Genomic DNA, 72,089 nt, shown 5'->3' on the forward strand with positions numbered 1-72,089 from the left:
TCAGAATGCTGAAAATAAACTTGAATTGTTTCTATGACCCACACTTCACTATACATTTGTTACGAAGAATTGTACATTGTATGGGAATAAATAAATTTCAGTATGTTCTGAGCAGTAAGCTTGCCTGAAAATATTGTAGCAGGTGTTTTACGACGATACTTATTTGAGGAAGCATCACAGATTAATGTCCATCAGTAATCTACCAGTACACTAGGACTTCATCTACCTTAGTAACACTTTCCCATGTTCACAACGTCTTGGTGGAACCGTTATATATGTTCATCATTTAAGCACCTAAATTTTCTGGGACGAAATTCAGATGAGCATCCAAGAGATGAATTGTTAGAGACATCTTACATCCTATTTTTCTGTAGGCAGTATGTAATTCAGTGACAAGATATTTGTAATTGTCAGCTTTGAAATTGCAAAGAAAATAAGACACAGCTGTTTTAAAAGATTTCTCTTAAATCATTAAATTTAGCCTATAACATTAAATGTAGTTTTGAAAAACATTTTGGTTCTTAAAATAATAGATCATTGTCTATTTCCTCTTCTGATTGTATATTACCAGATGGAACATTAAAACTTTCAAGTACTTCTTCGTTCACACTCAAAGTCTTTGGTGGTTTTAGGATAGAAATATTTTTGCTATGTTCGACGAAGCGAATAGCTGATAGTACATGGGGATACTGCACGGTATTATTGGACTTGATTTGGATATGCTATTGGATATTTTATTTCAATTTCTTTTGATTTAATTCATCTATTAACTTTATTTTTCATTTTACTATTTTTATTATAAAAATATTTGGCGCTCAATTCTTCATTCAACTCTTAATTCAACTAAATATTCCATTTAATCTTAATTTTTTATTTTTTATTTTTATTTATTTAAGTTATATTTCCTGTATTTGACTCCAGTCTGTTGTATGTCACAGACATGGAACACATAAATTTCTGTGCCTCACTTCAATAGACAGTATATTTCTCAGTTGACAACTCTGCTCTATCATGTCACACTTCAATGCTGAAGTAGAGATAATTCAATAGAAAGGGAGATTAGTTCCTATAATATCTTTTGCTTATTTAAGTTGGATCTCCGATTCAAAATTCATTTATATATTAAATCTTTTCCTGTGTTTTTAACCCAATTTTTGTCCATCTTTTTGGGTGAAGAATTCCACAGCACATGGTCGACTATAAAATGATAACTGCATGCAGCTGCTATTCTGAACTTAATGGCCACCTGAAGATACAAACATGAAAGTATCTAGATTCAGCTACATAAGAGCCACATAAGAGAATGGCCTACCGGCTTCGCTGTTTACCAACATCTTCCTTCTTTAAGTCTATATTCAGAGAAGCATTAGACGAGGTCCAAGGCGGAATTCAGATTAACGGAATCAGCATAGACAACATCAGATATGCTGATGATACCGTCTTAATAGCAAGCAACGCACAAGAACTACAAAATAAAATAAATGCGGTAGTTCACCACAGCGAAATGTTCGGTTTACATCTAAACGTTTCCAAAACTAAAACTTTAGTATTTTCAAAGACACCAATAAACGTACAGGTGTATGCCAAGGTTCAAGCAAGGAAAACATTCATGAGGATGAAAACATTTTTTACAAGATCAGACCTTAGTCTACAGCTTAAAATCCGAATAATCAGATGTTACGTTTTTTCTGTCTTACTGTATGGCTGTGAAAGTTGGACAATGGACTCTGAAATAGAAAAAAGAATAGATGCCTTTGAGATGTATATATACAGACGAATGTTGAGGATTCCATGGGTACAAAGAGTTACCAATGTTGAGGTACTTCGTCGCATGTGTAAACAAAAAGAATTACTAAGAATAATTAAAGAGAGGAAAATGCAATAATTGGGTCATGTGTTGAGAGGCGAAAGATATGGATTACTTCAAGTTATACTGGAAGGCAAAGTACAGGGCAAAAAATCAGTAATAAGACGCCAGAACTCGTGGCTGAAAGACCTGAGGAGATGGTTTGACCGCTCATCCGCAGAGATCTTTCGCGCAGCAGTTTCCAAAACTACAATTGCCATTTGGATCGCCAACCTTCGAAAGGAGACGGCGCAATGAGAAGAAGAAGACCTTCTTTAAATACATCTTTTATTCAGTTATTTATTTTGCAGTTATATATATGTATTTATCAACAAGTTCTAATTCTGAATTTTTGAATTGTTACTGGGCACGAGATTCGTCATGTACTTTGGTTTAGGAAATATTTACTTTTAAATAGATTTTTCTGAAAGCTCTTTCCAGTTTGTCTAATATGACATCTTTCACCTAGATCATCTCCTATCAAAACCATGTCGTCATCATAACTAAAGTGGTGCAATCTCTGATTATGATCCCTGTTGCTTTCTACACTTACGATGGTCATCAGAAAGAAAAACTGTTATTAAACCGGTTAATGAACTGAAAAATCATGAAAAGAAGTGAGATTGAAAATATACGACCAGAATGGCATAAAAAATATGGACCATCATCATCATGATCTTTGGCTCGACAATCCTCTTTGGATCCTAATCTGCTCTAAGATAAGTCGCCATTCTGTTCGGTTTCTAATCTCTAGTATCTCTAAGTCGGTCTCAACCCCATCTAACCACCTAATTCGCGGTCGGCCTTTGCTTCTTCTTCTAATAGGTGTTCCTGTTGTTAGTTTTTTAACAATCATGTTGTCAGCAACCATAAGTGGCTGTGTTTTAATAAACTTTACGACATCAAGTTCATTAAAGAGTTGGTATAATTTGAAATTAAATCTTTTGCGCCACTGAGTTGATCGTTTATGGCTCCAAATATTTTGCGGAGTATTTTACGCTCGAATATTCCCAGAAGTCTTTCATCCTTCTGCGTTAGAGTCCATGTTTCCGCCCTGTATGTGAGCACTGGCCTCAGCAGTATTTATAAAATAATATCATAATAAATTTCATAAAATGTGGATATTAAAATAAAATGGCGAGTAATATAATATATTAAATAGATGACAGAAAAAATCAAAACAAGAAAATCCAACTCCTCCAAGAAAACTATATTCTCTCTAGTCTTTTAATCTGCTGTTTTAGTTGTGATGTACATAAATAGAATCAGAAAAAAGAATTATCCATTATTTAAAAGTAAATATTATTCTTTAACGTAATTGTTGGTTCATATCCCATTTAGCACACCATGCAGGATACCCGTTGCTACGCCACTGGCTTCCAAAAATCTTATTACCAATATAATGTGGTTCGGAAGCGTGACCTGCGGCAGGTAATGGGAAAGCGGTAATTTACACCCAATTAGATATCTTCCAAATTGAATAACGAATACCAGGTAGCATTTAAGTAATTACAAGAAACATCTAGAGTTTTTAGGAAATCACATAGTCTGATGTGGTGGTAGAGCAGTTTGCTAAAAGGGGAGACACGTTTCTTTGTTGTCTGTTAAGTTTTTCAGTTTGCAATTTACATTCTAAGTAAAGCAGGTCATTCATTTTATTTTCTGTTAATTTTTATTTGATTACTTCTTTTTCTGTGTTTTTATTTGAGCCCTTTTGAATACCTTTTGATTTTCTTATTCTCATATTTTTTGTCACGCATTTTAATAATAATTTCTTTTATAATACTAATTATAAATCCACCCAAAAAGAAGAGATTTTTTATTCGTCAAAACCATTTTTTGAGACAAAAAATCTCACAGCTACTTTCACCTCTGCCACAAGACTCTTCATAAATTACCACAGTTATCACATAAATTTCTGCAATAATTTAATTTTATCTGCCTTATTCATAGTGAAAATTTAGACATATTTTAGCAGACGGCTTAAGATATTACATGAAATCAGTCAATATTACATTCATGAAATAATGAGGAAAAAACCAGAAAAAAACCTCATAATATTATCCCGATATGGTAAGTATTTGGTCTTACATTTAGTTTACTCTCAATAAACACCAAACTCTGATTTTATTATGTTTGTTATTTAAAAAACAAAAATGATGTATCCTCGATATGTTGCTGACTTACTTATACTGGTATCCTTTTATTATCTTCCTCTTAATATGGGTCTAATCAGATCTGGGTCTAATCAGATTCAGATCCTACTGCATTCTGTCGAGGAATTTGCGACATAATTGGTCTCATTTAGCATAATTAGAGCTGCTTCTTTGATTTTTCTATTCTTACCATCTCTATTCTCTATTTTTAATATAAGATTAATATTCACGTATTTTAACATTAATGGTCTTGATGTTTCACCTAAATAAAAATGATGGCATTTACAAGGTATTTTGTAAACACAATTATTTGTTCTCTCTTATTCATTGTTATGTCTAGTTTAAGACAAAATAGATCTCAATATGTTTGTTGTTTTGAATGTTGTTGAAATATTGGATTTATTTCCTTTCTTCTTACGTTTTCCTGATAATTTTATGTGTGGTATTGTTACTTTCCTGGTATTATTCCTTGTCTATGCTGTAGGATCTGGTTCTAAGTTGTTCTGTTCCATTCGGTCGATTGTTGAAAATTCGTTTTTTATACACGATAAGGATAATTATTTTTTAACAAAACAGATGTTAACTAATGTTTCTCCTCTAAGAACGAATTTTCGTTAGAAAAAGTAATTTTGGCTCTATAGTATAAGGATTTAATAATTCTCTATTTAATATTGATGTGATTTTATTTGCAATTTATATATCTGATGGTGTGTGTTGGTTTTCTATATACCTGAGTCTCACATACAGTATTGTTCTTAGAGATTAAAACATCCAGGAAAGGTAGTGTATTATTATATTCCTTTTCCGTAGTAAATGTTATTGTCTCTTCTTTAGCGTTTATATTATTCAGGAACGTGTAAAACATCTCTGATCCATGAGACCATATTGATAATACATCATCTACATATCTCAGCCATACTGTGGATTTTAAATTTTGTTTAAAAATAATATTTGTTTCAAAATCTTCCATAAATATATCGGTTAATAATGGAGATAAACTAGAGCCCATTGCTAGACCAAAATTTTGTTTATAGAATTCATTATTTAGTTAAAAATAAGTATTATCAGTACATAATGTCAATAACTCCATTATTGCTGATGTATTTATTCTTGTTCTAGTTGCCAATGTATCATCATTCTCTAATTTTGTTTTGATTATATTTTCAAAGTCTTATTCAATGCCACATTTGTAAATAAACTATTTATATCAAAACTTACTAAAATATTATTTGAATTAAATTCAATATTCGATCATTTATTTAAAAAGTGTTGCGTATTTTTTATAAATGTGTCATTTTTATTTGCAAATGGTTATATAATATTTAATAAAAATGTTGACATTTAACTACAAGGAGAATTCATGGTACTACAAATTGGTCTATTCGTTTTATGTACTTTCGGTACTCCACAATGAGGAGTCTTACTCTAATGAGGTGTAATTAATCTTCTTTGATAATTTGTTAAATAATCCTTAAACTTGAATAGTTCTATATATTCCGTTTTCTAAAGGCTTCGTTGGATCTCTTGTTAATTTTGTATAAGGTCCGTTTGTTATTAGATCTTTAATTTTGTTTACATATTGAATATTATCCATTATCATAGTTGCATTCCCCTTGTCTGCTGCTAGGATAATTATGGAGTCGTCATTTTTTTAAGTTCTAGGCGACTACGAACTCCCCCACGCTACCTAGATTTTAATGAGTTTAATTTTATAGTAGGATTAAAAGCGACTACGAACTGCCCCACGCTACCTAGGTACTTAGATAATATTTTTGTGAACATATATAGTTTTTATTTTAATTTATTCACATTTATTTATCAACTAGGTAATCACACAACAGATTACGGATCCTGGACAGATTACACAACAAATATCGAAGTATTAAATCGAATGGTCAGAGAACGAGAATTGCTGCTGATAATAAAAAAAAAGAAAAACTGCTTATTTGGGTCATATATTTCGATATTTCAAGTAAAAGTTCTTAAAGCTTATTATGGAAGGGAAGATAGAAGGAAAACAGGGCATCGGAAGAAAGAAATACTCATGGCTTAAAAACATAAGGGATTGGACAAACCTCGATGCCTATGCACTCTTTAGAGCCACACGAGACCGAGAGGAGTATGCCAGAATTCTCGCCAACATCCACTAATTGGATAGGGCACCATAAGAAGAACAGGTAATCACAAAATTGCAAAACTCTGTCATCTTCTGGCATATTATTAAAAAGTTCATTAGAAAAAAAGTCACCAACATCATTTGGATCTAAATAAGGAATGCCGAAAAACAATTGAAATATTTTCCAATAATAGTTTGATTTTTATATTCCGAGGACAAACCTAAATTTTGAATTTTTCGGTACCAATTTTTTGTTAAATGAAATTTGCAGCAAAAAATAATAATTTCGGGCCACACTAACTTGGCTGCATTTTGAATTGTTATTTCATATCAAAAATTATTTGCTTCGTTTTGAAATTTAAATCTGTACATATTGTTATTTTTTTTTGGCTTAGACTTATCGTCATACAGCCAGCATATTGTTATTAATGTATCAAAAGTACTCTTTTAGGATTGCCGTGATTTATTTGTTTACAAACAAAATACTAGAGGAACATAAAAACAATTTTTGTAGCCATGTATAGTAAACATCTGACAAAAATATTTAGAACAGTATTGAAAAGTTCCATCTACATACAAAGAATCTACATTACACAAAAAGTAAAGATTTGTGAAACAACTAAAAATTGCGGAATTATTTTTCGTAGATAATCAAGTTGTTTCGTAGATAATCAACCTGTAGTTGTTTTTAAATTTAAGTTCGCTAGCACTTGTAGAACTTCTTCCTGTGGTTTTGAGCAATGATGGTGTGGATTTTCGTCTTGCAGCATAGATATTTCTTCGAACGCAAAAAATGTCGTTCGTTGTCAGTGGTAAATTGCTGAAATTTTTCTTCCTTAATTCCTTGTAGACAATCTTTAAAATTCTTTCACATATATATATTCTACAGCTTTCCACTTTGTAGAATTACTAAAAATTTCCCGGTCAACGTGGATATCTAGAGCATGATTATGCTCTATCGATGCTTTTTCAAGAATAAAGTAATTTTCATCACTTTTCTTTGTGTACACTTTTTGTTGACACCCTTTTTTGATGCATCGCCATCTAAATTTTCTATCTTTGAAGACATGGGCCTTTCAATATTTATATTCATTAATTATTAATAAAAATTCTCCCCTTTGACTAAACATAGTCGTTGGATTCGCCATTTAAAAGTTAAACACTAACGGACAAAACTATACCGTAATACTTGCAACGGAAGTGAATAACTGAAAATATTTATATTCTTACTTTTAACTATAATATAATCAAATTTGGAATTTCCAGTCATCCCCATCTTTCTCGGCGATGGGGCAGCAGGTACTTGGGATTAATGGGCCCAGGTAGTTCATAGGGCAGTTAGATAACGCCGCTTCAAATAGGTCTAAGTGATGTATTCGTTTTGTGAACTTTTGGTACTTCACAATGAGGAGTCTTACTGTAATGAGGTGTAATTAATCTTCTTTGATAATTTGTTAAATAATCCTTAAACTTGAATAGTTCTATATATTCTGTTTGCAAAAGCTTCGTTGGATCTCTTGTTAATTTTGTATAAGGTCCGTTTGTTATTATAATTTTTTAAAGTTCTTATAACCTTTAGTTGCTCTTTGTTTATGTTTTGTTTAATTTTATTATCCTTTTTCAATTCAATTTTACATACTACTCTATATTCTTCTTTTTCGTGGGTTTGTAAATATTGAGATATTTTCTCAACTGAGCTAATTATGTCTAATTTTGGAAATGATGGATGAATAATAGCAAAGTAGTAAGTTATAAATTATTGTAAAAATGAGCTTATTAGGTTTAAAAATTACTGTTGCAATTATCTCGGTAAATTATTTATGTATTTTAATTTAGACACCTGTAAATTAAATAATTTTTTCATATCTAGAACTTTTATTTCAATCTTTTTCTCTGAAAATGTATAAAAAACGTTTTATAGACAAAAAATGATTTTATCACTGTTTATGGTTGTTAAAAAAAAAGCTATGCAAAATTAGCTGTATGTCTTTGTCATCAGCTTAACCTTTTGGAATATTCAAAAGTTTGATTTTTTTTCACGTCAGGTTTTTACTTGGAATTATTATATAAGCTTAAAAGACGTATGTTCTTACCTTATCTGCTTGGTCCATGGATATCACTTGACAATATATGTGCAGAAACTTTGCAACTCGATTTTACAACTTGTGGTAAGAGAAAGGGGGCTGCTGCCTAACGTCATCAGCTGTTAGATTTGCCCGTCTACTCTTTCTATTTTACCGCGACCGTTTAAGTCATTCACAATAAAACTGTCGGTATACTTCTCTGCATTAGCAACTGGGTATCATCATCATCATCATAAGTGGCTCGACAATCCGTTGTGGATCTTGGCCTGTTCACAAAGAAGTCGCCACTTCTGTCGATTCCTGGCAACTTCCCTCCATCTTCTAACCCCTAGAATCTGTAGGTCTTCTTCCACATCATCAATACATCTCATTCGTGGTCGTCCTCTGCTTCTTGTGCCCTCTGGTTTTGAAAATAGCAACTGGGTATATCCCAGATAAAAGTATAAGGAGAGAAATATTCTTTTGAATAGATAAAAATTTAATTACTATTTCTGTGAAAATTGCGAACAAGAAGTTTGCTTTCATTTAAAACTATGGATGCAGATTAGGATATATTTAGTTAGTAGTCATTCTAAATTCACCAGAGCTGATTTATCGACTGAATGTAGTTTCTAAGTGAAAAAAACAAAATAAAAAGACAAAATGCATGGTTACCACAGCAAATTTAGTAAGATGTAAATTGTAGCTGGAAGGTAAGATAATAGAACAAGTGATGGAGTTTAAATATATAGGCATCACATTATCTAGCTACGGAAAGCTCGAAACTGAAGTGGAAGATCAAGTGAATAGAGAAAACAGAGCCGCAGGCTGCCTGAATGAAACAATATGGAGAAATAAAAGTATCGGGAAAGAAACGAAGGGCAGAATTTACAAAACAGTGGTCAGATAAATAATGACTTACGCGGCAGAAACAAGACCTAACACAGAGAGGACAAAAAGGATATTCGAAAGAGCAGAGATGAAAACACTCAAAAAAAATTGATGGTAGACACTATGGAACAGAGCTAGAAGTACAGATATACGACGTGGATGCAAGGTGGGGAACATCAAAAACTGGGTAAGAAATAGAAGGGTAAAATGGAACGATCATATAAGCCGAATGACAACAAATTGAGTAGTAAAGACGACGAGAGACGGTATCCCAATAGGAAGACGATAGTAGATAAGTAGAAGATCAATAGGAAGAAGAACAACTACCATTAAAAAGAATTAAAACTTCTAATAAATTTTAAATAAATTTTCTTTTATTAAAAAAATGAAATTTGTTGTACAATTTAATATAAACTACATATAAAGTGTTTGTCATATACATTCTTAAGTACGTTTACAAAGTGTTGTTTAATTAAAAAATATAGATAAATTCAATATCATCCTGATAGGTACTATGTGACCTCTTATTTCAATGGCTTGTCTTCTACTGAAGGATACAAAAATGAGAAAATTCCGCAAGCTGCAACATAAAATAGTCTGATAAATCGTGTAATATTACAATATTGCTAATATTTAAAATAAAATACAAGCAGGGGACAGTCTATTACTATCATCTTTGGTATAACAACTATTGGTTACCATTACACCAACGTTGTTACAATATACTATGTCAATTATATCAGGAATTTCTTTGTAAGTTTCTGTAGACACATACACTGCAGATGTTTCTAAACATAGATGCTAATCTAGTCTTTTTTGACAATTGTGGTAAATTTTGGAGCTACCAATTGAGAAATTCTTCTGCATACTTACAAAACTTTGTGTATATAAACAACAAACAGAAAACAAATCACAGCTCTAATGCCACAGCTCAAAAGTCCTCAAAATGATTTGCCATTATAAAAGATATCTAGTCGTCAAACTTCTTAAATACTAAACCTCTCTCGGTATGCCTGCACTCGCACCAACAACTTACCATTATCATCGATGCGCGCTGGAGATGGAACACTAGCTAAAAGTATAAAATGCAGCGAAAAACGACAAAGAACTAAATTCAATCCTGAAATTTGATCTGGCAAGAACTTCAACCATGGTCTCTAAATACTTATCAGAGGAAGTCCTGATAATTTTAGTACACTTCTGTTAGTTACAATTCACATGGACCTGGTATTGATCGACCGCCCCTAGTCTTTGGGTATTGACTAAAGATCTTCTTTCTTCCTACTTATCTGAACACCAATAGCATTTATTTTCCATTCACCAGCATCAAAAAGATCTTTTGAGTGCCATACATTTCTGAGAATTACTATACAAATGTCATCTGTTCTGAGCTCCTACTCAGCCAATTGGTTTAATGTACACATAGTTCATAAATCATTATACAAGTCCTCAGGACCTTGTCAGATCTGCTAAGGATCAGTTCTCCGTCAAAACTCAATAAAACCAGCAGTCTTGGATCGGGACGAAATCAAACATTGTGATAACAGTAGTAAGTTAGGCTAAATCTGCCTTACTGTGCCGAAGGTTCGACTGTAAGATCCTGATTGTGATCATTAAAACCTATTTAGGTCAGAAATAAAGTCTGTGCTGACTAACATCGTGACTGCTCGTTCATCTTTTTAGTTTTATCTCTAAACTCAAAAGAATTACACTTATTTCTGAGTTGTCTTTTGGACCATCTCTTTCTGTCTCCTTATCCATTTTATTCCCATGGGTTTAAACAAAATTGTGTGAGACATGGGAGTACACCCTCGCTATACCAAGGATGTAATTAGCCAGCGCTTGCCAGCTCTCTAAAGCATCGCTTATTAATCTTAGGAAGTACTCTTTTCTCTAACAATGTTGTTATTATTTCATATGATAAGCCGTTTTTGGTGCAGCTGTCTGATGATTTACAGATTCAGTGGTGAATATAGTGTATGTATACCATATTCATTCAATAAATCTTTAGTTACTGACTAGCTACAGCCCCTGTGTCATATATTCAGGTAATCTACGAGTATTTCTTTGGTTATATCTTACTCACACCTGTCACGATAATGCGACGTTTCCAATCTATCCCGTACGGAGTACTGGTGAGCTCCTACTCTATTCAAAACTATTGCAACAGTTTCCGTTTTCGTTACGTGTTCGATAATGTTTGCCTTAATTGCAGACAAAACTTAAGGATTTGATATTTTTAAAACGTGGATTATAAACCTGGGTAAAAATGTTCCTAAACATTTCTCTATATTGTTTTTGATTCTTAGATGGACCAGTATATCTACTCCTCCTGCTTTTGCTTTTTCTTGTTTATCAACTCCGATAAATCGTTAGTCTTGTTTTTCTCTTTTCTATTTCTTTATCTTTACTGCACTGCAGCATTTTCGATAATTTCTATTCTTTGTTGTTACATTGATAATTTTTTCATTTTACAACTTGTAGCTCTTTTTTGCATGGTCCGTAACCTTTGAATTAGGTCAATTCCAACACAATTTTCCAGATCTATAATATATTCTTCTTTACTACAGGCAGGTTACCGTCTCCATCTGAGAACCCCCATTTATCCAGTCTTAGTAGCAACAACATTAATGCTAAACAGCTTAATTTACCAGCGTCCACGCAAGCCGATTTGAGCTGTACTGAGTTAAAATAACATATAATTTTAGAATAACATTGTTAGAATGTATGAAAGTTTACATAAGACATGTAGATATACCGTTTAATAACCGCTTAGCAAAGCACAAAAGCAGATTTCAGAATTTTCACTTTATATTCCTAAATAACACAAAAGTATACTTATCACAAGGTATATAAAATGAGACTATTTAATTCAAAATTACTTACCAACGCAAAATATTCCAATCCAGAAGAATGGTGGCAAACACCCAGAAGTCAGTAGGTAAGGAAACACTATATTCCCCACCAATGTACCTGTTCTCCCAGACGTCAGATGTATGGATAAAGCAATAGTTCTACAAATTAAAAATGAACTAAGAAAAACAATAACCGCTTCATAAGAAAATTCTTACCTTAACGTTGTTGGAAAAAGTTCCAAAGTCAAAGATATTAGCAAATTTTCTGCTACACTTCCAATAGCAGTTCCTGTAGCAGACAATATTGTCACGGTTGTCGAATCTCTTGCAAAATATATACAGAATTGTAGGACAGCAGTAACAAAACATAATATAACTGAAAACATGGAGTATGGTTAGTTTTAATTGATGTTTTATAGTCCGGATTGCAGTTTTTCCCCTGTAGTTGAATCAATTTTTTCGACTCTGAATTTGAGATTTATTTACGAAGATTCTGAGACGCAGTTCAAAAGTGTTTCTCTTTCAAATATTTGTAAGATGCAAATTAAAACCTGATACAGAGTGAAAGAAAAAACACCACAGGTTTACCGAACTTCTAAATATATTTACTGACAATATTTACATAGAAATAAAGTAAATGCTGGTAGTCAGGAAGTAGTCAAATGGGGGATTCCTAGTAAAAATATGAAATAAAGTAAAACGAAGAAAGCATCGCCTGAAAAACAGTAAATGGCGCAACATTCTCAAGAATGGTTTACAGATTTGGAAATGATCAAAATGACTCAAAAGCCGCGTTTACACGATGACAATTGTCAGAAGACAACTGACTGGCATAAAATTAGTGTCTTCGTCCAATTGCCTTGCCAACTGCCCTCACAATTGGCCCAAAATTCAGTTGTCTTTGGGAGTAGACTGAGGACAATGAGATGCGCCCAGTGAGTCCCCCACCACTCGAAATCTTAATCGTCGCGACAATTGGCGCCGTGTGAACGGTGTAGACCAGTAGTGCTGTCTCTGTCTTGTTTTTTGCCAGTTCCCTCACCGGACACAATAGAGGACGAGCAGTCGGCCATGTTTTAGCTGTCTACTGCCATGGTAATAGTTGGCCCCGTATAAACATCTTCTCGTAAAACTGGACTGGCCTCCGACAATCCGCAACCACGCGATGACAATTGTCCAATGACAATTGTCTCGCCAATTGTCATCGTGTAAACGTGGCTAAAAGACAAAGTAGTGACCTAATGGTATTATTATATAACTTATTACTTTTTTACCAGAAATTTGCAAGCTACGAAAAAAATAAAAAAACAAGCTAAAATAACGGTCGGAAGCTTTTTCCTTTTATTTTAATAAGCTAAAATAAGTAAATAATTTGGATAAGTCAATTTTTTTAGATATTTATTTAATAAATTAAATAGAAAATTGATTTTAAACAACGGTTGTGATTTTCAGAAATGCCATGGTATCATTAGAGTTTAAATTCCTTTAACGGCCAACACCAACGTTAATTTTAGTCTGTCCTTTATTAAATCTAAGAATGAAAATGTAATAGAAGGGTCATAAGAGATTTTAGTGGTAATAACAAAAGTAAAGAATAAATGGCGTGTCAAACACATAGTGTCTTATGTTTTTCCGAAGCAAAATCTATCTGGTCATTTATGAAACTGTACTTACTGTTTAACCTTTTTATTCCTAGCATCCTGATAAAGACAGTAGAAAAAGCAAAGGCAACAATTCTTGCAGCTGCTACTATGAATGTATTTACATACACCGACAGATTGTTCATATCCTACAAAAAAGAAATTTAAACAACGCATTTACAAGACAAACAATGTTTCTTATATGTATATTTAATAATTTAATATACGGATTTTGGTGTGCTTATAACTTTTTGCTTACTTACCAGAAGAGAATACAGAGAGCAAATTTATAAACAAAAAAATATATAAAGAGTAGTAAAAAAACCAATTTGGGCAAAAAAATGTAAAGATATAGATAGCTTAATGAAAAGCTTAAAAGCAAGGGAGGCAAACAAAACGTTGATGAAGTTTAGACAGAATACCCATGAAAGGGTTCAGATAAAACCAATACAAAAATACAAGACGAATAAGTGCCGTACAATCACTTTTAATTCACTGAAAACAATGAACTGCTCAGAATAATTTAGAGAGAATATAGAGAGTTTATTTATTTAACTAACTAATCAGAAGACATAATAAACCGTTGAAATGTTTGATTAGTGTCAACAACTTTATGCTCAGTGTCAATGAATAAAAATTGAGCTCGGTGGTTAGAAAAACAAGGTTCAAATATGCCCACTCTGTAGATATTTTCAGACAAATTTGTCATAATGTTGCCGATGCAACTACTGGACTGAGATGTGATGCTAGTATAATCGTTTATAGTTACTTATAGACCAAAAGATGTTGATAGATTTTGAATATCAAAAGAAGGGTCAGATTCAATTTTAAAATTTATATTAAAATCACTAAGTATGATCAGTTTGCCTGCTTTATCAAGCAAGGACGTTATGACATTCTTAAAATTCACCAAAAACAAGCCAAAATTACCCTTACCCGATCTGTATACATCTAAAATATTGGTTTTTATTGAAAGTACATAAATTGCACAAAACTCTGAACTTTGCTCTACAATATATTGATTACTATATAGAAAAATATATAATATTTTCTTTTTCATAAATTGAAACTCGACCTTTTTTCTTTTTTACCCTACAAAAGAAATTAGCTAATGAAAAGCCGGAGATGCTAATTAATTTTAAATTTTCTTCACTTTGCCGGTGCTCCAAAAAACATATGACGTCATAAAAATTTTAATCCGCAAGAAAAGCATTAATCATATTGACTTTATTTGAAATACACTGCAAATTAACATGAAACATAATTACCATACCTTGTCGAATTAGTTTATTTTGATAAAAGTTTGTAGAAGCTTCTAGGTTTTTTCTTCCGTCTTCTTTATGTGCTTTATGTTTATCGTTCAAAGTGAATAAGCCTGTCATCCACCTTATTTATACTACAGATGGGGGTAAAAATGTGCATGATCGAAATAATTGTGATGGTATCTCTTCACCCGACAGTTGCGATAATGCTGTTTCGGCATATCAACATTTACAGATAAATTATGGCACATTCGTTCAGCAAATTCCCATTTTTTCCAGGATTTAAACAACTTTTCATCGTTGAAAAAAAGATAGCCGCTCATTTGAATTATATTTATTACTAGACGGAGCTGCAAGTACTTCATAGCGAGTTTGAAAGACGCTTCGCTGATTTTAAAAAAACTGACAGATAATGTAACATTTATGTCTAATCCATTTTCATGTCAAGACGTGGAAAAATAGCCACTGAAATATCCGTTACGTTCATTATGGAGATAATTTCCGTCCAAAATGAGGTACTGAAAATAATTTCGGATATACACCTTAAACCATATCGTCTGAGAAATATCCGTCTTTGAGTCAAGTAGCTCTGCAGCTCACAGCATTATTTGGATCAACATATTTATGTGAGTCTACATTTTTCCAAATGAAGATAGTGAAATCAAAATATCGTAATCGGCTACGACGAACATCTCTCTTCATGCTTGCGTTTGACCCTCGGTAATTACGTACCATCATATATGAATCCATTTAAGATGAGATATTGGTGTATAAACGGCAAAAAGCTTTGCAACATTATTGTTTTGATGTCATTTTTCCATAGCTACCTCTGGATTTAACGTAATTATGAAAAAATCAACGTATGTTGACATAAGTCAATGCATAGGCAGGGTTTAGTGAATTGTTTTTATTATTTAAAATAAATAAAAAACCATAAGGGTAATGTTTTTAATACATATTAATAAAAATGCCACATTAATTAATATGGGAACTTATATATAAATACTTGTGGATGATATGCAGTGCCATGCATTAACATCCAAATAAAATTAATAAGAAAAACGTAACTTTAATTACAACTCTCTGTAATTACAACTTTTTATCAAATAGAAATGTGCAATAAAGTTTTTTATTTTCAAAAATTGTTTTGGTTTACTATGATTTGTTTTTAAACCAGGAGGAGTAAACTAAAGAGACAAATTCACACCCAAGAAAGTTACTAGAAAAGTTACCAAATACATTTTCTTTTTTGGTTGATCATATCGGCCTTCGACGGTAATCCAAAAAAATTATATTATACTAATACGTCGTTAAAGAGTTCTAAAAACTACTGTTTTCTATATAAAAGCAGACTAAAAATTAAAATAATAACGCAGAAAACACAAAAAATCGCCGATATAACTTAATTAACCTATGAAATGCCATTAGTGTCAAAATTTCAGTGGAGTAAACTTGCCTGAGGTTGGACCAATTACAAACAAACATTGCGGCGCGGTAAATTTGAATAATTACTCCTCCTGGTTTAAAAACAGGGTATAGCAGTCGATCTCCGGACGTTTGCAGTTTATGTGGTAAATCCCATGCAGTATAAGTCTGAGCACCACTGGTCTACATGATAAAAAAACTGGAAGAAGAATTTGGAAGATAGGGTTTGAAAATGAATTATAATAAAACGCAATACACTTGGTCATTGGATACTGAGAACTTGAATTAAATGGAAACCAAACAGAAAGGGGAAAAGATTCCAGTGCAATGAACAAATTAAAGTAGCAATGAAAATAAGCCACCTGACTGAAGAATATATATATATATATATATATATATATATATATATATATATATATATATATATATATATATATATATATATATATATATATGACAAGAAAAAGTGGCGACTGGGATGTCATAAACGGCAAAGAGAATATGCTGTGTAATACCACAGATAAGTAAGTAAATAAACGTACTTACCACTGTACAATTTGCGGATGTTGGAGTTTCTTTCGGTACCATTTGCTCCAGCATTGTGCATAGATTAGTGCTTGTACCATTATGAGCATTTTGATAATCACTTATGGCCTGAAATATTCCAGGCAACCATAATTTCACAGTGTTGACGCTAAAATTAAACAGTTAAAACATTTTGTTTTTTCCAATATCTTCTTGAAAGTAAATAGTAAATTGAAAAAACTTCATTTCCGAGAATTTTTGTTAAAAACAATAATCGATGTGAAAATCAAAAAGTTATAAACCTCCCTAAATAAGATTGTTTTGGTTTTTAAAGTTACTCGTTTTTGGAGATGCCAAATATTAAGCTAGAATTCAACGACTTGTTAGTTCTGATGATTTAGATGTTAAAAGTTAAGTTTAAAATAGCATCGTATATTTCCAAACAATTTTCAGCCAGACACTTTACATTCTGGTTATCGAAAAATGTTGCTGTAAAAGTCCTAATATCAATATCGTGAAAGCTGAATGTTTCACATGAAGGAAACTACTTGTAATGTCTTCCAAATCGTTTCATATCTAGCTTTTTGTAGATGTTATATCTGCTGTTTTGAAATATACGCGGTTTATCGTCATTCTCATGCGATTGACTCAAAAAAAAAGGACCGGTGTGGAAAACACGAGCAGACAAAAGAAGCAAAGGTAGACCACCTACAAAGAATCGTTGGGAATTGGCTGAGTAAAGCTCAAAACCGACAGAACTTGAAGAATATAGGTTAGGCCTATGTTCAACTTTGGACGTAGAGGTTTTTGTTCATTTACATTTACATTAAAAATGGAAATACTTAGCTGTAATAAGTATTCAGTTGTATTAAATATTAAATATTAGGGATCGTGTTAACACGTTCGCTACCAAGTACATGACCTACATCGATTTTTCGCTTATACCAGTGTCTCACCCTTGAGTCGGAGATCGTACTGCACATACTGGAAATTTAAATAGCTACGTTGGGATAGGGGGATTGCGCTTCGGGTATGGTCTGTAGGAAGATGTAACTCACACCTGGGACGCGTAGTATATGGGTAGCAGCTACTGTTCGCTATAGTTGAAGCCAGAGTTAATGCAGTGTTGATCTTACGGAGCGCAGTGATGCCGCTCATGTCGGCACAGTGGTAGGTGTGTGGTACTTTGGCGATAGACTAAGAAATCAGGACCATACGCGTTATCTTTCAAAAATCTTGAATCATTAATTTAACCAAGTTAAATAAGAGAATAAACAAAAAAACAAATTAATTCTATAAAAAATGCCCGTATACATAAAATATCTAATACCTCGTTAATACTTGTATACATATATACAAAAAAATGCAATTAGTTTACAGTACGTATAGTATTAAAAAAATAATTGAGCATTAAATCTGAGATATTTCTCGTTAACTAATACTAATCGCAATCCATATCTAAATCGTTCTCATCCTCTAAATCATCTCCTATATTAATTATCACCGGTTCAATATCTTCCTGCAAATTATCCACCGCAAACCTTTTTCTTCTACTTTCTTGACGTGGATCACATAATTATGCCACTGCTCTTTAGATACGCGTTGGTAAGCCTACTTTATCAACTGTTCTATCATTTTTTTTTTCGTTTAAATCGACGTTGTTTAAAGCCACATATCTTTTCACTTGACTTCACATTATCTCAATCGGGTTCATCTCGCAATGTTAAGGCAGCAGTCTCAAAATTTTAACGCCATATTTTTCGGCAATTGTTTCAATTTTGTACTTGTCGTAATCGTCTCTTAATGCGACCACAGTATCCAGTAATTTACTTTTAGGTAATCTTACTCGAAGAAATTGTTTTTTTCGATTAGCCAAGCCTTGCTTTGAAAATTCTACCAAAAACTTAACAAAAGTAGAAAAGAATTTAAGCCAAGAACAATGATGTACAGAGACAAAGAAGGAGATATAGTAACTCAGCAGAGTGAAATACTATAAAGATGGACAGAATTCTTCAAAGAAAAGTTTGAAAAAAAAACGAAGATCCACTATATGATAGAATTATACTGAATCAAACGGATATCAGAGAAACAACCTCCCCTTCGGTAGCTGAAAAAGTTACCAGTTACCAGACTGAAAAAGAACAAGTCACCTGGATTAGACAACATTAGCGCAGAATTAATAAAGGAAGGAAGAATCGTGTATTGAATGCGATACATGACTCAAACTTAGATACAATGAACAAGTGGAATAAGATCTGAAAACACTTAAGATTACCAACTGGAAAAACAAAGCAAGGAACAGAACCGAATGGCGGAAAATCCCAGAAAGGGTTGTCGAGCTACTGATGATGATGATGAAGCCTTTATTTGCCTTTTGACAACGGCTCCATGATGTAGGTACTTTCATCCGCTTACGAGAATGAAATAGAACTCAGCAAACTCATAAAAATTTATCGAAAACACGTGCTGCACTGTGTAGCTGATAAGAGGACAAATGTTGTTCTTTATTCTATCGTAGAGTTCATCTAGGATACAACGAAGTCTGGTATCCATGTTAATATTGAATGCTGGAGAGCCATCTGAGTATTTGATAATTGGATACATCTTTCCCTATCTTCAACGGATAGTTAGTAGTGTATTATAATCTACTATCAGTAGATTCCCTGGGGCAGCAAATGCATTACACTCCAGCTTATAAAAACAACAAGAAAACAAAAAATTGGCAAATATTTAACAAGAATAACTCACCTTATCAGTAGAGAAAATACATTAAAACATGCCAAAAGTAGATGGTTTACGTAAGGTTTATGTAAAAGAAATTTCATTTCCCTGAAACATTTTTTTAAGGCGACCAACACATTTACTTTTTCGGCATTATTTTCCACTTCTTCTACTAACTTTTTAACCTACAAAAAAAAATAAAATATAAAAATAAATATATAATACTCGTTATTTTAATATAAGTACTAGAAATTAGATGAAATAACTTTATTTTTAGTATTTTTTTTTTAAATCGACAGTATTAATCGCGAAGAATTAAAATAATCAGGTTTTTGTCAAGCAGCGTATGTCAAATCCATTACACAACAAAATATAAACAACAATCGTTATTTTATTATCATAAAAACTATTAAATACAATAACTTAGCCTCATGCATTAAATTTTACGCATACTATAATGTTAATCATGTTTTTATCGTCTGCCTATCTGTAAATAATTAAAAACAACTTACTGGAAAATCCTCCATTGCGTTTCCTGTATTAATCGAATATATTTTTTGCAAAACCTGCATTGCTTGTTCATTTCGTCCGGTGGACATGAGGTATTTAGGGCTTTCTGGTATAAAGATATATACAACTCCACAAAATATTGTTGATAAGGCGCACACCAGAAGAAATATGTTCCATGAATGGAGTTCTGCAAGCGTTGTATAAAAAATATTAAGGTGAAAATGACATTTTCAAGCTTTTAAAGCATAAATGTTATATACTAGCACTAGAACCCATCCCAGGCCGGAATATATTTATGAAATTAAGGATTACCAAGACGACTTACACATTAAGTTACTTACAAAATTATCAGCAACCGTGTAATCTAATACCAATTAAATACCATTTAAAGGGTTTTCACCCATATATTTAGTGGCTTTAAATTACGTAAATTGTTTTCAGTCATAAATGTAGGGCATACGTATATCTGTATCTGTAGGAGTAGGGAGGGTGAGTTAAATTCCACAGCACTTAGACCAAAATGGACCCATTGTAAATCCTTCCAGGGAGCTGTTATCCTTATCTCATCCTTAGGTTGTCCATCCTGCCATTCCTAGAAAGATGGACAAGTCACCAGGAGACATCTCCCTTATGGGCAGTGGGCCAGGATTCGCCGAACGCATACTCTGCTATTAACGATAGCTCTGGGCAGTCACATAGGACATGCTCTACAGTTTCGTCTTCTCGTTCACACTTTCTCCATAGAGTTGTGTCTACTAACCCCAGTATGTGGAGGTGTTTGCTTAGTTGACAATAACCAGTTAAAAAACTAACTGTCAAGCGTAGGTTTTTCCTGGTCATTTCTAAGTACTTCTTTGATGCTGACTTTTCAAGGTTTACTTAGTATTACCCTGGCAAGTTTACATCCTGGCCCTTATTCCCATCTTTTCGCGGTTTGGGTATGGAAGTGACATTTGACAATTTCTGCGATTGTTATAGTTGACCAACCAAAAAGGCCTGCCGCTTTCCTAGCCAAATGGTCAGCAATGCGGTTGCCTTTAATCCTACTGAGTCCTTTAACCCACCTCAGAATGATGATATTACCATCCGAAGATTGAGTAAGTGATTCGTAACACTCCATTACTAACTCTGATGTGATACGTAGTCTATTCAAGGTTAGTAGCGCTTATCTGCTATCTGTGCAGATTATTATAGTTTTCCCGGCTATATCTTTTTGGCTTTTCTCTTTTGCGGCTATGGAGATACCAGCCAGTTCTGTCTGAACTACGCTGTCATTTTTTCACATACCCCACTTTATTCTTAGGTTCAGTGATCTGGAGTATATTCCGTATCCTGAGCCTTCTTTCATTTGAAGCCATCGGTGTATATGCAATAGACATTCACCACGTTTGTCTCCCTATGCTGTCTTGTTTTGATTTTGTAGGGTTTGTGAAAGACAAACTTTGGTTTAATCGAGTCGTAGCCTGCGAGAAACGAGTTCTTAATTGTCCCATTCCTACATCAAGGTTTGCACCAGCTGAGCGCAGTCGCATTATTGTTATCAGCGCCACCTCTTTGACATTTATGTCTAGAGGCGTGATGCCAAAAACCAACTCCATTGCATCTGTTGGTGTTGTTTTAGTGTTTAGTGTGTTAATCGCTGTTGCCTGTAGCACTTTTGGTATCCAAACAATAGCTCCCTAAGTTAGCATTGGCATAATGACAGCACTGTAGACCTACGCAATCACCCTGGGTGAAATGCCCCAGGTGAGTCCAACTGTTCGTTGACATTGCTCATAGGCAATATATGCTCTTTTAGCTCTACGATGTCCATGTTAACTTCCTGTCAAGGGTAATATCAAGGTACTTCACCTTGTCAGAAAAGTTTAAACTGTAGTTTAAAATCCTTGGGAGTATTAAACCCGTGATTCTTCTTTTTCTGTTTGTCTTCTTAGGATTTATAGATAGTGAGTGTTTCTTGCACCATAATTCTATTAGTCAGAGAGCAACTTGTAATCTCTCGCATAGTGTGTTCTCAAACTTACCACTTTCTTCTTCTTTACGTGCCATATCCGCGACGAAGGTTGGCAATCATCACTGCTATTCTAACTTTTGACACTACAGCCCGAAAGAGTTCAGTTGAGCTGCATCCAAACCCTTTTCTGAGGTTTCTCAGCCAGGACATTCTTCTTCTATCTATGCTGCGCTTTCCATCTTTCTATGCATTATTAGTTTTAGGAATTTATATCTGTGACCACGTGTTATATGACCCAGATATTGTAGTTTTCTTATTTTGATGGAATCCAGTATCTCCCTGCTGTTCTCTATTCTTCTTAGTACTTCTTCATTGGTTATTCTGTCCGCCCAGGATATTCTCATACAAAAGAACAGAAAATACATAACACTTTAGTACTCGTTTTGTAAGATTTGGGCTGAGGTCTCTACAACATAATATTTGTTTCATATTATTGAATGCACTTCTAGCCTTATACTTCTCTACTACTACTCTACTAGCCTCTTACCACTTTACAGGACAACAATACCGTCTGCATAGGGTATTATGTAGAACCCGTTGCTGCTGAGTTGGTCAACCAAGGTGTCTAGAACTATGTTCCAGAGGAGTGATGATAGCACCCCTCCCTGTAGACACTCCCTCGTAACCATGCCTCTAACAGAAACGTCTTATACATTTATGCTTACTGCTCTGTAAGAGAGCATACTGAATATCCATTCGCTTACGGCCAGGGCAACATTCCTGACATTGAGCTGTTGGGTAATGGTTGGGAATGTGGTTTGATCAAACGCTCCCTCAATGTCTATGAATATACGAGTACCTAAAGCACACGTATTGTTAACATGCGTTTCTACTTTTAAAATAATTTTGTTGCACCTTAAGCTGAACCTTAAAGATTCAGCAAGTTTACAGTAACATTGTTGGCCTAATTCGTCGTCCAAACCATGGTAGGTTCAGTCGTTTAGTCAGTTGGTCAATAATGATAGTATTTCATTCGAAGTCGGTATTCGTAATTTAATATGTAAACACGTAATTAATTAATCATTTAAATAAGTAATGCCGTCTATAAGATATCTGTGTGTAAATAGTAATTAATAAATACGATACATCACAAGTTTAATAAATGTAATATCCTCCAAGTTAAGATGTAGTTGTATAGAAAAGTACCGCCAATCGATTTATACTCGTACATTATTATGTATGTATATTGGCGATACGATAAGATGAATTCAACCAATTTTCCATTCATTTTAATTTAAGCTGACTACAGAAAGTTTACTTTTTTCTTGTGGATTTTAAGAGTAATAAATATAAACTTATTAATATTTATTTACTTAAGGGTAAAAAAGTACCAAGAACTGCATAGAAGAGATGTATCAGCAAAATACTCCATTAATAAAAAAATATGCAGAAGGTAAAAAAGCTTCTTTGTAAACAACTCGACAATTACTCGAGAAGATCCCTGATTTTCTCGAGTAGTGTTGTTTACAAGGAAGCATAATCCCAAAACGACTTTTTAAACTTCGATAGTAATTGGATCTAGATAAAGATCATATCAAACCGACAAGTTGGCCATATCTCTAGTCACCCCTTTTCATCTCGTGAATTCGAAGATTCCGACACTTAACAACGTTAACCCGACCAATGTGTTAGTAGTTTTGAGGGGGTAATAGTCTGCTCGTGTACTTTGAATCTGCTGGCAGAATTCTTGGTTCCACACTCAACTGATTACACCGAGGATCAGTTATGGTATTGGCAAAAAATTTGTAGTGCTTTTCCAAAAGCTACTATGTGGGTCTATTCCACGTGTTTTTCTGGCCTGGGAACATAGCAGCCGCACGTTTACTGCATTGACAGGAAACTTCTGAGTGGCAGTTGGGAATCAAGGGCTGCTGCAACCCAAAAACTCGCCGGCCTTCTCACCCACTCAAGAGACCATGGTCAAAAAATGCATTTAGACAAGATTCCTGCTCCCCATAGAATAAACTCGTGGGGAACACCACTCTGCATCAGTGCGATATTCTATCCTATTTCTGACAAAATCAATACTACCACGAGTCCGAAATCAGATGAAGGAAGCACGTTAGCCGAAACCTTAGAAAGAAACATTCGGACAGCCATGATTTACGATGAGGGTTGGTACTGGTTATAGCCAGAGTAACCAGAGATACATTTTTCCTGCCTTAGTACTCCTCAGACGCTTCACTTCCTTGCGCAAGTACTGTTTTAACGTAGGAGAACTTTTACTTTGTGCGAATGCCCTAGATAATAGAAGATTGATCTTGTGTTTGTTTGTTCTTCTTTTGGGACTGCGTGAGAAGCTATTTTTTCTTCCAATGCGCCGTCTTCATATCATACTATGTGTTAGTACGTCCAGATTTTGGATGAAGTCCTCTGCGAGAACTCGACGGAGGTGTTAGGAAGCGCTGAGGTAGCTGTTGCACAGCGAGTACAACAATCGACGATGTCATGTTGACGATTTTGTAAAAATAAAAAACAGTATTTTGTTTCTAATTCTATTAAAGTCAAAATCTGACAAGAAGAATAAATACAAGAGAAATGGTGCATTGGAATCAGATGTCCACTCAGAAAAAAGGAGATTTGTTGGAATGTAAAAATTATAGGGGTATAACTTTTTTGAACACAATATACAAAATATTCTTCAACACCCTGTAGAACCGTATAAATACGTGTGTGGAAGAACTCCTTGGTGAATATTAAAGCTTTTTTAGGCCAGATCTTCTTTTTAAAGTGCCTATCCGTTCCGGATGTTGGCGATCATCACGGCTATCTTTACTTTATTTATTGCAGCGCGGAACAGTTCAGTGGTAGTCGTGTTAAACCACTTTCGTAAATTTTGAAGCCAGGAAATGCGTCTTCTTCCCGGTCCTCTCTTACCATTTACCTTCCCTTTGAGAATCAGCTGGAGAAGGCCGTAACGTTCTTGATTTCTCATTACATGTCCTAGATATTCCAACTTTTTAGTTTTGACGGTCATGAGAATTTCACATTCTTTCCCCATTCTACGCAGGACCTCCACATTATGTCTCGACTGTTGAAAATGGTTCTCATTCTAACGAATGCTGCTTTTGCTTTTATTATTCGCTGTTTAATTTCTGTTGAGTGGTCCCATTGGATAATTAAATTGGTGCCTAGATATGTATATTACTCGACTCTTTCGATATTCTGTTGGTTGATTGTAAGTTGAGCGTTTAGTATTGGTTTTTTACTAATTGTCATAAATTTGGTTTTCTTTATGTTAAGAGCTAGTCCGTATCCGTTGCTGACTTCTGTTATGCGATTTGTTAATATCTGTAAGTCATCCAGATTATCGGCAAAAACTGTAGTGTCATCTGCATATCTAATGTTATTCAACCATTCACCGTTTATTAGTATTCCTTTCGCACAACCGTCTAAAGCTTCCTTAAATACCCATTCAGAATAAATATTGAACAAAAATGAAGACAAAATACAGCCCTGTCGTACTCCACGTTCTATTGCAATTTTATCAGTTAACTGGTCTTCTATTTTGATTTTGGCCGTTTGATTGTAGTAAATGTTTGAGATAATTCTAAGATCTTTGTTGTCAATTCCAATTTCTTGCATTAGAGTCATTAATGTGTCATGTTTTACTCTGTCAAATGCCTTCTGGTAATCTATAAAGCATACATGTTTGTCACAATTCACACCCCTGCATCTCTGAAATAGCACCTGTACAGCAAAAAGGGCCTCCCGTGTTCCCAGAGCATCACGAAATCCGAATTGTGTTCTTGTTAGTTGTTCCTCACATTTTGTATATATTCTTTTGTGAATGACCTTTAGAAATGTTTTAAGTAAATGGCTCATAAGGCTTATAATTCTATAGTCTTCGCACTTTCTCGCATTGGGTTTTTTTAGAAGATTTATAAAAGTTGACACTAACCATTTTTGGGGAATTATGCCTGTATCATATATATTGTTAAATATATTTGTCAACCATTTTATGCCATCATAGTCCATAAGTTTTAAGAATTCTGAGTGAAAATTATCAGGGCCTACTGCTTTACCATCTTTGGTGCTTTTGATGGCATATTTTATTTCTTCGACTGTAAATGGTGGTCCAGATTCGCAATTGGTGTTTGTTGTAATACCAGTGTTACTTCGTATATCTTCAAAAGTTTTTTCCATGTATTTAATCCAAATATCTCTTTTATGCTCTATTTCCAGTACTATGTTTCCCTGATTATCTGTCAGGAATCCAGTGTTCTTGTGTTTATATAAGCCTGTCGCTTCTTTAATCTTTTTATGGAGGTTAAATTAATCATGTTTTTGTCGTAATGACTCTATCTCTGTACACTTCGAGCTAAACCAATTTTCTTTTGCTTTTTTAATAGCGCTTTTTATTTCGTTATTTATGTTGTTGTAGTAATTCTTATTATCTTTAGCGTTTCTTCTGTCTTCCATCATACATAGAATCTCCTCCGTCATCCATTCCTTTTTATTTGTTCTTTCAGGTTTTAAGTATTTCTCTGTTATTTCTTGACTTACTTTGTGCAAATTTTCTAGTTCTACATCTGTGTTATCTGTTTTTGTACGAGCCCATGGTTTTTCTGTACAAGCCCAAGTTTTTTCTTTTAGGCGTTTTTGTACCTTTTCCTTTACTGTTTTATTTTCCAGTTGGTTAATATCGTACTTTATAATTTTTGGTCTTTGAACTTTCTTTAAACTAAGTTTCATTTTGGCGATAAGTGGATTTTGGTCCACAATTCCTGTTGACTTACCTGGCTTACCTGGGACCCTGTATTTACCGAAATTTTATCTATTCAAAATTAATAATTCATACATACACGTTCATTATAATATATATTTTAGCCCAGTCGTGACATACTTCGGATATTGATATCGTTGGATACGAAATTACCACTGTAGTTTAAAACATTTTATTTCAAAGTAACTAATATTTATCTGTCTAAATAACTATAAGGCTGTTGATTGAAAATTTTTACCTAGTATTCCAAAGAGAAATATATCCAATTTCCTTGGTAATATGGCCCACGACAAAATCGGTAACAGCAAACTACCAAAACTAAGAAACATGCCTCTCGCCATATTAACTCTTCCTCTGTATTCTGACGAATGAAATTCGGTGATGTGACTGGTCGTTGCGGAAAATGGACCATTAATACTAAAAACACATATTTATATTATAGTTTTTTATCCAGATCCAAATATTTTCATAATACTTGGTAAAAACTTACTTACATTGCTCCAGACATAAATTTAGCTGCTAAAAGTACAAATTTGTTGGTAGATAAAGCTGCAACTGCAGCAAAAAATCCAGACAGCAGGAAGCCATACACAATAATCCTCTTTCTACCTAGTGCGTCACATAAGTAGCCCCAATATACACCGGTGGATATCATTCCTAAAATCAAAAAGGTTATCGTGTATTCTTAAATAAAATGTGAAATTTTTGTAGATTTTAATGCTAATATGAACTAATTGCACAAATGACAATAATTTAAGAAAAATTGAACTTCACGTGATTTTTCTCTTGCTGGTAACTTATATATTGTAGAGAAATCCTGGTTTTTGACTTTTATCTCATTACCAAGTAAAATCATCATCAAAATACAACTATAGAAGATTACAGAAGAATAAGCCTTAGGAGCCATCTTTTGAAAACGTTCCTGAAACGACATACGTTACGCAGACGATATCATCATCTTCGCAGATAATCTAGAAAGACTGCAGACACTATTGCAATAATGGTAGAGGAAAATGGAAGATTTGGTTTAGATTTTAAGATTAAAAAGTCTAAGTACGTGATAATCAATAAAACCAACAAAACTGGGCACCAATTACTGTTATCTGGGCACACATTTGAATGATCGGTGACTACACTTAATGGAGATAAAAGTAAGGATTGAGAAGGAAAGATCAGCATTCATCAAAATGAACAAAATTTTCGGTAGTCAAGATGTATAACTCTCAGTTAAAGTCCGCTTGCTGAGATGTTATGTTATATCAGTTCTTTTGTGCAGTAAACATTACTTCAATTATGAACCATATCCGAGACATCCATAAAGCGTCTTGTTGAAGTATTTTAAATGTGGTGATACAGATACATACTGAGAATCTCTTCTATGGAGAGAGTTAGCAATAACAAGGTCTTTCAATGAATGAGAAAGGATCGTTAAATAAGCATAATTATAAAATGACGAAACTGGATATATTAGACACGTAATGCATAACAGATATAAAAACACAATCGAATCTGTGAAAACGTATCCAGGAGCAGATATAGAAAAGAGTACAAACACCTAAGCCCAAACAAGTAATAGATATCAATCGTTTAAATGATGAAACAATTAGACATCAGGTAGAAACAAGCATTCAGGCAAATCTTGAAAAACTTGAAAAGACAGAGAAGATACCAGAACTAGACATTAATAAACACTGGGCCATTATTAAAAAGAACGTGCTGGAGCCCGCTAAAAATATTCTGAAGAAAGAAAAACCAAAGAAACAGAAATAATGGATGAGTGACGAAACTTTTTTATTGATGAATTCTCGAAGACTATCGAAAGGCAAAAATAAAGAACAGCATAAGCAAATTAACAGAGAGATCAAAAGAAAAATCCGCGACGCTAAAAAACAATGGTTACAAGACAAATGTAAGGAGATTGAAAACTTGGAAGCCAAATATGATTCGTTCTATCTTCACAAGAAAGTTAAAAAAATGATCAACAATAAACCCAGGAAGCAGACAGTACTTATAGACCAACAAGGGAACATGATAATGGAAACAGAGGAGAAACTAAAACATTGGCAGACATACATAGAAAAACTATTTGACGATTAAAGGCAGCCTCCTTGTGATAATTTTCCAGAAGAGACAGGTCCAGAAATAAGCAAAGAAGAAGTAATGCAAGCGGTGACGTCATCAAAGAATAGCAAAGCTCCAGGACCAGACGAGCTACCAACGGATATACTAAAGTTAATAGACGAAGATCGAATCCACTTGTTAGTAGACTTATTTAACAAGATTTATGAAAACAGCATAATTCCTGAAGACTGGCTAAGATCAACGTTTGTCCCTCTTCCTAAGAAGGCACATGCTAAGCAGTGCAGTGATCATCGCACGATCAGTCTGATGAGCCACACCTTAAAAATATTCCTCAAAATAATTCACAATAAAATTTACAGAAAATTGGAAGAAGATATCGGAGAAACTCAGTTTGGATTCCGGGAGGGATATGGAACTCGTGAAGCATTATTTGCCTTTAACATCTTAACACAGTATTTGCTTGTTTTATTGATTACAACAAGGCGTTTGATAACGTCAAGCATGACCAACTTTTAGAGATCTTGGAAGCTAAAGAGTTAGACACTCGCGATATAAGAATAATATCTACTCTGTATTATAATGAGAAAGCAGTCATACGCATCGAAAACAGCACAACAAATGAAATTCAAATTAAAAAAGGAGACAAGGATGTGTGCTGTCACCAATGCTTCGGAAGAAATTATGAAGAAAGCATAGGAGGAAGAAGAGATTGGGATAAAAGTTAAAGGCCAACCAATTAATAATATTAGATACGCAGATGATACGGTTTTAATGGCGGAGACAGTAGAAGACCTGCAAGCCATTTTAAACAAGGTAATCACAGCTAGTGAAGAGAAAGGGTTAACAATGAACGTCAAGAAGACGAAATTCATGATTATTTCAAAAAAACAAAGATTAAATGCAAACCTGTATATTCACAATAACGAAATCGAACGGGTGCACAAATATAAATATTTGGGAACAAGCGTTAATAACAACAATGGCATCACAGAAGAAATAAAAACTAGAATTGGAAAGGCTCGAGCCGCTTTTGTTAATATGAAGGACATTCTGGGAAGTCATGACATTAACTTAAACCTGAAAATGAGATTGGTCAGATGCTACATCTTCTCGATACTGCTGTACGGAGTAGAGACTTGGACTTTAAACAAGAGCAATAGAGAGCAATGAACTAGAAGTCTTCGAAATGTGGATATGCAGAAGAATTTTGAAAATACGTTGGACAGACAAAGTAACAAATAGTGAAGTTCTTCACAGAATGAACAAGGAACGGGAGCTGTTGATCACCATCAAGAAAGTTGGAATATTTTGGTCATGTAATGAAAGGGGAAAAAGTACCGATTGCTCCAGTTAATTATCCAAGGAAAGACTCAGGGCAAACTAAGCGTGGGGAGACGACGTATATCTTGGCTGCGCAATTTAAGAGACTGATTCCAGTGCACATCTAACTAATTATTTAGAGCAACAGCTTCAAAGATACGAATAGTAATGATGATTGCCAAACTCCGTAGCGGAGAGGGTACTTGAAGAAATGCATAATAAACATCGGTACAGCCTGCTCCAAACTTTCTGCAGGGTAAGTTGCACGGTCCAGAAAGGAGTCGGATATCACGTCTGCGTAATCTCCGAGATAGGTGAAAGTGATTTTAACTTGCCTTAAGAGGGACATCATTGTAAAAATAATGGAGAGACTACGTCTGAAAATGAATATTACATAACTAGATATATGCTTTTTACCTGCAAAAATAATAGCATTTATAAGACCTTTATCCTCTAAAGTAAGTCCCAAATCACATTGTGCGACAGGTATTATATAGGAAAGTTCGACCGTGTTTAGTAATTGTGTCACACAGGGAAGAGCTATGACGACAATTAACATTATATTATATTTTCCAAATTTTGTAGCAGCGATGGCATCTTCGAAAGTTGTGGCATCAGGTTTTTCTGAAAAAAAAAACATTAACATTAAAACCTACAATAAAAAATGAATAAATTAATTTCAATTAAGACGCAACTAAAACTCAAGAATAATAAGGAAACAGTCAATTCCGCGAAACTCGGTTTATAAATAAACAAGCAAATTACTAGAATTTTATGATTTTCCACATTCAGCGAATTTGCATATTTTATTGATACTAAATCTGCCTTCACTGTATTTGAGATAAGCTGCTCTACTTGGTTGGCAGTTGTCTTATATAGTTGACTTTCGGGAGCAAGCCAGGAAGGCAGAGAGTACTAGGAATCTGCGGAGTCTAAACCGCTACTTAAATAAAACAAAAACGTTTTATATAGCGACATATGACTGCCGCTCTCTATCAAATAAATCCAGATTTGTAGAACTGGAAAAAGAAACTGAAAATATAAAATGGATCGTCATAGGAATCAGCGAAGTAAGACGGAAAGATAAAGAGCTACTGGAATTAGCGTCATCAAACATATTGTACTACCGAGGAACATCAAGGAGCAGAACAGGCGGTATTAGATTCCTAATCAACAAGAAGTGGAAACGAAGAGCAGTGGAAATAACTAGTATCTCGGATAGAGCAGCTTAACCTTACAACTATTAAAGAGATACAATATACAAATGTACGCCTCAACGATTACTTATACTGACGAAGAAATAGAAGAACTTTACAGTAACATAACTTAAGCATTAAATAACAGTAAAAGTCACTTCAAATATTTAATTGGTAACTTTAATGTCAAAGTGGAAAAGAGAAATGACAATGAACAAGTTTTGGGAAAGTATGGAATCGATTAGAAAAATGAAAAGGGAGAAAGACTGATTTAGTTTGCACACTACCAAAACATGCGTATTGCAAATACATTATTTAAGAAAATATCAAGCAGAAAATAAATTTCGGTAGCACCAAATGGAACCACTAAGAACGAAATTGACTTAATTCTAACCAACAAGATAGTTACAATAAAAGATATCAGTAATAAATAAATTTCAAACAGGCGGCGATCATATACTAACCAGAGCATAAATTGGAGCCATGTACTTAAAGTCCTTTTTAGTTTGCAAGTTCTAATACAGAGAGCCAGGGATGTCAACTGCTATGTGTATGCATGTTTCATTGATTTAGAAAAGGCATTTGATAAAGTCCCACATGGGAAACTAATTAATATCCTAAAAACATCAGGACTCGATGGTAGGGATATAAAACTGATCTTAACCTTATATCTCCAACAAAAAGCAACAGTACGATTAGAAACTGAATTGTCCGAAATCTTCACAGTCTAAAAAGGAGTTAGACAGGGTTGCATATTGTCACCGGCATTATTTACCATATACTTTGAAAACATCTTTAAAGAGGCCTTGGACGAATCAGAAGATGGAATTGCTATAAATGGCCAACTTATAAACAATATTAGATATACCAACGATACAGTGTTGCTGGCAGATAGTGCGCAGGGGCTCCAAAGAATGATGAATAACCTTGTAGAAGCATGTAACAAATACGGTCTAAAAGTAAATTGCAAGAAGACACAAATAATGATCATTAATAAGAACACTAACGAACACCAACATAAACGCCCAAATTATAATAGGCGATACACCGTTAGAATGAGTGGAAAAAATATGCTATTTGGCTGCAATATTAAGGATACTTGGGATCACAGCTACGAAATCAAAACTCGTATTGAAAAAGCCAATTCTTATATGTTACGTCTTTAGTATCCTCCTCTATGGAGTAGAAAGCTGCAGCCTTACAGAAGATACCATAAAACGATTAGAGGCATTTGAAATGTGGTGCCACTGACGTATGTTGAGGCTCTCATATATACACCAAACAAGTAACATAACTATTCTCCAGAGGCTAAGAAAGCAGTTAATTCTACAAGGCAAGATTGAGGGTAAGAAAGGCCCTTGACATAGACCTATATACTGGCTGGCCAATCTTAGGAAGTGGACTGGTCTAACGTCGGTCGCCAACATCTCTATAAGATAGGCACATTTAGAAGAAGTACCAAAAAATCTGAGGCCCACAACAACAAAATGAACATTGGAAACTGACTAATAAAACCAACATAATGCTAAAACAAAGAAGAAAAAGGAAACTAAGTAGCAACATACAGACAATACAATACACAGAACTTTGTAAGACAATAAGGAAAAGTATTAAGGAAGGCATAAGAAAATACAATGGAAGACTGGTAGAAAATGCAATCGAAAACAGAAAATAACAAGATAAGTAATAATCATTGGAACGCATTAAATCGTTGCTCTAACAAACACCAGGATGACAGACAGAAATGAAATAATACAACTCGTGACTAAATTCTACAGCGAACTATACAAAACTCCTGAAACAGTTAAATAAGCAATCAGTAACCAAGAAGATGTACCAGAAGTCCTTCTGGAAGAAGTAGAATCGACAACTACAAAAATACAAAGCGGTAAAGTAGCTGGAATAGATGGCATAACAGTGGAACTGCTTAAATACGTTGGCAAAAAAAAAACCTGTAAAATCTTAGCAGACATATTAACAAACTGCCTAAGATCAAGATGCATACCACAGCACTGGAATACAGCAAACATAATTCTAATTCATAAGAAAGGTAGCAAAGAGGATATCAAAAACTACAGACCTATAAGTCTACAACCAAGCATATACAAGATCTTCACAAAGATTATCAACAAAAGATTAAAAGTACAGAGAGCAATCTGGCTTTAGAAGTGGATTCAGTACCCTGCATCATACGCTTTAAGAACTAATAGAGTAGGTCTAAAGAATATGAAATACCGTTAGCATTAAGCTTCATAGATTTCGAGGAGGCGATTCTGTATATCCTAAAGCAGTAATAGAAGCTTTGACCAACTAAGGCATTGACAAATTGCACATTGAACTTTTGCAAATATTTACAGACAAGCAAAAGTTAAGATAAACAATTATGAAAACACTCCAGAATTGCCACTACCAGAGAGGCGTTCGACAATGAGATGCAATATCACCAAAGCTCTTCACTGCAACTCTCGAAAATATATTCAGCAAAATGAACTGGCAGAACAAAGGCTTATACATTAATGGAGAATACTTCAGTCATCTAATATTTGCAGACAACATCGTTCTGATTGCCAATAATCCTGCAGAACTACAAGAATCTATAAGTGACCTAAATGCAGCTAGAAATGAAGTTGACCTAAAAAAAAAACATATACAGTAAGCTAGTGGATGTCCAAGATTTAATAATAAACAACACTGTACTTGCAGCAGACGGGTATGTATAACTAGGACAATTAATACATAAATCTGGCTCCTTACTCCCAGAAATAAATAGCAGAATGAAACTGGCTGGACAAAAATGCAGTTATTTTTAAATCCAGAATGCTACTCCACCTGAAGCAAAAAGCATTCGATCAGTGTATACTACCAATCATGACACCGCTGCGAAACTTGGACACTAAAGAAATAGATGTGACTCAAAGTTACTCAAAGATCATATGCTTGCTAGATATATCAAAGAGAGATCGAAAAAGAATAGAGTGAATCAGATAGAAAGCCAAGGTCACTGATGTATTCCACAGAAATAAATCTTTTAAAATGGCAGTGAGCGGGACATTTAGCAAGAAGAACTGACAATAGATGGTTCACTAGAATTACATTATGGTATCCAAGAGCTTTCAGAGGTATTCCAGAGATGCAGAGACGTCAACTGAGACGTATACGCATGTCTGGTTGATTACGAGAAAGCGTTTGATCGAGTACAGCACGCCAAGATGACGCAAATACTAAAAGAAGCAGAAATTAACAACCAAGATCTGAAAATAATTAGAAATCTTTACTGGAATCAGGCAGCAAATCTCAGAGTTGAAGGTTGAACACACTGACAATGTGAAAATCATGCATGGAGATCTTTAGTCTGTACTCTGAAAGAATATTTATCTAAGCTTTGCACGAAGCTGAAAAAGGTATTCTACTAAATGGTTACCGGCTGAACAACATCAGATATGCAGATGACGCTATAGTATTCGCGGACAACTTAGAAGACCTACAAGTTCTTATGAACTAAATCACGTATTACAGTCAACAATATGGACTCAATACAAACGCCAAGAAGACAAAGCTTATGATAATTAGCAAGAAAAGGATAACAGAAGGTCAACTCTACGTCAACCAATCCCCTGTAGAAAGAGTGACGCACTACAACTACCTCGGCAACATAATAAATGAAGAATGGACCAACAACCAGGAGATTAGAGCACGCATCGGAAAAGCTAGATCCACCTTTTTTATGGTGTTGAATCGTGGACCTTGAACGAAGATATGTGCAGAAAACTGGAAGGATTTGAGATGTGGCTATATCGGAGAATACTTAAGATCCCGTGGACTGACCAAGTCACAAATAAGAAGGTCTTCAGAAGAATAAATAAGAACCGAAAGGTACTGACCACCATCTAATCTCGAAAGTTACAATTCTTCGGACATATTATGCGAAATGAATCCAGATATTATACTCTCCTTTAAGCCATTCTGCAGGGAAAAATATTTGGAAAACGAAGTCCAGAAAGAAGAAGAACATCTTGGTTAAAGAACCTCACAATCTGGTTCAATACAACATCTGTGCAGCTTTTCCGCGCTGCTGCAGATAAGATAAAGATTGCCATGATGATCGCCAACATTCGTAACGAATAGAAACATCAAAAAGAAGAATCCTAGAGCTGTCAAGGGATCAAGAAGACGTCCAAATTTAAGATGAGACTATGATATGAGATGTAAGAAAACAAACCGGTACAACATGGCACAGAAAAACGAATATTAGACAATCGTGGGCAGAACTTAAGAATGACTGTGTAAGGGGGGCTACACCATAATCGGTAGAATACGCTAAGAATGATGATGATGATGATGATGATATATATATATATATATATATATATATATATATATATATATATATATATATATATATATATATATATATAAATACGTTCAAATTATCGGGTACAGTGGTCTGTAATAAAAATCTTTCTTTTTTCTAAATTACTCAATATTTCGCCATTTATTTAAAAGCTTCCTCAGGAGTAAACTAAAAACAATTTGAACATTACAAAAAATGGCGTACAAATACATTTTAAAACACTCACAGAATTTAAAAGATTTCGCAAATAAAAACTGACATTGAAGTATTTGAAATATTGAATGTCAAGATTAAATTGTCTTAAGCACGTTCGTTACAGCTATACGATAAAAAATTAAAATTATTTCAAATGTAAAAATAAAAATAACAATAAAAGAAAAGTTAGAAGAATAATATTTATTTGATAAATTATTAAGGTTAGTTGTTATTAAGATGAATGTTGGCTATTTTTAATATTTATAAATTTTGTTCAATATGTTACAATATATGTTACTTAACTGTCCAGTGTCCGTTTTATAATTTAAAGTGTTTTTATTTTTGTTAATGTAATACATTTCAAGAAATAATCTACTTTTGTAGTTATCAGTCTGTGCCAGAATATGAGCTTTGTTATAGTCTAGCATATGACCAGTGTTTTCATAGTGCTCAACCACTGCGCAAGTATTTTTTCTCAAGCGGCAATCACTTTTATGTTGTGTGATGCGTTGTTTTAGCCATTGTGATGTTTGACCAATATACCTATTTTGACATCCTAAACACGGTATTTCATAAACGACATTACTTTTATATAAGGTTGGTACTGGGTCCTTGATTTTTGAAAATAGTTGTTTGCTGTTCTTGGTATTATATTTAGCTATACTAATAATATACACTGGACAGTTAAGTAACATATATTGTAACATATTGAACAACATTTATAAATATTAAAAATAGCCAACATTCATCTTAATAACAACTAACCTTAATAATTCATCAAATAAATATTATTCTTCTAACTTTTCTTTTATTGTTATTTTTATTTTTACATTTGAAATAATTTTAATTTTTTATCGTATAGCTGTAACGAACGTGCTTAAGACAATTTAATCTTGACATTCAATATTTCAAATACTTCAATGTCAGTTTTTATTTGCGAAATCTTTTAAATTCTGTGAGTGTTTTAAAATGTATTTGTACGCCATTTTTTGTAATGTTCAAATTGTTTTTAGTTTACTCCTGAGGAAGCTTTTAAATAAATGGCGAAATATTGAGTAATTTAGAAAAAAGAAAGATTTTTATTACAGACCACTTTACCCGATAATTTGAACGTATTTATAAATTATTTTTTGGTCGAAATAATCACTTCTAATATATAAATATATATATATATATATATATATATATATATATATATATATATATATATATATATATATTATGTAGTTTAAATAATAGAATAATGTGTAAATAATATTGGAAATTCTGAATTTCTCAATTCTAGAGTTGCACATTTCTGGATGAAGTAGAAGAGAGAAACAAAAGAAGACCGAGATAAAAATATATGGGAAATAGGGACACCAACTTGCATAGGCAAAATAGAATAAGATTTAAGGCAAATAGAATGGGATATATCATATTAAATTAAAGTCGATATTATTAACAACAAGAAAAGAATTAGAACAGAAGCCATACATTTTACTGAATAAAGTTCTAATCACAGATTATGGTTCTTGATAGAGAAATATTGAGAAGAAAAAGGGACATCCAACATTGGATGTTTCAAGGCTAAAGTTAAATCGATACTGTATTGAAGAAATGTTAAATTTGCTGAAAGAAGTAAAAAATAAACAATATCAAAAATAAAACCCATACTTACCTTTATTTTGTAACTCCATAATGGCCTAGCTTCTTTTGCTACTCTTCTAAAATTAATATTAAAAATTATCTGGCTGCCATCGACGGTATGGACATTCTCTCCTGTTATCTATGTAACAGCAATGATAATATGTATTAAGCGATCATAATGAGTAAACATTAGCATCAAATACTTTGCCTGGTGGGATTTTTATGAACCGACGTTCTACACACAACTAAAACCACCATATACGTAACCACAAGCCGAGTTATTGTTCAGATATTGACTAAGAAACAATTAAACAATATAGCTATCTCAGTACGTGATCCTTTTAACAGTGTTATTCACAGCAGATTCTTAACTACAGCAAACTACTGTTTTATTTTTATTATTACAAATGTTTTTGTAATTGTATTGATATTTTTATGTTTATAAATACCTTACCGTGAGCGATATGTCACTATAAATAAAGAATACGTATTATACACTGCTTACACAATGTAATGCATCCAGAAAATTGTAATCTAATTAATAAAGTATATTACTATTTCAGTTATTTTACAGTAAACAACAAACACCAAACACTCTCACCACTTAATTTTATTCTCTGGGAATGATATTTGTATAATTTTATTCAATGAGATGGATGAAAACGAATCAATTTCCTGGTCTAGGCCAAATACCAAGTGAGTTTTTAAAACGAAGGTCGTCATGACATCTTAGCGTTCAGAAGTATGTTTTTATAGTTAGAACATATATAAACATCTTCAAATATTTGAAACGAGTTAATTGTGTTTGTACTGATAAGTAAAAGTACCAGTAATTAGTGTAAAAACTCAAAAGTAAGATTTGAAAAATCTAAATATCGAGGTTAACAAGTGTTTACGACTGTCACTACTGCCACTAGACCATTCACGAGTTGAATACACGCGTATTTGCTGTTCAATGTGTTAGGCCAATGACACACGCAGCGATTTGACTGAAGCGTTTATCGAGGCGGTTTTCTAGACCAGTGACATACGAAACGATTTAACCAAAGCTGTTTTCCACTTAGTTCAACCAGTTAGTTTAATCAAGACCGGAGTTTTTGGTTATTATAGAAAGAAATAGAAATATTTTATTTTCAAAATGATTGTAATTTATTGAAATGAGTGATGATGGAGAAGAAGTATTGATGTTGACTCTTCTATACTAACGCTTTAAAAAAAGAAGAAAAACTTGGAGAAAGTGGATACACTCAATTATTTAACCTTTCACATAATCTGGATATTGCGGCCGGCGTGCGGAGTATTTGTCCGCTTATATTTTTGTCCAAACCTTTTGACTTACTTAAATTTATTCCACTATCTTCGGAAATGAGTTAAGTAGATGTTAATCAACTATTGGAAAATGATAAAATACAGCTTGAACATTTATTCTGAGTAAAATGTTATAAAATTTCAAAATATGTAATATCGGGAATACATTCTGAAAAAAAAATTATTAAAAATCAAAACAACTGATTAGTATATACAAGTTTTAATGTTTGTTAAGAAAATTTAAATCTATTTAAAAAAATTATCCTTAAAACAATCTGGGCAAGTATAGACAGTGTGTTAACCACACATAAATATTCCACACTTTTTGCATTTGCCACTGGTAGGTCTGTTTTTTATTCTGTCGTAAAAGTCACATCTGCCTCTACTGCCTTCTGAAATATGTCGTATATGTGGTATATTGACTTAAGAAGTACAAACGTTAAGCTGCGGTTGAATCAGAGCGAATGATAAATTGTGCAAGAACTATCTTCGTGGTAAACGAATCTTGTTATTATTACAATAGAAAAGGACCATGGAGTTTATACCAGCTACACTTAGCATGGAATAAAAAATTACCATTAGCCATCGTCGAGTATTCCTAGCGCAGTCATAGGCAGCCCATAACTTGCAGACCACAGCAGACCCACAGTCTACTGTGTCAACTCCTCCCGTTGTAGAATTGTAGTCAAGAATCATTTCGATGCAATCCTCATCAATTGTATCGTCATGATGTTATCTAGACAGGAGGAGTACGTTTTTATTTCTTTTTGGTATATAGGACTTCTTTTTCTTCTTCAGCCCTAAGTAATCCAACTTTGGACATAGGCCTCCCCCAAATAAATCCAGTGTCTTCTATTTTGCGCCACTTGCTTAGAGTTGTGTCCTCCGATCTTCTTAATGTCATGAGCCCATCTCATTTGTGGTCTTCCTCTGCTTCTCTTTCCTAACCATGGCTTCCACTGTTGTATTCCATGGTTCCATCTCTTATCCTTCAGTCGGGCATTGTGTCCTGCGAAGCTCCATTTTAATTTGGCAGCATGTTCTTCTGCGTCTTTTACTTTGGTTTTGCTTCCAATCCATTTGTTTGTTTTTTTGTCTATAAGTCTCACCCCGAGCATTGATCTTTCCATCGCTCTTTGTGCTTTAACTATTTTATCCATATCGGACTTGGTGAGTGTCCACGTCTGTGAACTATACGTGGGTATAGAGAGGGTATACTGATCGTAAATTCTGGTTTTCAAATACTGTTCTATTTTAATGTTTTTCCAGTTTTGTTTTAAGATCCAACTCAGTTTTCCAAATCCTGCCTACGCTAACCTTATTTTTCTGGTAATTTTCATTATCTGTCCCAGGTACCTCTACCTGGGACCTGGGACTTATAGGACACCAAAGCAATATCATCATAAAAATCAAAAATGCTGGATCGAATAGGTCTGCTTATGGGTTTAGAAAATTCATGGGGTAATTCCTTCTTATTCTTGCGACAAGTTTGTAGAAATGTAAGTTCGTCATTACAATCAAGGTTTGGATTATTGGTATGCTTGAAAACCAATTGTCTGCAGTAATGTTCCGTTTTGTTTCTCTTAGAGGTTCATATAATCTCTTTACCACTTCCGATGGAGAATTACTTACAATCTATATTTATTTTGGTTTTGGTTTTAATCCATATTTATTTGCTTTATTAGGTATATACTGACTAAAACTGCATCGACCTCTAAATGCTTCCAATTTTTCATCTATTTTGACATTCTAACGGGGTAAAACCGTTTTTGCAATTAAAAGTAAACATTTCAAAAATTTATCGTATAAAGATTTCGTTTCTTTCATTTTCTTTCCTCACGTGAATATATGTCACCAAACCTTAGGTGTTGTAGTAAAAATTTAAATCGGTACCTGGACATTGTTAGTCGAAACATCTCAATTCCTGTACCGTCTTTATTCCAAAGTGCGTATGTGCTTAACCTACCACTTTTCAAAACAACTGCCAAATAGAATAAACCAATAAAAGCACGAATTTCTAAAGCATCTACTTCTTTTGCGTTTCTCTCTCGACTATAGTTTACTTGGAAGTGCCTCATATGTTTGTTTGTGCATGCAACAATAATGTTTATCATCATTCAATCTTCGCTTATCCACTGCTGGACATCTCCCTCATAATTTTACATCTATTTCTATCTTGTGCCTCTTGCATCCAATTCCTATGACAACGTTATAGATCGTCAGTCCAACGTGTTGGTGGACGACCTCTGCTTCGATAGGCATCATCTCTTGGTCTCCATTCCAGTATCCGCTTTGTCCATCTATTATCTGTCATTCGAGCCACGTGACCTGCCCAGTTCCATTTCAGTGTTGCTACTCTCTCTACTGCATCAGCCACTCCTGTTCTTTGTCATAGCTGGCGATTTGGGATCTTGTCTCGTAGTGAAACGCCCAACATAGCACGCTTCATCGCCTTTGACACACACGGATATTTTGAACTATTCTCCTTGTCATGGTCAACGTTTCCGCACCGTAAGTTAACACTGGCAAAAGACACTGATAAAACGATTTTCTTTTAAGGCATATTGGTATATCAGACGATTTGAAAATATGGTTCAGCTTGCCGAAGGCTGCCCAAGTCAGTCTTATACGACGAAATGTTTGTCATGGTATCTTAAAAAAAAATTTCCACATATCTAGTTTACCTTTTAAATTCTTGGTAACTTCTTTAGCACCTGCCAAATGCCAAATTAAGTTTTATAAACGTCTTCTAATATTTCTTGAAGGAATACGTTTCATCCATTTAGTGGTTGTGTCTCTACCAAGAAAGAAAGACCCAGTAGGAACCATCAATTCAGCACCTTCCGTATCAGAAATTTCTTGTTCTGTATCACTATTTTCATCTATTTGTTCTAAGTTATTTTCTTCTTCGTCTTTTTCTTCGTCATCATCGTACTCAATATTTTCATTCTCGTCATCGACCCGAAGGCATTCGTCCATTCTTCTTCTTCTTAGGGTGCCAGTCCGTTCCGAACGTTGGCGATCATCCTGGCTATGATGACTTTGTTGGTTGCTATACGAAATAGCTGTGTTGAGGTCTTTTTATACCATGCTCTTAGGTTAACAAGCCAGGATATTCTTCTTCGTCCTGGGGCCCTATTTCCTTCAATTTTACCTTGTAAAATGCATTGAAGTAGCTCGTATCTGCCTTGATTTCTCATTATATGTCCCAAGTACTACAGCTTACGGCTCTTCACAATGTTGACCAAATCCGCATCGCCCATTAGATGTTGCAAACGTTCTTGTTCTGCCTCATACGCATACATTTTAAAATTCACGTAAACTAACAAACGTTCAAAATTTCAAAACAACACGGCTGACGCGCGGATAATTTGTCCGCAATCACTAATATCTTCACATCAACGAACAGGATGCGACTGACGCTTGGTATGAATAAATCAATTAACATTTGTGGGAGGTACATGGGCTAATAACAAAAAAGGGTGCGTAGTTTTTGAAAAATTGAGAAGTTTATATCGGCGCGGAGATTTTGTCCGCGCGCCAGCCGTGGAAGGTTAAGAAAGAAAAGATAAAAGGCTCTTCAGTAATTTGTTCTTTGAGTTGAAGAGTCATGGGGAGCATTTTTTTTAAATTTCACCACTGTCGTCATCCCTTCAGAAGCAAACATGTCACAAATTTTCTTCCAGCCTTGTTTTTTGATAATTGAAGGGCTTGGAAGGTGAAGGTGTTATATTATATTTGCTTGAAAATTGGGATATCTATGTGGATGAAGGCGTTATGTGTTATTATTTCTCATAGCACTATCTCCCATTCACTTCTAGCCATAACTTAGTATTTATTCGGCTGGTGAAGGGGTTATGATACACTAATATGCAGAATGTTTGGAGGGAGAAGGTGCCATGTGTCTTCAGCATGCACATAACACCTTCATTCACTTAGTCACTGTACTTTGTTGACGTTGTAAAATAAAGTGCAAGATGAGAAGAAGTAAACAAATATTAGAATTGGCTCTTAAACAGGCAAAAGAAGACAGTTATGATATGAAGGTAAGCTTCATGAAATACCTAACCTAAAATAATATACTACTGTATATTATTATATAATATACTATATTTGTTTGGTTTCAGGTGAAAATGAAGATGTCAATTGCATTTTCGACGATCCATTAAGTGATGAATATGTACCGGACTCAGATATCGTTAGTGAGGATAATGGTGATGATGATTATACAAGATGTGCTCGCATTTCCTCTTCTAGAAGGTTTCTTTCTTGTTGAGATAACCTAATTTTCTAGAATCCCCTTCAACAAGTACAAATTCTACAGCAAAAATACATCCACAGTCTGATGCGGAAAGTGATGTGATAAACCTACAAATTCCCATTTCAATTACAAACAGCAGGTGTGTTGAGGATAGAGTGGTGAGTAGCCCTAATAATAGTGACCTGGCTCATTTAGATGTAGAACCACAAGTAAAAAAACAAAAATTGTCCAGAAAACGACATAAAAACAAACAACAATGGAAAAGAAATGTGGCTGCTAAAGCAAGAGAATGTGGAGAAAGTTACTTATCTCGTAAAGGTGTAGTGATTCCTGCCAAGCGCATTATTGAGGATAATATTATTTGTAATGAGAAGTGTCGATTAAAATGTTCAACTAGGATTAACCAGGATACAAGAGTATCAATTAATGACTTCTATAAACCTGATAACGGGAAAAATGTAATTCTTTTTAAATTAATTTCCATAAGTAAGCCTCAGCGAAAAGCCAGATAAAAAAAGGTTTGTCAGCGCCGGAGTAACACAAACGGGTCTACTAAAGTTGATCCAGATGTAAAAAAATATGTTATGGAACATATTTCTTCGTTTCCTGCTGAGTTGTCTCATTATTCTAGAGCCAACCATCCAAACAAAAAATATTTATCACCGTTTTTGTCCTAAAATGTACAAACTTTACATTGAACAATGCAGTCTAGACCAAGTTTCAGACGAATTCTTAGTAAAAGAGTCCATGTACAGATTTATTTATGATTACGAGTTCAATTTATCATTTACGAGTACATGTAGTACATGTGATAGTGGACAATGTTCAGAAGAACATATCAATTTTTATAAATCTGCATTTGAGGCACAAAAAGCTGACAGGGAAAGTGCCAATATGTTGAACGATGTTGCATATGTTGCATATGGATCTGCAACAGACTATACCATTGCCTCGTTTGTCCACATCAAAAGCTTTTTATAAAAGACAGATGTGGTTTTACAATCTCGACCTGCAATAAATTTCAAAAAATGTAGACAGGGGCCTATTTTTTACCAGGACAGAAGACGTTGCAAATTGTGGCAGTACAGAAGTTGCAAGTTCACTGTTGAGTTGTTTGAGTTTTTTTAACAGGTTCTTGTAAAAATGCAACCAAAAAACTTTAACCTGGATTATCTCATGTTCAGTTATTTGTAACATAGTATATTGGCCTTCCAAGCCCTTCGATTCTATTACTTTATTCTGATGTTTTCATGTCCCTCAAAGTGGGACGCTTTTCTACCTCCTAAATTAATGTATAAACATATATTTTTGTCATTTTCAGAAAAAAATATTAAAGAAAAAACAAACAAAAATCCAACAATAATTGTTAGCAAACCACTTTCATAGTACCAATACATGTGGCACAGGTGATGCAATAAAACGCAACTACTACTAGTTAAGCTGTTTTAAAAAACGAGCCGGGGACTCGTCCCAACTAGGGATGGGAAAAACCTACCGGTTTTAACCGAAAACCGGTTTTTTACTCCGCAATAACCGGTTTTATCGGTTGTTTTTTTGTCCCGGTTATAACCGGTTTTTTATTTTTAAAGTAAAAACCGGTTATTAGGTTTTTAGGGGTGATTAGGATTAGGTTCGGTATTATTTTGGATCCCAATCATAATTATTATTCTCATTTAATTATTCCAAACAAAACTATAATTCACATTTTATTTTATTTTATAAATACACAAGCAAACTTGTAACCTATTGGATTAAAAAAACCGAAAACCGGTTTTTGCAAAAACCGGTTTTTTTGGCCGGTTATAACCGCCAGGTTAAACCGTAAGCAAAAAAAACCGGTATAACCGAAAACCGGTGTTTTGTCAAAAACCGCCATCCCTAGTCCCAACTATCAACCGACTCGGTTTTAAAACCGCCAGGCGGCGCGTATCGTCCGATGTGTCACTATCCATTCACTCAACATAGATAACCTCCCAATTTGATTTTACTTTCGTTAAACGTTTTGGTCAAATTCGCTGCGTATGTCATGGCACTTACTGTATTTTTTACAGAAAGTGCGCCGATTCACCAGTCGCGTTTGCTGATTGTCATTCTCCGACAAACACAAAGTGGTCTTGTAAAATTTGCCTGCAGAATGCACCTGCCGAGAGAATGACAACTGTACACTTCGCACAATTAATGCAACAACTTTCCTTCCTCTCGGCGTCCCTGACTATGTGTGACACTAAAATCAAAGACATAAGTACAACATTTTCTTCTCATGCAGAAACAATTGCAAGCTGTGTAAATGAGAGTGAGGCACTTGGAGATGATAATAAAAAACTGCAGCAAAGAGTCTTTGGAAAATTATCCCAATGCTTTTTTCTTATTTAAAGAATTTCACGCAGAAACTTAAAAAGAAAAAAGCGGAAAAAAACGTTATTATATTCGGAATGCCTGAACGAGACGTTTCTGCTGACATGAAGCATGCAACTAATATTTTAGCGGCTTTAGACTCTGAAATAAGTAAATTCATTAGCACTGGCATCCGTTTAGGTAAAATCAATGATAAGCTTCTACCATTTAAAATTCCCCTTTCTTCAACTGAAGCTGCCGTTAACATATTAAAGAAAACTAGATCGTTATCACTTATAAAAAAGTAGTAAGAAAGTAATACATATAATTTGTAAAAACTATTTAATACAAGTAACGTTACCTCTCACTCTTACAAAAAACAAAAAATTAAAAGGCACTGGAAGACTACGAATATCTCAGAATGGTCAACACCATTACTTGGAATTTAGTGTCTACAATTTCAAAACTATACTATAGTAGAACAGTCTATACGAACTATAGTCGGAACAGGCAACAAACGCACAATCAGTGGAATGAAGAAGACAAAGAAGACTATATCTTTAAAAACGTAGCTGGCTGTATGAATTATCTAAATAATAAATACTAAATAATTGTTTTTACTTTGCGGCTTGTTTATCGAGAAATATGGACTTAAACTTAGCTGTGGTACAACTAGGAGCGGCCTTCTTTAAACGAGGTCGGGCACAACTATTAAATAAAATATTAAATTATGTTCAACATTACCAAGCCAGACGTTCCATGCGTGCCATTTTTGAATAAAACATATATCAAAAGTACAACCGGTGCCAAACCATAATCAATGCTCTTGCAGAAGTCATAGTCCCCTTAATTACAATAACATAAGTCTAGTTCGATTTTTTCACTATAAGTTGGCAAGCTACCGAAGCGGGACATTACCAATAAATAACTCTCAATTGATAGTTGAGTTCTGTAATACAAATACAGACAACTATAATCATAATTCTTGTGTCGGTATATTACGGTATTGCTGTAAAAGTATCTAGCAACTGGTCGAGTTAGAATACATTTTCTTTTCATATCGCTTTCTGTCCATAAGTTAAAATGAATTCATTTCTTGTTATACTACTGCTCTTTTCTCCTACGTAAAGTATATTCAAGCAATAAACATTTATATTTATACTTTAGAACATATTTTTGCAATTGAACACATTCGATAAGTATGTTTGTGCTGTACGTATAAGGTTAGATACAATTAAAGCAAGAATAGTTGCCAATCTTTCGATCTAAATAAAAAAAATCGTTATGATTACATCACACAGACGTAAGACTAAACGAGGGGTTGGTCTGAAATTATTATCATTGCTACGTAATTTTACAGAATCTAGCTCAACATTAAACACAGCAACTGTATTAAAACTTGTATCTTGTGAATACTCTATAAAAAAATTAATACTTAACTGAAGCATTTTCCTTATAACTTTCACACATTTGTTCTGGCTAATTGGCTTAGTTCCAGTGCCATAAAACAAAACACACACACACACACATACTCTATAAAATATCAATACGACGTTGGAACGTTACAGTAGATTTTAAATAAGGAGCATAACAACTTTAACAAAAAAAAAATGAGATTCTTAGAAAGCCCTGCCACCACCGATGGCAAGTACATACCAAAGTTGGATTTTTTCAGCTAAGCTTCTTAATTTAGGCAAATAATTTTCTCGATAACGACTTTGATGTATCATAAAAGCATCGCTGCTTCATCCAAAAGCAGTTCACAATAAATTGTAATGCAGCCATCTGCGTATCGTTAGGGACCCTTCCTTAAACAGTGCAATTAACGGGTTCGCCTACGGTGCCTTTTCTATGCAATAAAATAAAAATATTCCGATAAAAGACTCCTAAATCTAGAAATTTAATTAAACAAATATTAGATTCTTCAGGCAGCAGTTCCCAGGTTCTAAGATCAGCAAATCTTATATTTATCGCAAAACCGGGAAATAAATTAGAGGAGCCTAAGGCATACAGACCTATACGCCTGTTAACTACACTAGGCAAGGTCTTTAAGATTCTTCTGAAGACAAGACTGGAGAGGAAGATCATGAAGAAAGGTAGCATATACGACCGCCAGTATGGGTTCAGGATGGGAAAATCTGTGGTAGACGTCAGTGGAAGATAATTTCATCTCTTACACATTACATAAGCCAATTAAATTTGTTAAAATCAAATTTATGTGAAGATGTATAAAAAGTGAACTTATTGCATCAATTACAAAATTTTGATTTCTTTTATCGGGGTTTTTGCTGGTTAACGACCTGAAGGGCCCCGTCTTCTTTCTTGTCGCATCTTGGTGTCCGATCCATTTTATTTAATCCATCTTTTATCTTCCAATGGTGTTATGATTTTACTATGGATACTTTGAGTAGAGCTTTAATGTAGTGGTTTCCTACTTGCTTTCCACATTTCAATGTCGTTAAATTACTTAGTCCTTATGCCTTCGTAGTCAATTTTACAGCTCCAGGACAATGAAGTTCTCTATCACTTATTTACTCCTCCACCCGTAGCTGTTAGGTCGTAAGTGGTAGTTTTGCTTATACCGGCAATCGCTTGGTCATAGATTCCGATCCTATAAAGATGCTATGAATAGACCATATTTAAATATTAGCCTGGTTAACAACGAGGATTGCACTTTATTAGAGTTACACTTGAAATGTGGAATATGTTACTGCTTTTGTTACTTTCATCTAAAATTAAGCATGTCATGAGCATTTAAATTACCAAAAAATTTTAACACTACAGGAAGAAATACATCGTAGATATGATCTAGCAAAAGTCGCTGTAGGAAAGTTGGCCAAAACATATAAGGACTCTCAAATTTCACGAACTCTAAAAAATAGATTGATCAACTGCTAAATATCCCCTCATTAGATGTTGCGTTGCAAAGAAAAAAGATCTGTTTCCCGCCAGTATTCGTTTCAACTTTGTTGCCGTTGGTAATTGGTGCTCGTAGATATTTAAACTCTTTAACCACTTCTAACTTATGATCGCTTTTATTAACATTTTGAGTGATTTACCGTCGTTCTTATTTCAACTGCTTTAAATCTCAAGTAAATATTCTTACCTTCTAATGTTGAGAGTCTACTGCCTCTACTTCATCGGCAAAGGCAAGATTGTTCCTCTTATTCTAACTTGCGTAAAGGAGTTGAAGACATTTGCGCTACCGCAGCTGGTTTCTTAGATATGCCCAGCTCAACAATTGCATTTCAGAGTCTTAGACGAACATCGAACTATAAGATTGTTTGAAATCTACAAAGATCTGATTTTTTTACATTAAGCTTAATTTTTTTACCTCATTCTTTTACTACATTTTATACTACATTTTATCCACTTGTTATTAGGTTTGTCTAAAACTTCATTTTTAAACGTTTACTATACAAACATTTTATATTTTGCCATTTTAGAGACTTTGGTTTTTAATTTTCGTAGTATGTGTGTGGTTTTTTCTTGATTATTGATATTTTCATAGAAATTTGACCAGTACTAGATTGTGATCTGATCCTTTATTTAGCGATGATAAAGCTATTACACCGAGAATTTTGTTTTGGTATTTCTCTTTTTATTTCTAAGCCCATTTTTATGTAAATGCTCTTAATGATTGGAAACATTCAGAGACTATGGAGACGTGGCGCTGCAAATGCATGCATAGCCGAAACACTTTTTTTTACTTCGAGCGATGTAACCACAAAACATTCATTTTTTTTGCTTCCGGCTCTTTGCCAGACGCGTAGAAAGACAGATCTCGCAATTTACGTCACGTTGGATCAATGCCCAAAGCAAATCGATATCTTAGATGCTAATATTTAAAACATATAATAGCTACATTTAAAATGAACGTACCAACGCAAAAAAGAAATTGATAAATACGTGTTATAAATGCTTACCTACAGAGGATATCGTGTCATCTTAACACAATATTTTATTTTATATTAAAATTTGTAAACTAGGCACTTTAAAATTGATGGTAAAAGTAACACTGGATCTGGATCACTGGAAAATCCGTCAGAAAGTATATACGATTATAACACATACGGAAACTAACGGACTTTACCGATTGCAGGTAGTATGTAGAGGGCATGACTAACCGTTACTGGAACTGCGCAAAACATCTTAATGAATTATTGACGAATAAATTATTAAGATATAAATAATATAGGATTATCGGAACAACTTTAAACGATAGAAAGTAAATTCAATATTTCAACAACATTCAAAACAACAAACATGTTGAGACCTATTTTATTTAAAATTTAACCTAACAATATACAAGAAAAAAAAAGAATTGTATTTATCAAATGCCTTGTATAATGCAATCACTTTTATTTAGGTGAAACAGCAAGACCATTAAATATTAGAATAAATGAACATCAAACTTATAGTAAAAATACAGAATTTAATAGATCTCAAATATATAAACACGCATGTCACATACGAAAATGAACATATAATTCAGAATAGTATAGTCTCGGAAATAGTATCTAGTTCGGAAAGATTCAAGTATAGTCCTCCAAGAAACAGATGGTAACAAGAGAAAAATCAAAGAAACGGCTCTAATTATGTTAAATAAAACCAATTGCGTTGCAAATTAGTCGGCAGAATGCAGTAGGATCTGGTTACTCATGATAAAAGAGGAAATCGATAGAAAGAAAATACCAATATTACTAAGTCAATTCCATATCTAGTATACATAATTTAAGTTTTAAAATATCATACATATAAAATCAGAGTTTAGTGTTAATATTGAGAGTAAACTAAATGTAAGACCAAGTTCTTATCATGTCGAGATATTATCGTGAGTTTTTTATCCTGGTTTTTTTTCATGATTTACTATGGGCTTACTAACAGCAGAATTTTACTGTCGTTCATTCGCGTTCGTACATTTTACGCGTTCATTCTCTAGAAGCGCTGATACTAACAATCTGTTAGTATAATCTTGCCATTTGATGTGTGTTGTCGATGTTTGAGTGCAACGGCCAGGCGCCATATTTTGTTAAGGTAAGCCAAAAATTGATGATTTATAAAACTATGAAATCTGTGTTTATAAAGGGTGTTTGACATGTTTTTGGTGTTTAGCTATAATTATATTTAATGAAGAACCAATATTTTCCCATTAGACTCAGCCTAATGTAGATTATATCTAAAATATGTCTAACAGTATATTGCAAAGAACAAGCACAATTAACTCTTAAAGTAGGTATCTTTATGAAGCAAACTTCCAAAGTAAAATACTTATGTCATATGAGGTGGTTTTCCAGTAAATGAACGGTGTTCATCCGCTAGTCTTTTTTTGTTAATTCACTAGAGCCTTTGTCTAAACCTTTTTTTTTTTAAAAATTGGCACCAGTACTTACCATTATGGCATTTTCAATAATTGTAAACTATATGCATTATATTTTCTTCTTTCTAGATGAAGAAAAATTATTTGCGTTTCAAGTATACCCATGAAGATTTGATTAAAGCTATCGACGATATTATCAGCGGCAGTCTTAGTTTGAACAAAGCATCCTCTAAATATGATATTCCTTAATTTACTCTTCACAATAAAATTACAAATAAAATACAGTTTGAAAGAAAAATGGGTCCTTCATCAGTTTTTACTCCTTTTGAAGAAGAAAGGTTGGAAAATTGGATTTTGGAAAAGGCAAAATTAGGGTTCCCAATGCATCCAAGCAATGCCATGGATGCTGTACAAAACATTCTTAGAGGTGCTGCAAGACCAAACAAGTTTATCAATGACAGATCTGGTAAAAAATGGCTACAACTGTTCTTGCAGAGACACCCTAACATTGACAAAAGAAATACAGAAATAATATCAAAATCGCGGGCTTCAGTTACAGAATAAGGCATTCGCGAATGTCTTATTCTCAACGAATTTTTGGAAAACGATAATTTATTAGACATGATAGGTGATCCAACTCGCGTTTTCAATGCCGATGAAACTGGCATGAAAACCTACATGAAATCAAGGTTAGTCCTAGGGCCGACCAAGAAAATAACTATTCTGCAGCCGGTAATGTAGTTCCGCCGATGGTAATTTTCCCGTATAAGAGGATACCCAAAGAACTAGACCTTTCTGTTCCTTCAGGATGTGGTGTTGGACGATTTGATACGGGATGGATGACCTCTGCAACGTTTTTCGAATACGTTGCGAACGTATTTTTTCCTTGGTTGGTAGAAAAGGATATTCAGTTTCCCGTTATTTTATTTCTAGACGGTCATAAGTCCCATTATAACATGGAGCTGTACGAATTTTGTATGGAGCACAAAATAGTTCTGTATTGTCTATATCCCAATGCAATACATATCTTACAGCCCTGTTGTTGTTGGCATTTTTCGACCTTTGAAAGTGTAATCGAAGGAAGTGTCACGAAGGCACAAGCAACTAACAAGTACCCCAATTACACGCCATAATTACTGTAGCTTATTTAAAGAAGCATTCGATCAGGCCTGTAAGCCTGAGACCATTATGAATAGCTTTAGAGCATGCGGATTATATCCGATCAATCCTGGTGCTGTTGACTACTCAAAATGCATTTCTTCAAGGCGTAAGGAAATCTTCGGTGGAAGTGAAATATTCACCAGAGAAGTATCAATCGAGTTTGAAAGTTGTAGAACAGTTTTTGGTCCAAGTCCGAATAATTGAGTTTAATAAGAAATTTAATTCGAAAGATAGATAACGAGAATGATGACGAAATGTATCGCTTTTGGAAATTTTGTAAAATTCAAGCTGCTGAAGATTTGTGCGCAAAAATTAAGAATCCATCAAAAGATATACAGGAACATACCCCTGTAATGGAAACATTTACTGATTTAAATGACAGTAAGCATGAATCAATAGATGTATTCTCCGAAATCTTTATAAATATTTTGCCTATACAAATTGATGATATATTAGACTTAACAGATCCCTTGGTTGAAACTGCTAACGAAACTGACGTGAACTGTAATACCAATGATAAAATGAATAACGTTTTAAACAAAAAAGAGACTGAACTTAACCATAACCTGGTAATACATGATAATTTCATCCTAGATACAGTAAATGACGCCTATATTAGCAAAATTGAAAGCAAACTAATTTGTGAAGAGATACTTGAAATGATTATTGAGAATTCCCTGATTTTAAGTAAGGATTTTGATATGTCTCAAACCGGAGAAGCATTTGAGAACGAAAACTAATTTCACAGCGAGAAAAAAATTAATATAATATCAAACATTGTAATTGGCGATAAAAAAGGAAGCAATATAAATGATTTGTGGAAAAAAATTTGCATTGGCCAAAAGAGGAGAGGCAACTGATGAAACGTAGGACTGTGCAGCCTAAATTTCCTTTTTCATAATAAACGATATAAATTTCAAATTTTTCAGTTTTTTATATTATTTTACTTAAAAAAATTTATTGCACATATTACTAATATATTTTTAAATGTTTCTATTGATCTCCGGAATGGTATATAAGCGAAACTGATGCAAAACAAAGCATTGTTTCCTTTCACCTTGTTTGGAGGGTGAATAGAAAAACACTACTTTTTTTTTATTTTTTTGAAGTTATACTTCTGTACGCACGGTCGGCGTTGGAAATTTGCATGAGAGTGAATCTGTGAAACCATTACATATGTAAGATAATGAGTAAGAGAGAGAGACAGAATATATATTTTCTTATAATTTTAAAAGAACATAAATTTTAAAATAAAATGAAAATTTACAACATAATCCGAGTTGTTGGTTTTTTATTTTTATCTTCGTAAAGTAAGTTATGTATTCGCTCCGTGCGTGACTGACGCGACACCTACCGCCTTCATCTGACTGTTTTGGACCTACCAATTTTCAGGTTAAATATATGACATTTGTTTGACATTGTTAAATACAGGCGAGATTGACAATTATTGATAATTAACTTTTTAATTATATTTTTTCAGTTTATGTACAAAATAAATGTAGTATTAAAAACTGGGTTTCTCAAAATTCATCATAATATATCTTTTTAACCCCAAACGGAAAAGAAAGGGAAAAATCTAGTACTGGCAAATCAAGTTTTTCACGTAAAAGAGCATATTTATAATTAAAAACAGTAATAATAAAAGGTATGATATAAAAGCTAAAGTCATCAGGCACTCTGCAGTGAGCTTGAAGCCTTATAAAATATAATTTAAGGTAAATTATTTAAATATTTCCTACTTCAATTGCATAAAAATGAGGTTATGTGATAATTACTTTTTCAAATTAATAGCACGGATATATCTTTTTCTTTTCTCTAATTTATATGTAATCTTTGGGAATCTATAAAAACTACACTTACTATTTTTGCTATTATTAGCACAATTAAATACGCAACATGTATATGCACACATTTTTGATAAAATTTATGCGTTAAAAGATTCCATGATTCCAATTTTGTCATATTTCGCCGCTACGCACGCTGGCATCGTTTCAAGGTACCCCTACCATGGTCACGCACGGAGCGAATATTGGCAGTTTTAAATACTTATGAATATTACATTTTAATTTATATTGTATTATTATATTGAATTATGTTGCAGTGTATTTATTGTATTGTAATTTTTATATTAATAACAAAATAAACAATGAATTTTACTGTAGAGTATGTGTAAAATTTTTTTTGCATTCAACTCCTTTTATACATATATAAAAATAAAAATATATATTTTCATTAAAATATTGATACAATCCTTCATTTACTATACTCCTATTACAGGTCAAATGTTTATATACAGCAAACGATGCACCATATACCTATATAAATAATTCTTTTTCTCTTTCTGCTCTCTCTTACCTACAGCATTACATATGTAATGATTGTGCAGATTGACTCCTATATAAATTTTTAACGGCGAACGCGTGTATAGAAGTATAACTTCTACCGGCAGTCCCACTGGACTGCCACACGCGTTTTTTTTAATTAGGAAACTTTTTAAAATGTGCTTGCTCACTAGGCCCTTAAACCTATTAGTCGTGACACACATTTTGCATATTTTTCGTGACCGATTAGATGAATAGCAACCTAACTACAAAGCCTGAAATCTGTTTCTATTGACTTCGTTTTACGACAATTACTGAAATAAAAAACGGGTGTGGTAGTAAAGTGGGACTGCCGGTGGAAGTTACACTTCTATACACGCATTCGCCGTTACAAATTTATTTGGGAGTCAATCTGCACAATCACTACATATGTAAGTCTATAAGTAAGACATAGCAGAAAGAGAAACAGAATTAATAACAACTTACTAACAATGAAGGATTGAATCAATATTTTGATGAAAATGTATATTTTTATTTTCATATATGTATGAAAGGAGTTGAATGCAAAATGTTTTTTACACATACTCTGCAGTAAAATTCATTATTTATTTTGTTAATAATATAATAATACAATACAAATTAAACTGCAATATCCATAAGTATTTAAAAATAACAATAATGTAATAATATTAATAAAAAAAGTCCTCCCCGACTGGGAATCGAACCCCGGTCTCCCGCGTGACAGGCGGGGATACTGACTACTATACTACCGAGGACATGACACAAAGATATTTCAAAATTGACAGTTCTGGATCATAGTGATTTATTGAGATTATTGTTTTAAAATACAAAAGACTAATATAATTATGAACATTTAATAAATAATACAAAACATATCACATAAATAAAAATATTAATAAATATTTTATTATATGTATAATATTATATGTATAATATTATATGTATATATATATATATATATATATATATATATATATATATATATTTATATAATATATATAGTATTAAATTATATATACAAAAGGAACATTTTTATATTCGAGAGAGGAAGAGAGAGAAAATATATCTTCTCTCTCTCTCTTACTCATTATCTTACATATGTAATGGTTTCACAGATTCACTCCCATACAAATTTCCAACGTGGAGCGCGCGTATAGAAGTATAACTTCAAAAATTAGACGCCTGCGATGGGCAGGACATCTAGTCAAAGCAAATGAAAGCTACTCTGCACTACATGTTTTATTGACAAAGCCCGAGGGAAGTAGACGAAAAGGCAGGCCAAGCCTGAGATGAAAGAATTGTGCAGATACCATGAAGATCGGTGTTGTCAACTGGTATCAAGATGGGCAGAAAAATACCAAATGAAGTAATAAGTTTAGAAATATGGAGGCTCTACTCGGGCCGTAGCACTAATGAGGATGATAAAAAATTACAATAACTGAAACAAATTGATCTATCGTTTTTTACTTCTACTATATTTTATTTATCATTTTAATTACATTATTACTTTATAGTTTTACTATGTTTACATTAGAAATAATAAAATGTTATCAAGAAGCTAGCGAATACCGGACAAAGAAATTAACAGAAAAGACGTAAGTCTGTATTTTATTTATTAAGAATTTAATAAATGAAAAATTAATTCAATTACCTTGTTTCCTCTTCGAATCTGACATCAAGGAATTATTAATTAACATACTTGTATCGAATACAAGATCCATGAAATGGTAAAACGACTTAGAATTTCATTTGATATAGATCTTTTTCTATAATGTTTCGATTTTATGAGAACTACCATACACTTTGTGTCTTTTGCGAACGTGAAACAATTGTTTGTGTTGTTAGGTTTTATTTACATTACAAGGTTGTTAATTGTGTAGGAATACATAAACATGCTTTGGTGTATCAGTAAAGAAGTATTTTTATGAATATGCTAAAATATATAATTTACATTGCAAATTCTACGAACATAATAAAAATTGTTTTGAAGGGACACTTATTCTCTAAAAAAATCATAATAAGTCATAGAAGAGTTTAAAATATTAGATAAAGGGCCAATCTGTAATTTTTTGTATCTTTTATTGTTTTGTCCTTACCTTCATTATAATAAATTTATGTTCAAGATGGCGAACAATATAAAAAGTTAACAAAAGCTTTGTATTGACAACGTCCCCCCTGAGTTATATAAATTAGGTGGCGATCACCTAGTAGGACAAATGCATGTGCTCATGAACAAGATTTGGAATGATGAAAAGATCCCTAATGATTGGAAAACCGGGATTATATGTCCAATCTATAAAAAAGGGGATAAACTGAAATGCGAAAATTATCGCGGCATAACCCTCTTGTGCAAGGCGTACAAAATTTTTACTTACATACTAAACAAACGACTCCAACAACTAACTGAAAATATTGTCCGGGAATATCAAACCGGTTTCCGACAAGGAAGATCTACAACTGACCAACTATTCACAGTGAAACAAATCTTAAACAAATCGTGGGAATACGACATTGACGTCCATAACATATTCATAGATTTCAAACAAGCCTACGACTCAATTAATACGAACAAGTTATATCAAATATTGCAGAGCTTTAATATCCCCCAAAAATACATCCGACTGGTAAAAACAACAATGGATTCGTCAATAGCACCTGTCAGAGTCCAAAATGAGCTCACTGAAAACTTTACGATAGTCCAAGGATTAAAGCAAGGAGACGGGCTGGCACCGACACTATTCAACCTGACCTTGGAATATGTGATAAGACAGCTAAATATAGGAAGAGGTAATCTTCGAACAAATAAATCAATACAGATTGCCGCCTATGCCAATGATATCAGCATCATGTCTCGCAGAACAGAACAGGCGGCAGAAATATATTCACAAATAAAATTAAAGGCAAAAGAGATCGGACTAGAAATAAATATTCAAAAGACAAAAAGTTAACACAGGCAAGAGCTAGGGGAAACAGACGCACAGTTGAATTAGAGGACGATATTGAAACGGTAGAAAATTTCACATATTTAGGAGTTACATTAAACACGGATGGAATATAAGAACCAAAAATCCAAAGAAGAATAGTAAAGGGAAACAAAGCTTATTTTTCACTCGATCATCTGTTTCGCTCCAAAAACACACACTGGAGATCGAAAATCAGGGTCTACAAAACTATTATTAGACCAATAGTATGTTATGGATGCGAGACATGGGTGATGACAGAAGAGACAAAAAGAAAACTGGAAGTCTTCGAAAGAAAAGTCCTAAGAAAGATATTTGGACCTTTTAACGAAAACGGAATATGGAGATCCAGGTATAACCATGAACTCTACCAACTGTGCAAAGAGACACCGATCACAGAATTAGTTAAACTTCAGAGACTTCGCTGGGCTAGTCATGTAGTAAGAATGGAGACAGAAAGATTGCCGAAAAGAGCCCTTGATAGTAAAATGCAGGGCGCAAGACCAAAAGGAAGGCCACGGAAAAGATGGGAGGATGAAGTGGCAGCGGACGCCCAAAATTTGCTAGACGTGAGAACCTGGAGAAGATCGGCGCGGGACCGACAAGGTTGGAGGCATAGTATGGAGGAGGCCAAGGCCCGATTTGGGCTGTAGCGCCATTGGAGAGCGAGGGAGGACAAAAGCTTTAAATAAAAACAATTATCCAAACCACTCATATGATCTAACAATTTATAATTTGCTATAAGGGGTTGAAAGGGGGGCTAAAAAATCACTTGGTTTGGAAAGCTATCTATCTATTTAATTAGCCTTCTTCGGTCCATCTTTGGACATAGGCCTCCCCAATCCTTTTTCATTCTTCTCTGTCTGTCGCTACAGTCATCCACCTAGAGCTCACGTGCTTCTTGATATCATCTGCCCATCTCATTTGGGGCCTTCCTCTACTTCGTTTATATTTCCACGGTCTCCAACTTATAAGAATTTTGTTCCATCGGTATTCTTTTTGTCTTTTATTGTGTCCGTCAAATCTCCATTTCAATTTTGCAACTTCTTATCTAACATCGCTCACTTTTGTTTTCTCTCTTATCCACTCGTTTCTCTTTTTATCCATTAGTCTAATGTGCAACATTTGTCTTTCCATTTCTCTTTGGGTTTTTACCGAAACATGTATAAAGCAAGGCAAAAATTATTATAAGCTTCATTTTATTATCTGCAACATTCTCTTGGGGTAAGTACTTTCATGGACTTGACATCAACACAGATAAGACCAAATTTATGATAGTATCAAGGAGTCCAATAAATAATGAACAACTAACCCTTGGTGGACAGCAAATAGAGAGAGTGACAAAATGTAAATATCTGGGAGCTTACATCAACACAGAATTAGATCCAGACCAAGAGATCAGGGTACGAATAAAAATGGCAAGGGCAGCGTTCTTAAAATTCAAACAATTGTTCTGTGAGAAAAATCTGAATACTGCGCTGAGACTGAGGTTTGTTGAATGTTACGTCTGGTCGCAACTATTGTACGGGGTAAAAACATGGACATTAAAAGCGCAAATAGTTAAGAAGCTGGAAGCCTTTAACCTTTGGATATACCGGAGAATGTTGAGAATTCCATGGACTGCCAGGGTCACCAATGAGGAAGTGCTGAGAAGGATGGGTCGAGACAAAAAATTGTTGAGAACAATAAAAGTACGCAAGACTGCATACCTTGGACACATACTGAGAAATGATAGATATAGTCTTGTCGATGGCAAAAAGGGAATAGGTAGAAAGAGGAAGTCATGGCTTCGAAATATTCGAGACTGGACAAACATGACTGTAGACGAATTATTCCACGTTGCAAAAAACAGAGAAGCTTTTAAAAATGTGGTCGCCTACCTCCGTTAATGGGGACGGCATAAGAAGAAGAAGAAGTGCTTTCATTGTAATCTTTATTCTATAATTCTGACAGCATTTCCTATATTCATAACCTTACTTCTTTCAAAACCAAATTTCTTGATTATATGCATACAGAGATCTGAACAGAATTTAAGTAAGTAATAATAATTATATTTCATTTTATCCTTGCCATCCGCTATTTGTTTAATTGTAATTTTGTAAAATGGCAAGGAAATTAAACCCTTTTTTGATGTGTCACTAATAAAAGCTGTTCCTTATATTTTAGTTTATTGACCATATCAAAATTTTATTGGCTGAATTAATTGGCCGTATTATGAAAATCTATTGAACATTGGAGTACCTAACCATTTAATTGAGAGTCACTCACATAGTACTTATAACTGCAGCTCACAGGAGGACCTAACCGTCTAATTGGGCTTACCTACAAGCAGTCCATTGAAGTCATCGATGCCATAAGTATCATCCTCACTAATTCATTGTTAAGCATTGCCAGGGTTGATTGTTTTTTTGTTTTTTTTTTAAATATGATTAGTTAAAATTTGTTTTATTTGCTATCAGCTAGGGATTCAGGTTTAATTCCTAGTTTAAGACAAGATGAACTTACACTTGAGATACTGAGCTAGGCGAAGCATAGACGATAAGCTCCCATGGTTGATTAAGGTATTATTTTTATAATAGTACTTAAATTCTCTTTGGTAGTCTTTTCGTTACAATTTTTTTAAAATAGGCGTAGCTACATTATGGATGGCATCAGGAGAGAGGATGGCATCATTCTCTCTCCTGATGCCATCCATAATGTAGCTTCGCCTATTTTTTAAAAAAATTTAAACTATTTGTATTTGTGTAGTGTAGTGTAATGTACAATTTTATGTTTATGACATTCTATATTTGTTGGATAGGCCAAAATTGACGAAATGCCCCTGAAGTTGCTCTAGGAAGCGAAAGTACTTGGGCAAGATTTAATTAATAAACTGTGCTCGATATCTGCCTTTTATTTGATCAAAATTCTTTCTGAACCTAACAGCCTTTCTATAATTTTCTATCTTTCTAGCATCCTCTCGTACAGTTTACGTATGCACGACAATAGTTCAATATTAACCCTTTTGGAAGTAGCGTGAGTCTTAATATCTTTCAATTCTCCGAGAATCGCTGTATCTTAGATAGATTTAGATAGATTTAGAGAGGTTTTTGGCCTATTCCATATCCCAACATTCTCTAGCACAATCTGCACAAGTCATTATCTGATAACCCATCAGCTTCAAGTGCCTATTCAGCTTACAGTGTCCTGTTTGTACTGTTGTCCTGTCTCCCAATGGCTTTGACTGTTTTCCTGTCTTTGCTTATTAGGTCTGCCGTTAATTTTTGCGAATGTTCTGTATTAAACTGGTTCACCTGCCTTTGTCCTGGTGAATTCCTCCACCATTCCAGAGATTTATGAGCTACCCACTTCCTTGTAGCCCTTCTTGTTACAGTCTTTGCAACACCGTAGAAGGGTTCCGGTCCAATGAATGGCATTGATGAGCCTTGTTTGGCCATCTCATCTGCTTTTTCATTGCCCTTATGACCCTCGTGCCCCGGTACCTAGGCTACCGTAACCTTACTGCGGTCTCTACATTTATTTAGGACACACACACAATCCCATACTAGCTTAGAATTGACCTCTACAGAATTGAGTGCCTTAAGCGCTGCCTGACTATCTGTGAAGATGGCAACTAAACGGAACATTCTTTCCTTTCTTGCCTTTCTATTTCTTACATGCAGTGATGGATTACCGTTATTTCCGCCAGGAAAACTGTCACATTCTTAGATAGACTTACCGGGAAATGAATCCCTTGATTTGTCCCTACTTTTCCGGCTCCCACACCCTCCGATGTTTTTGAGCAATCCGTGTACCAAGTAGCAGCAGCTTGTATGGGTAGACCTTTATTCCAGTCTTTCCTGCCTGGTATCTTAATTGTGAACTTATTGTTAAAGGTATATCTGGTAGCTGTTGCATCAATAGATTGTTTTATCACAATATCGGTTTTTAACTCCTCGATTAGCTTTCTGTTGTCGACACCATGCATCTGGCTTATATGTCACTGACTGTGGAATAATCTATACATCACTGATCTGGCTTCGCCCTGTATAAAGATATAAAGTGGTGGTAGATTCAGCATGACTTCCAACGCTGCTGTAGGAGTTATTTTTATGGCCCGCGTAATACACAGGGATGCTAGCCTTTGTGTATTACTAACAGCCTTATTGCTCCCACTTGCTGCGTCTTTGTCCAGCACGTCACCGAGCCATAGGTTATCATTGGTCTAGTAACCCTTGTGTATAATCAATCGCTGTATCTTAAGCAGCGCCCTATTGTGATTTAAAAGCTATGCAGGCTCTACAATATTTATGCATATCAGCGCTTCTGATGGTATCCTATCGAGTCTGCCGCTCTTTATGTCTTTACAGCACCCAATGCTTCATTAAGTTCGTTGATGGTGATCGGATCAGCTCTCTTGGCTTCAGCATCCACTGTAATTTTTGTTAATAGTCGGGCGAGAACAGCTCTCGGGTAACCTCGAACTTTCTGACCACTGCCATTCTTATACAGAATGTACGACCTAAACTGCTAAGTGATTTTTTTACGCCTGATCCCACACGTCTTAATCCGTCTTACAATAGAGTTCTCCCTAGTGTTTTCTTAACTTGGATTTTCCTGTTTAGTTACTTATTTCGAGCATTGTATTCCATTTTTAGTCCGCTCACTTCGCCTTTTCGTCTTGCCTTGTGGCCTGTTTTCTTACTTAAATGCGCTATTTATATTTAAGACTGAACATGGTGATGGGCTAAAAATATTGATTTTTATTAGAACGTATTTATTGTTTTGTATTCTCCAATCGGAGTCTTCTTCTTCTTCAGAAGAAAATCCACTAATGGATGTTAGCGATCACATTTTCCATTAATTCTCTATTTCTTGCAATATGTATCAGAGATTGTATGTCGTTAATCCCTGTCCATTGCCTTATGTTTCGGAGCCAGGACATTTTCTTGTCTCCCATTCCTCTCTTGCCTTCAATTTTACCCTCGATTATAAGTTGGAGGAACTGGTATTTTTCATTTCGCATGATGTGACCTAGATACGCCGTTTTCCTTTTCTTGATGGTTCCGAAAAGTTGTCGTTCTTGGTTTATTCTTTTAAGGACATCTATATTTGTGATTTTCGCTGTCCATGGTATTTTTAGGATATGGCGATAGAGCCACATTTCGAAAGCTTCTAATCTGTTTATATCCCTCGTTTTGAGTGTCCAGCCCCCTACGCCTTATAGCAGCACTGACCACACGTAGCACTTAGTAAACCTTAGTCTCAGTTGAAGATCGAACTCTGAACAAGTCAGTACCTTCTTGAATTTTACGAAAGCTTGTCGAGCTTGCTCAATGCGACATTTTACTTCCTTGTCCAATGCCCAGTCTTCAAAAAGCCACGATCCCAGTAATTTAAATTTACTTACTCTTTCAATGGACTTAGTATTCAGTGTTATGGTGGAGTTTTCAAGTGCATCCAAGTTTCTGGAGATGATTATAAATTTGGTTTTTTTGGTAATAATCTCTAATCCCATTCGCTTACTGTATTCTTCGATTATAGTGACAAGTTGTTGAAGATCGACTACGTTGTCACAAATTAAGACACCATCATCAGCATATCGTATGTTGTTGATCAATACTCCATTCACTTTGATTCCCATCTTTGCATCCTCCAAAGACTCTTGAGATATGGCTTCCGAATAAATGTTAAATAAAAGAGGGAAAAGCACACATCCCTGTCGAACGCCCCTTCTTATATGTATAGGTTTGCATATAGAATTGTCTATTTTTAACTGTGCCGCTTGATGCCAGTACAAGTTTTCAATGCATCTTATGTCTTTTTGGTCTATATCAACTTGCTTGAGGATCTGCATTAACTTGTGGTGTTGAAAACGATCAAACGCTTTTTGGTAATCTAAAAAGCATAGGAACACATCCTTCTTCTGATCGTAACAATTTTGGACCAGCACCTGTGTTGCTACTATTGCTTCTCGTGTTCCTAAACCTTGCCTAAACCCAAACTGGGAGTCACTGATGTCCCATTCACATTTTTTGTATAATCTTTGATGTAGTATTTTCAAGAATATCTTTAAAGTGTGAGTCATCAGGCTAATATGTCTGTGCTCTCACATCTTTTTGCATTGACTTTCTTTGGCAGGGGAATAAAGGTAGAGCGTAACCACTGTTGAGGATAGCAGCCAGTTTTATAAATTAAGTTAAATATTTTGTGTAGTGCTGAAATTCCCCTTTCATCCAGTAATTTGAGTATTTCTGACGGGATTTCATCTGGTCCAGGTGCCTTATTGTTTTTTCAATTTAATATTGCCTTTTCTTTCTCCTCTTTGGTGATTGAAGGGCCAGTCAGTTGGTCGTCTGTATAAACTTCACTCATGGGTCTTTCATCATGGAAGAGCTCCTGAAAATAATTTTCCCATATATCAATTTTCTCCTTTTCACCCAGCACTATCTAGTTATCCTGATTAACTATGGTAGTTGGTCTTTGTTTTCTGTATATTCCAGCAGTCTCCTTAAGCTTTTTATGTAAATTACGGTAGTCGTGCTGTCGTTGTAAATGTTCTAGATCGATACATTGTTGCTTAAGCCATTCATTTTTTGCTATTCTTATTTTTGCTTTTATTTGCCTGGCAATGTTTTCATACATATCGCTGCCATCTTGGTTATTCTTGTGTCTTCGTCGTTCTTCCATTAGTAATAGTATTTCTTCTGTCATCCATTTTTGCCTCTTGTTATTTCGTTTGTACCCTAAGTTGTTTTTCATGATGTCTGTTACAGTACTTGTAATCGTATTTCATGTTGGTGTTAGATCTTCGGCAATGTTTGTCGTCAATATTTGAATTAGTGCGTTTATTTCATTGCTTATTTCTGCTTGTATCATTGGGTCTTTCAGTTTATCCAGTGCTATCTGTTGTTGAGTTTCAGGCTTGTTCTTGCATGAAAGAGCGATCTTTATGACGGCCACTAATAGTACGTGGTCAGAAGGGACATCTGCTCCAGGGTATATGCAAGCTCTTTTGACAGTTGTGCTGAATCTACCGTTGATAAGAGTGAAGTCTATTTGATTTCTTATTATGTTCTGAGCTGTATCGGCTGGAGATTTCCAAGTATAAAGGCGACGGGGGTGATGTTGGAACCATGTGTTGGTAACTCTTATGTTTTCTTCTTGACAAAATTGTATAAGTCGGTCGCCCCTTTCGTTCCTTGTTCCAAGACCATAGGGTCCAACTACGTCTTAAAAGCTGCCCTTCCCTATTTTGGAATTAAAATCTCCCATAATTATGTTGACATCATGTTTCTTTTTCAATTTAAGTAGTTCTTTGATTTCACTATAAAAGTTTTCCACTACTTCATCTGATGCGTCTGTAGTTGGTGCATAAACCATCGAAGTCTCCCTGAACAAAATTATCACCAGACGCCACTGAATGAAACATTATATATTGTTAGAAAAATGAAGATACGAAGTATAGTTATGTAAATAATATACGTATTAAGGATTATATAAAGTATTGAATTAGAATAATTACTGTAAGAATTGAAACCACCTATTCCGTTTTTCTAGCATTGATAGTGTTTTTTGCACTCCTAAAAACATGGTTTTCGAGATCACGAGAGACTTTCTGCGGTATTATAAATATATCTTACAGTTTTACGAAATCTCTTTGAAATTACCGGTGGTTGAACTCACTCAAAAAGTTGTTGATACCGAGGTAGACAAATACCGTTAAAAATTGTAAATTAGGAAACTCAAAAACTTGCCCAAGTAATACAGATTCTGCTCAATATTTATGGCAGTCGAAATCTCTTAACAGTTTTTGAGACAAGAAATAAAAACAATAATAGGTCCATGTCGACTGCTCAGAAAACGCAGCTACAATGATTCCGTGGGTACTACAAAAAGAGAGCAAAGCCACTTAACGTCAGATATAAAATATAGAGAAGAGTAAAAACATTACGAATTTCGAGAATTATAACGCACAGAACGCGCGAAGTTCATTGTACTCGTACGGGCAAGGACCAAGAAGCAGAACCATCATGTCAGGATTTTTTGGTACCCAATCATTTTTACTGGGATGACCGGCCCTCGTTGTGTATAATTTATACAACTGTTAATGTGCCACAGATGATAAAAGGCATATGTTTGATTTAAATTGATAAATTTGGCTAACAAGCAGTTGAATTTTTATTTACAGTGGGTGATCAAGTTATTAGAGTACTCTAGTAAAATCGTACTCTTTCTGTAACAGTGATTTATGATTAAGTTAAAAGATCGAAATACAGAAATAAAACGAGCTATTTCTATAGTACATTTGAAAATGATTGATACCACAAATTTTATTTCAGGTGAGATAAAACCCAATATAACATCATAAAACAGTGACGGAGATATATATTATTCGAAAATAAAATATTCAGCATTTTTCTGAAAATGTTTGGATTTTACCAAAAATTTTTAAACATACTTTATTTAAATTCTTGTCTTAAATTTTGTAGTCATTTTAATCAACAAATCAAACAAGTACGTAATCTCTACAGGTACAAAATATTTACAATTTCCAAAAAGGAGATGGTCAATTTACAAGCCTCCAACTTTCTTAGAAAGTGTTAAAATATTCAAGCGGCAGAACGTGTTTTACAGATTGTGAATCATTTAGTTAAGATTAATAGGTTACGTCTATAAAATTCTGTGATTAATAACACGCAGAATTTTTAGTTCCATAAAAAAAGCAATATTAATAAGTGAACCTAAAGTGAAATTAAAATGTCATTTAACCGTTCCAATGAAAAAACAACGATTATTATAAAAATAATGTTTATGTAAAAGAACTTAAAAATAGCTTTTTTCCAACAGTTTTATAGCGTCTACACGACATTTGGGTATAATGGGTCTCTAAATTATTGATACGGAAGATCAAAATAACGTTGGGCATCTGAACCACAAATTTTTTTTAAAAGCTGGCATATTTCGCTTGACTTATCGGCAGAAGTACTAAATAAATAACAAAAGTAAGCTTTATAAAACTGATTAATTGGGAGGTTTTACCTGTATAAGCATATGGAGGTAGCTCGAATTCCATTTCTGGCAATTTGGGGGTAGTCAATCTCTGCTGTGTTATTACTGTGGTCTCCTAAGATCCATTGAATATTGTTCTGTAGTACAAAAGACAAGGATGATCCCTAACAGCTTTTACCTCGCGGATGGGTCAAGTTAGAAAAGGGCATTTATTTTTATAATGCTTGCGTAAATATTCAGTCTACTTTCAAAAATACTCTTGAGGACATTCTTTAACATGAAACGGTGATGGTTTTCGTCTAGCAGTTTAATACACCTCTGTCCTCCTCCTCGTCTTGAAAAATTTCGGCTTTTGATTTTTGAGTCCAAAAAATTCCAAAAAAAGTCCAAAATCTTTGTCACATTCCAGGTAGGAATGTCCCCTAACAGGAAAAGTTATAGAGTCCAGTCTTTTCTCATGATGAACTATGTTATGAATAAACCGAAGAACAGTGTGGTTTTTATTCTGGCCTCGCACGAGTAGCAGAAAATATTCAAGTTTCTTACGTTTCGATCAAGATAGTTGTAGATATAGTGATGAAGCAGTGAACAAACATCATGGCTACCTTTTTTGGCAATAGTCTCAGGGTACATATAAAATATGGACTCAGCTGTAGATAAGACGTGTAGATTGAATGAGTATAAACTCAATTGTCTCTTATAGTAAACATCATTTGTACTAATAATGGGTATTTGCAGATTTTTTGCAAAATCCATGCATATAGCGTCTGTGTGTACATTTTTCTACTAGCTATTCTCGCAGCTTGTTTTCTGTTATAAAATGCTTGGGCTTTAAGTTTATGTAGCTTGTTTTCTGTATCTAGTTGCTTAATGTTAGCATTTATTGCACAGATAATTTTTTATTTCCTCCAAAGATTTCGCTAATAGACACTGCTTCTCAAGACTTTTAATTTTTGCTAAATATTCATCACAAGACCTACACGTATCGTTCCTTGGAAAGTCAAAGAAAATAACAAATTTAGTTGAAAACATACTTCTATATGTTTCGTATGAAGTACGCATCTCTGGAAATTTTTCTACGTACATTGTGTACATTTTGTTAATATTTAAATCCTCAGATAAGTATAGTATAAGTTATAGACTTTTTCTGCCCCTGATAGACCCTGTATGCTGCATTATACAGTTTTTTGTTTCCATAGAAACTTGATGACGATGGTTTCCATGTCTTCCTTTAGTATCTTTACCAGCGTGACCTGTCAATTTAAGTGACTTTTGTAAAACTTTTTTTCCCAATTCCATGGAATGCCAAAAAGGCCTTCTGAAACACTAGAACTTCTTGTGTTTCGTCATTTACATTATAACGGATTCTATAAGTAAATGCGGCATCATGAAGATGTGCAGAGTCCTCTGATACTCGTGGTCTTCTTTGCTGTGCAGTTTGTACAGTAATTAATCAGCTTAAGTATATATTTTGGGCATCTGTCGACTCCATGAGGTTGAACTTTCTAATAATTTGAATTCTTGCTTGTTCCGGTATTTGTAGAAAACACTTAAACCTAACGCACTTACAATACGGTCCTATTACGTGGCTTTGTCTATCTAATTTTTTATTTACTTCATGAATTCGTCCATATTTTCTACGCTTCTTTACATTATATTCCCATGTGTCCATAACATCACATTTCATAAATTCGTCACTCTCACTAGACATATTTACAACTTGATAACTCTCCTTTCAGGTTCAGTAAACAAAAATACATAACCTCTAAACACCTCTGAACCCCGTACAAACTAAATGTACTAACTGTTTCGTCAGCGTCGATTACATTGACATACCTCCTTTTTTCCCTGCAACGCTCGGACATGCGTCCTTTTTCACTCTTATAACAAATATAAAAATATGTGTTATATCTAGACTAACCTCTTTCATCAATGTGAATTTTTTAAATGAAATTGTATCCAGTTTGTGCCACTATATGGTCTAATTATCTCATTTTCGCCCGTCATTTGACATACCTCCTTTTTTCCCTGTATCCTTTAAATGTTTTTCTTCTCAGAACGAATTTTCATTATAACAAGTAATTTTGGCTCTATCGTATAAGGTAATGATTTCCTTTTTAATATTGGTATTGTGATTTTATTTTTAATTTAGATATCTGTTGGTGTGTGTTGGTTCTCTATACACCTGAGTCTCATATCCAGTATTGTTCTTAGTGTTACGATAAATTCTAACCCAAAACCGTAAACATATTTATTACTAATATTCTCATTTATTCACGTATTTTCTAGGCAATACCTACCTGACACACGATGGGTCCCCCTCCGCTATAAAAACAACAATCGAACTTTCAGGAGACGAGCCGATGTAAAAATACCAGTTTTGAGACCATTCGCCGCTCTGTCTAGTCGAGAAGGCCATCGACTTTTCTAGTCTAACGGTATTGGGTATATAACAGGACCTTTTTGGAGAAAACGGGCAGTCAGAAAAGAAGATCGCGACGCGTTTCAAATGTAACGTCCGTATAGATAAATTATGTAATTATTAGTCAAATAAATTGTTGTACAGTGGTTTAATGAATTGATATAAATTATCGTGTTTTAGTAAATTAAAATAAGAACAATAAATTAGAATTAATAAAGACATAACATTAGAAATTAAAACATCCAGGAAAGGTAGTATGTTATTATTATTATATTTCTTTTTTATGATAAATGTTATTGTCTCTTCTTTATCGTTTTTATCTTTCAGGAATGTGTCCAACAACTCTGGTCCATAAGGCCATATTGAGAATACATCATATCTCCACCATACTGTGGGTTTTAAATTATGTTTAGAAATAATATTTAATTCATAATTTTTCATAATTATATCGGCTAATAATGGAGATAAATTAGAGCCCATTGCTAGACCAAAATTTAATTTACCTTCCTTATCGAATCGCACACTTATTGAATAGTATTTTACGTTTTAAAAAGATCAGAATAATAGTAAAATAGATAATCCCCTTAATTTTTTTATTAAAATACGTCCCTGCACTCATATATTTCGTATAACCCGTCTACCATCAAAACATAATCTCTTACTAGAAATCCATTCTAGCTATTGTAAGCAATTTGTATGTTTCAGAAAAGCTGTCGTTTCGTTACATGACTATTACGCGAAGATTCATTCCACACTTAATCTGATAAATTGATGGTACCTTGGTACGTGTCGGTACTGCACCCATGTTCATTTTTAATTCTTGTGCACTAGGCGAAGAATTCGTAACAGTCGTGTACAAATATTCGAAGATTCGGCTGAAGTTATACGAGATTGACGATAAAATATGCATTTTTGCCGCGTGGGTGAGAAATGGTGATGAAATTAAAGTAAATGTCAAACATAAAATTGAATTTTATTGCACGTGTAAGTGTGAAAAATGCATCATAAAAGTACAGTTATGTCGATTGGTTTGCAAATGGCAGTAAAATGTTTGTGGAGTAACTCGTAAAAATGTCAATTGTCGCCGTGAAAACGAGATGTATCAGCCTTATTGAAAACATTTATTTTATTTATCAAAACATATAAACGTATCACAATAAGAATTACTGCAAAAAGAAACATACGGAAAATATTACAAACAATGTACACTTAACACCCGAAGACATTAACCAATAGTTATTATCTCAACAATAGCATATATCATATCACAATCAATAGGTAGCTCTGAGCATGACGTAAACCAATATCTTAGTAAACTATGTAGAATACCGAGTTCACTCTTCATGGCTCCAATATTGCTTTCTTCGCAGTAACCTTATTACCTAAAATGCCAACGTGTGAAGGAATACAGATTAATGTTATGTTTGTGTCAGACGATGTGAGACAGTTTGTTGTTTCATGCATGGCATAAACTAATGGATGTTCGGAATGTATATGTTTAGTCGAGTCGATAGAGGACATTGAATCTATACATATTGCAGTGTTCTTGGCTTTAGTTTGGTTAAATAAGCATGCTAATGCTTCTGGTATGGCGTACAGCTGTCCTATAAGGATGGAGGTGGATGGAGGAATGTAGAACTTCTGAATAATACTATTTGCATTTGTTACAGAATATCCGACTCCTGTCTCGGTTTAAGTTGCATCTGTGTAGAGAATCTCATCATATGAGTTTGTGTTAACCAGCTCTGGGAAAAATTGTCTTAGAATTTGGCTGTTGGTTTCATTTTTGTAATACCTAGTTATTAAGCGAAAAGTTAATTTTTGGAATATTATTAATCCAAGGAGGAGTTGATGACAGTATATGGGTATCTGTTACTAAAAAATCAACAGCTCGTGAAAGAGGAAATAAAATTTCGGGTAGTGTTTGGTAAAAATTTATGCGGTAAAGGGTTAACACACCTTAAATATTTATTTCGTTCTTAAAGCGTTGTTTTCCATTTACATGATTTAAGTAAACAAATTAAGCATGATTTATAATATTTTACCTCGGTTAAACAATTTTCTAATCAATTACAGAACCCGTTGTTAATATTTTGCAATGTAAGTGAGTGTGGATAAATTAATCGAGTAGTAAATAAGGAGAATTAAGGCCAGTAGGCGTAAATAAATTTAATCAGAGAAAAACTGAAATTCAATCAATAAAACCCGGGACTGGCAATTATCTTCTTCATAATTACGATATTACAATGACAGTCAGTGATACAGCAAATCGAGTCCTTATATGAAAGTAGCGTCAAGCTAATTATGCACTCAGGTAGTCAATAACAAGCACTGAGAACTATTTATGCTACAATAGTGCAATATTATCCAATGAGGCGCTTTATGGTTATGATGACAAATAATGCAATTGAATGAAAGAACTTTTATTAAAGGTTGTAGTGTAGCAGCTGTTATTGCCGTTTCTACATTTTACCGTTAATAAATCAAAATTTTTGTGTGGTTCTTTCACAATTATTAAAAGCTCTTACCGGCCTTGTATTCACTTCTTAACACAATAACCTACGTTGTGACGATACAGTAATAATAACAGATTAAATATTGATAATGTCAAGGCTTAAAATAGTTATGAATATGACCTAAACATTAATTTAAAGAAAAATATATAGGTGTATTTACATGATCTTTACTATAGTAGGATCGTTTTAGCCTGTCGCATAAGTAATAAAAGTGTCTGTTCAGATTTGCCTCAGGTAGTAAGCGGTTCTCAAATTAAAAATGTACGGTTTTCTTAATTTGATAATACGACATTAGGGATTTTTTTAATAAAATAACTTTGTATTATGTTTTATAATAATTGAATATCATAATGTAAATTGATAAACATGGAGTATGAAATATACAGGGTCATTCACGCAACATGTTGGTTAAAAGTTTTTAAAGTTCTGGTCGTCACTGGTTTCTGCAAACTTGGAATAATGGGTTGTGCAAAACATTCTTTATTTTTATATATTTGCATTCTTCTAGCACTTCCGGTTGTACCGGAAGTCGCCATTAAGTTTCTTATTTTAAATAGAAACTGTGCTTTTTGTTATTTTTTTTTTAGAATCTACGTAAAATTCTGGATCGATTTTTATTGGGATACCATTCTCGACAAAATAACCGTTTTTGAGATATTTAAAGTTTTTGAAAATATTTTCATATTACACATGCAACTTCAAAAATTAATATTGTTGTTAATATTTATGCTGAAAAAACAAAAATTCTTTTTCAGCGTGTACTAAACTCTATTTTTATTTAAACATAAAAAAAATTGCCAATGAAAATACTGGGTGTTAAAAATTTTGTATTATATTTTTGTATTTATTTTTATATATTTTATAAATATATCTATAAAAATATATATCTATATAACACAAAGACTTATTCCTACTTCCCACACACACCTTCCCAAACCCACCAAGGTAGGA

The 72,089-nt window shown here is 33.9% G+C and overlaps 1 protein-coding gene across 3 annotated transcripts; it reads right to left on the reverse strand.

Annotated features, from left to right (window-relative positions):
• Nucleotides 1-9,426: 9,426 nt before the first annotated feature.
• Nucleotides 9,427-56,077, reverse strand: LOC140447430 (synaptic vesicle glycoprotein 2B-like). 3 transcript variants are annotated; one of them, XM_072540075.1, is made up of 12 exons: nt 55,901-56,077; nt 37,555-37,600; nt 30,570-30,776; nt 27,245-27,407; nt 26,989-27,167; nt 20,013-20,197; nt 19,528-19,685; nt 16,801-16,948; nt 13,602-13,716; nt 12,144-12,303; nt 11,959-12,086; nt 9,427-9,652 (listed from the first exon to the last, which is right to left on the reverse strand). In XM_072540075.1, the coding sequence occupies exons 2-12, from the start codon at nt 37,571-37,573 to the stop codon at nt 9,597-9,599; spliced, it is 1,518 nt and encodes a 505-aa protein (XP_072396176.1). In that variant the 5' UTR covers nt 37,574-37,600; nt 55,901-56,077; the 3' UTR covers nt 9,427-9,596. The 3 variants fall into 3 exon arrangements, with proteins under 3 accessions (XP_072396176.1, XP_072396175.1, XP_072396174.1); XM_072540074.1 differs by having other exon boundaries at nt 37,555-37,662; nt 55,901-56,076; XM_072540073.1 differs by lacking the exon at nt 37,555-37,600.
• Nucleotides 56,078-72,089: the final 16,012 nt, after the last annotated feature.

The sequence above is a fragment of the Diabrotica undecimpunctata genome, chromosome 8 (assembly GCF_040954645.1).
Source record: "Diabrotica undecimpunctata isolate CICGRU chromosome 8, icDiaUnde3, whole genome shotgun sequence".
NCBI lineage: Eukaryota > Metazoa > Arthropoda > Insecta > Coleoptera > Chrysomelidae > Diabrotica > Diabrotica undecimpunctata.

Coding starts and splice junctions, on each gene's coding strand:
- LOC140447430 (XM_072540073.1), bottom strand. CDS start 55,970: ATGGATCTTGTATTCGATACAAGTATGTTAATTAATAATTCCTTGATG. Junction 19,686..20,012: donor ACGCAATGGAGGATTTTCCA/GTAAGTTGTTTT, acceptor TTTTTTTTGTAG/GTTAAAAAGTTAGTAGAAGA. Junction 12,304..13,601: donor AGGAATAAAAAGGTTAAACA/GTAAGTACAGTT, acceptor CCATGTTTTCAG/TTATATTATGTTTTGTTACT.